The 71,843-nt window shown below is 33.5% G+C and overlaps 1 protein-coding gene and 1 long non-coding RNA gene across 2 annotated transcripts; both read right to left on the reverse strand.

The window, feature by feature from the left end:
- Positions 1-5,474: 5,474 nt before the first annotated feature.
- Positions 5,475-7,462, reverse strand: LOC145335444 (uncharacterized). Its single transcript, XR_013885224.1, has 4 exons — positions 7,403-7,462; positions 7,085-7,126; positions 6,071-6,211; positions 5,475-5,649 (listed from the first exon to the last, which is right to left on the reverse strand). It is a non-coding gene; the product is annotated as an uncharacterized LOC145335444 (long non-coding RNA).
- A 19,325-nt stretch (positions 7,463-26,787) lies between these two features.
- On the reverse strand, positions 26,788-37,297 carry LOC145304105 (neo-calmodulin-like). Its single transcript, XM_080145867.1, has 9 exons — positions 37,215-37,297; positions 36,815-36,935; positions 36,256-36,293; positions 35,529-35,609; positions 34,102-34,162; positions 32,439-32,490; positions 31,750-31,816; positions 27,925-27,954; positions 26,788-27,043 (listed from the first exon to the last, which is right to left on the reverse strand). The coding sequence occupies exons 1-9, from the start codon at positions 37,245-37,247 to the stop codon at positions 26,963-26,965; spliced, it is 564 nt and encodes a 187-aa protein (XP_080001993.1). The 5' UTR covers positions 37,248-37,297; the 3' UTR covers positions 26,788-26,962.
- Positions 37,298-71,843: the final 34,546 nt, after the last annotated feature.

Genomic DNA, 71,843 nt, shown 5'->3' on the forward strand with positions numbered 1-71,843 from the left:
CTTCAATCAGTGGAGTCTTACAGTTGACCAGTTTCGAATTTACAAGGCTACAGTTTAAAGTGCTATAAAGCTACACCAAGCTTAAGAAAACCAGCAGGCTTCCTATGAGATGAGAAAAGGAAGGCTGATATAAACCTACTTTTGCTGATAATTTCATTTTTTTATTGTGTTAGAGTATTTTTTAGTTAAGTCAAGTTTTTTTTGATGTAGGTCTATATTTTTGCATATTTTTTACTTTAAAAGTGTATTATTTTATAGTGTATTTTTAAAGTGTAATTTTTTTTGTAAAGTATTTTTTTTTAGTGTTTATTTTTATGTTTGTCATTTTTTGTAGTTTAGGTATTTGTTTAGTTTTTTTTTTTTTTAGTGTATTTTAGTAATTTTAGTATTTTTAGTAATTTGTCTTTTAAAGTAATTTATTTTATGATAACAAGTCTTTTTTCCTGAAATAAATGAGAGGATTTTAAAAAATTTAAAATGTTAAACTTTTTATTTATGAATGTTATATTTGATATGCTTATTAAGCAGATTCTTGTTGCGTAAGAAAGAAATAAGTTGTTATTTCATTTAAAATGAATTATTATATATGAAAATAAAGAAATATTTAACATTTTAATTAAGGAATGTACTTTACATAAATATCTTTATTTTCTGTGTGTATCCATTTCTCTTTCGATGTTTAAGTTAGGATTACTTACTTCTGGAGCTTCTAATCAAGGCTTGTCCTGCAGACAAATAATGTGCATCCCTAACAATTTTAACATTCTTTTTTGGGATTGTTCTAGTTTTAAAAAGTTTGATTTTGTAAGAGTAAGAGTAGATTAGCAGCGGATTGGGCATATTGTGTTTATATGTTTAGATTTACTATTTCAGTTTGTATATCATAATATTTTTGTTTTATGTTTATTTTACTAATTTTACCTTTTGTGTTTGTGAGTTGATCTGAGTACTTTTGAAAAAAAACTTGCCACAATTGTTTCATTTTAAAATATGTTTAATTTAGTCATGCACTAGTATCACATTTTTAATTATTTTAATGTTTGCACAGAGAGACATGTTCTCTCTATGACTGCCTTTCCTCAACTGACTGCCTTTCCTCAGCACCAATAAAGCACAAGATCTCAAAAACAGCATTTGGGGGAAATACTGGTGAACAAAAATAATATTGGTGCTGATTAATAAAAAAATAACAGTTGAATTTTGTAACCAAAGGAGGCATCTACATTTCATATTTATTGTAAAATCATCCTAAATGAATAATAAAGCTGTTATTTTGAAAATTCATATTTGCATATTATCAGTCATATGTGAAGTTTCAAATATTATTTTGACTCTGTAAATGTTCAAGTTAGGGCAATAAACGGCTAATTTTCGTTTTATTTGGGGTCCGTGGGAAAAAGTCTGATAATATCGGGTGTAAGGGGTTTATTATTATATTTCCATATACGAGTATATACTGACCCTTGTCCGAGAGGTGTGAAATAGTCCAAAATATAGGGGATATAAAATATTAAAATTCTGTAATATCTCACTACCCTTCTGGACAGAATATAAAATATTTTTTAGCTAAATATCATGTGATTTGCATGATTAGGAATCACGGAACCTTGGCATATTTTCTAGAACTTTCTTGGCTTTTTTTGTAGCTTAACGTTAATTAAAAAATACCGAAATTATAAGAAGCAAAAAGCGGTGCATATTTTCTAACCCTGTCGGTTAATCATTAAAATTTACTTTACCTAACCTAACCTAATCTTCATAAGCTACTGTGAACGTACGATGAAGCCCGCAACTTCGTTTTTCTTTCCATGATCCTAATTTTCTACTAATACTCCATTTGCAAAATATGCGAATTTCCCAAAACTGCTTCTGATAAAAATTGTTTTAATACTTCTTTTTTATATAAAATAAATATGATTGATATTATTTTGTTTTATTATCTTGATTAATAGCTTTACTAGGGTGATAACAGATATAGTTCAAGGAGCTAAAGGTATAAGACAATGAGCGATAAATTGATGTCTATCCCCAATGATGATACACAAAATTACCCCTTCTGTAGATTAGATTTAGCGGTTGAAACGTTTGGACACTCAATTTAATGAAACAACTAATCAAAATTCAATAAAACTCTAAAGTTGTTAAGCCAACGAATAAGAAAACGCTATTATAAAACTTTGGGAACTTGTGTTATTTTTTTGCTAAAATTATTAATCTTCCTTAATAACTATAACTTTCTATTATCACCTTCCGGCTTGTTATTTGGGATGTGTGGAGTGGAAAATTTTTAACAAGGATGACAATATCCATTAATGCAAAACATTAACATAAACGTATAAGTATATTTAGTATAATCAAAATTATAAGTAAGTATTCTGTCCGTCTGTAAAACACGGGCCAAAAGCCTTCATAGCCGACGCCAACATATATCTTTTATTTTAATTAATCCATTTACGGTTTACCCTTTTATACAAATTATAGAAAAGCTTCGCTTAGTTAGAAGGGGAACTTTTATCTATTACCATATGTTTTTGTTATTTCTTGGGGGGGGGGGGGGGGAGGGGGAGAGGTCAAAACTCAAAATCATATATATCAATCGTCATATAGGGGATTTATTTTTTTTTTTTGGGGGGGGGTTAACTTATAAAGCCTAGGTGTCATGTTATCTTCCCCTTCCCCCACCCTCATTTTGGTCAACCCTTCTTAAATAGGGAAGGGGGGGGGATGGGTCAAAACTCAAAATCATATATATCAATCGTCATATAGGGGATTTTATTTTTTTTTGGGGGGGGGGGTTAACTTATAAAGCCTAGGTGTCATGTTATCTTCCCCTTCCCCGATTATAGAGATGCTGCGCTTTCCTAAGTCGTACCTAATTGTTATAGGAATCCATAAGTAGCGTATACATTTGTCAGAAAGTAAATAATATATTGCAAAAAACTAAAAAATTTTACGGCAAAGCGGTTTTAAAAATATACGTTATACAATTCTAACATGCTTAAATTAATGAAAAAAGCTATCCGTCTGTGAAGGACATACGGACGGACCTTTTAATAACACTTACATCTTTTGAAGCATGTACTAAAAAAACAATGTATAGATTTCATGCGAAAATGCTTTAGAAATCTTCACTAAAAAAATCACCTTGCAATCTTAAATAGCAGCAGAGAAAATTACATTTCTCCAATAGCGTTACAGACTGACAAAGTGAATTATTGAGTAGCTACATACTAAAAAGTATTAATTACGTATTATTCACGGGTTTTAAAGAAAATATTCAAAAGTGCAATAATTATTGCAACAAAAAAGTATCATTATAAACAAGGATGACAATATCCATAAAAGCGAAGCTCTAAAACGGTACAACAGAAGAACATTACTCTTGTTGAGTGTCAAAACGGAATATACAAAATATAAATACACAAGTTTTGACAAAATAATAATTAAATGTTATGCAAAACTTCTTAAATACAGAATACTGTTTACGGACATACTGACATTTTTAGGACTTGATTATAGAGATTGCTTTGCTTAAAATACTGTACCTTATTGTAATAGGAATCAGTACTCCAATTTTGTGTATCATCATTGGGGATGTACATCAATTTATAGGTCATTGTCTTATCCCTTTAGGTCCCTGGTAAGTATATTTATTTTAAAAAAAGTTAAAAAGTATAAAGTTATATATAATAATAATACTATATTTTACTTTTCATGGCTTGGAATTTATGGATGTAGTCATCCTTGTTTTTGCGTGTTTAACCCGTTAATTTTTACGGCAAAGCGTTTTTAAAAATCCTTATATACTAAAGTAACAGGATGTGTGTTTGTTAATGGTTAAGGAACTGATGTTCCTCGGCTACAATAACCTTATTCCCAAATCAAACGTCAAAGATTTTTTGTAAGCTGCTAAGCCATGAGCCGTTTGCTTTGAGATCAATCATTCTTCTTGTACATATTTTATTTTTAATACATCTATATTGTTTAACTTTAATAATATTATCAATAAATTATGAAGAAATAAAATTGAAAATAAACGTATAATTAAAGAATCATAATGGCAATGCATTTCTATTTTCAATTGTGTATGAATATTATGAAATAAACTTATTTAGTACAGCTAATTTCTTATTTATTTATCCATAATAAAAATTCTTTCTTATAACATTGACGTCACAAGAAAAGAAAAGTAGGATGTCTTTATTCATTTATATTACTAAAGAAAGAGTAAAGACTCCCTTGTGTGCGTGCAAGTATTTAAATATAATATGATTTATTGTTATTTGATCTTTGGGTCAGCCACGGTGTTCGTACAAAAATGTTTAAATAAAAAGAAACATATTGAATAGCAATGTTTAAATATAACAAAAAACACAATGATTTACTTTTATTTATGTAGAAAAATAAGACAAAATTTTAAAAACTTGAGTATTTGGTATATTATATAAAGAGCTAATTTTCATTATTGGTGCATCATTGTAAACCCTCCCCCCCCCCCCAAGCCGCGGGAATTCATTAAGAATAGATAGAATAGGAGGAGAATTATGAATATATATAATATTAAATAAATTTCCTATTTTAATTTTGATAAGACAATGGCTGATAAATTGGTGTAGGCATTTAGGATATTTTCAATTCTAATCAAATAATAATAAGAAAGAATTTTAATGTCTGTGGAAAGCTGTTTATGATAATGAATAGTTATATTATTATATTTAGAGATGAGAGGGGAATTAAATTTATCCTCAAATGTCCTATCCTCCTATCCTATCCCAACGCAACGCCAACCCCTTTCCCTCTATGGTAAAGCGAAATATGATACGGATAAATACTACCCCCCCCCCCCCCCCTACTTTCTTTCATGTGTGTTTACTGTTTTACATTAAAATTAACAGGATGTCTGTTTGTCCGTAGTTGTACTTAAAATATATTAAATGTATAATTAATAGATAAATAGCTAATTTTCATCATTTATGCATCATTGTAAAACAACCCCCCCCCCCTCGCCGGAATTCATTAAGAATATGATATCCTGGACCGGCTTTGTAAAGTCACAGGACACGTATGATATCTATGTTTATAGCCCCCCCCCCCCCCCCCCCAAGGAGTGGAATAAATAAAGTATAGCCGTTTCCTAGTTTAATTTTGATAAGACAATGGCTGATAAATTGGTGTATTAAAGGATGCAAACTTTTTTATTTTAATATCCGTGGAAAATTATGGAAAATGCAGCGGATATTAATTGGTTTCAAAGCCATACTAGAAAAGCTTTTCTTTCATTCAGGGTTCGGCAGCCATAGTCTCTGTGGCTTTTCATATTGAAAAAAAGGCAAACAACAAGTCAAGTCATGACTAACTTTTAAAATCATTGGAAGAAACATTCAAAAAAAATACACTTAATTAAAGAAAAAAGTTACACTTTGCTACATAGCTACGTATGGATATTAGATTCTCCACCAGTAATTAACAATGAATTAAAAACGACAATTTATTTATAATAGCACATAATTATATAGGTAACATATAGATTAGACATGTAGATAAAATGGTGGTTAAAATTATAGGTATTAATTGTTTGTAGGACTCTGGTTATGAATTAATTTACATGTAAGCAGTGTCTCTCTACGGTTGCATCAACTGTGTTGAATACTGAAACAATAAACTATTATAAGTCAGAGAAACCAATAGCCGGACAAATCTGGAAGGCTTATTGGTACAATTAAATAAGCTGGTTTGATCCTTTAAATACCTTTCATTGGCTTGACCCTTTAGGGTAAGGTTTACTCTTTCAAATGATTACTCTAATGTAACATAAGCTGTAGTTGTTATCAACGAATTATAGAGTTTAATGTATAGGTAAGTTAGGACGGTTTTTTTAACACAAACCCATCTAGGAACCTCTTATTTAGGTTAGGGTTATCTATTCATTACATCCCTGTAGGGGTAATTAGGTACTGGCTGTCTTAGGTATAGGTACAGCTTCGGGTTTATTTAGATTACTAAACTGATGAAACCCTATTCATGGAAGCTCCCCTTTACTCTATCAGTATCTATAGCTACCTTTTCTTACCTAAGAATAAGTAGAGTAAAACAGTGCACACTGCAGGGACAGCTCTGTTGGGGTGGACCAATATGAGGCTTCTTGTCTTGTCCCAGAAGTCTGATGAACAGGTCCGCCTAAGCCATACAACAGTGCATCATCAACGAATTTCTAGATAATAAAAAAACTATTAATTTCATTAGATACTTTTCTTTATATGCCTGTATTTGAGAGCGCAGCTACTCAACAGATATTTAGATATTTAGTCCGCCTCTCATATAGATATATCTTAATAAAAAAAAGATTAATGCTTGGCCTCTTAAGTCTTTCCTTAGGGCGCAGCTACTCAGTAAAACAAGGTCCGGCTCTCTACAGACAATTCTAGATTTTAAAAAATAATATAGTTATTTTAAGTCTTCTTTGGGGGCGCAGCCACTCTATAAATAGTTTAAATGATGCCCGGCCTTCTACAAAGAAATCTAGATTAGAATAGATTAATATACAGTTATTTTAAGTCTTCTTTGGGGGCGCAGCCACTCTATAAATAGTTTAAATGATGCCCGGCCTTCTACAAAGAAATCTAGATTAGAATAGATTAATATACAGTTATTTTAGGCCTTCTCTGGGGGCGCAGCCACTCTATAAATAGTTTAAATAAGGAACGGCCTTCTACAAATAAATCTAGATTAGAATAGATTAATATTCAGTTATTTTAGGCCTTCTTTGGGGGCGCAGCCACTCTATAAATAGTTTAAATAAGGAACGGCCTTCTACAAACAAATCTAGATTAGAAAAACATTAATATATGGTTATTTCAAGGCTTCCTTAGGGGCGCAGCCTATTGTTATACGTTTAAGGAGCGTAGTAACTCTATAAGGGGTTTATAGCACAGCTACTCTACAGCTTGTTTAATACCGTAGCTACTCTATAAGTGAATTAAGAACGTAGGTACTGTATTAGTGAATTAAGGGGTAGCTACTCTATGAGTGAATTAAGGAGCGCAGCTACTTTATAAGTGTAAATAGATATAAATAAGATTTTTACCTCTTGTTTCAATATTCTTAGGTCTCTTACAGCGAGTCCAAACTAAATTAAATTCACTAATTAGACAGAATTGTCAATAAATCACAATACATGGATTTTTAAGCATACTGCACTTAATTTCAATGGTCCTGTTTCTTTATATTAACGGCTGGGAGAAAAAAATCTGTAGATTTGTGCCTAATTTAATCAAGCTTGACTTTAGAGAAAAAATGATTTAATTTAGAGTTTTACAACAAATTCTCTAAAAACATATATGTAATTTGCCAAAATTCATGCATATAGTAATATTTAAACTGATTATAAAAATCACTATCTCACCTTCACTCGATCGTGGTTGGTTTAAGACTGGCAAAAATTTCTCTTGTTTGGATCCTTTTCTGGTGATTAGCTTGATAATTTGATTTTTAAACTGTTCATTAAAGCTTGTAATTCTTCGTTATTTTTTAAATTTCAGTATTTTTTTTATTTGTTTGTTATTATAAATATTATTTCTTAAGGTTAATTTTTGGGATGCTGACAACTCTTGATGGGTCTTTTCACACACTTACATGACAACATACAATGGCCGATAAATGATGAGACACAGTCTTGCCCCATCTGTAGATAAAATTAGAGGTTGAAAAGTTTAGACACTGAACTAAATGAACAAACCAATCAAAATTCAATAAAAGTCCCTAAGATCTAAAGCCAACGAAAACATAATTAACAAGGATGACAACATCCATAAAAGCACTGAAACGGTAGGACAAAAAGACATTAACACTTGTATAGTGTCAGAACTGAATAATCAGAATATAAATGTATAAGAGTCGAAGCAAAATTGAACGGAATAAGGAAAAATAGATTATATTTATTTCAGTACTTACGAGATTTAGTGAATATACATCAAAAATATATTCACCAAACCTTATTCTAATTTAGCGGGTTTTGAAATATTAAAACATATTTTTTAATATTTGTTGACCAGCTGAGAAGGTAACAAGATATTACCCTCTGTTAATATATATTAGTATATTCAGATTTTCAATTTAAATATTCCCCTTCTATGTGTTAGGAAATATACAGAAAGGTGTGAAGTTTGGACTTCCGGGGTACATGGGATATTAAGAAATTTTAATATATTTACGGGAAAATAATATTTACAAAATATTGATAAACAGTAATATTTCACTACGAAATCACCCTAGTTTTGATTTATTTAATATTTTTCAAGAAATATTCAAACTTCAAATATGATTGCATATTATGTTTGTTCAGGGTTTAAATGAAAACCTGAGAAAAAAGCTGAGGAAAATTATACCAACAGTCTAGCAACATGTACAGCAAGCGACAGCTGTACCATAATTCCTGAGTTAAAGCAATAGATATAGTAGATCTAGATGGCCAAACTGGGCCAATATTCTGTCAAATTTAATGTTTTGCTTCTAAGATTTTTTTTTTATCATTTATCAAATTGTTTTCTTGGGGGGGGGGGGGGGGGAGGGGGGAGCTAATTCTTCCAATGGATATTTTTTGTGAAGTTGGTGGTACCCTCCTCAAAAATAAATATAAACTTTCCCAGGAATTATATAACGCTACATTGTAAAGGAGAACCATATCGGTTCAGCTTTTATAACAATCCTTTGCTACAGACAGCAAACACATATCCTGTTACTTTTATACATTATGTAAGTTAGTTTTACCCTTATTTCTATTTTAAAATTAACCCACCTTTGCTAAAAAGTATCCTATAAGAATTATTTGACCGTACTTTACGGCAAATTCTCTATCAGCGTAAAATTTCACAGTTAAACCTTCCAAAATATACCTTAAAAATACACATTTTGTAATAAACTTTAATCCACTAGCTTTGCTTCTAGCCTTAAAGACAGACAGACAAATATACAGACATACAGATAGATAGACAGACAGATAGATAAACAGATAGACAGACAAATAGACAGACATATCAACACACAGATAGACAGACAGACAGAGAGACAGACAGAAAGACAGACAGATAGACAGACAGATAGACAGACAGATAGACAGACAGATAGACAGACAGATAGACAGACAGATAGACAGACAGATAGACAGACAGATAGACAGACAGATAGACAGACAGATAGACAGACAGATAGACAGACAGATAGACAGACAGATAGACAGACAGATAGACAGACAGATAGACAGACAGATAGACAGACAGATAGACAGACAGATAGACAGACAGATAGACAGACAGATAGACAGACAGATAGACAGAAAGATAAATAGATAGTTATACAGACATACAGACAGATAGACGGACAGAAAAAAAGATAGATAGACAGATAGACAGACAGATAGACAGACAGATAGACAGACAGTTAGACAGACAGATAGACAGAAAGATAGATAGATAGTTATACAGACAGATAGACAGACAGAAAAATAGATAGATAGACAGACAGACAGAAATTTGTATGGCTTCGAAACTGATTAATATCCACTCGATTGAAACTGGTTCTAAGCCAAACTGAAAATCTAATATAATATTGTATTAATGACAATATTCAATGATGAAAATCATAAAATTTATCTCTTTTTTGTTGACAAGAGCCTTTTGGCCCTAGGGTCAACAAAACTGGAAAGTTAACTATAACACTTTGTGATAAATAACTATTAAAACTACCTCCAAAGTATCATTTCAAAAACAATAATAATTTTTTCTTTCTTTTTTGATATTTAGAAAAAAAATTACCTTATTGTAAGAATATTTTTTCTTTGTTTAGTAACATATTTTCCCAAACTACTTAACTTTAAGATCCTGAATTAAATTCTAATTGATTATGAAGACAATCGATGTAGAATGTATATGGATATTGTGACAAGGAAAAAAATTTCTTCAATTTAGCTTGCTTATATGGAACTCGCTCATTGGTCAGTTCGATCATTCAGTAGCTATGGGAGGGTATGGAGACAATCGTTATTTGAGCCTGCTAAAAGTTTCACTTTATTAAAGAAAATTTAAATCTGTTGTAAGATCCAAGATATAATATATCCGTTATGAAGACATACATATTTTTAAGAATTGTATTTTTTCAATATTTTATTTTTGCGCAATAAAATAGGAATTATATTTCTACACTGTAAAAAGTTTACCAAAAAATCAAAACTAATGTGGACAAAAATTAGGTTCATAAAAATAAAACATGTAGCTATTTAATTATAACTCCTAAAATTAATATTTAATGAAAAATTATTGAAGTTTATGTTAAACTAATTAATCAGCTATTACCTTTCTTGCTTGATAATGTTTTTAAGAAGTATTAAAGCAATTGTTAAAATTATTGTAATATTTGCAGTATGTATTAATCTAGTCTGAAATATAATAATGCGATTAGGTAATCCAATAAGCCCCATTCAACATGTTGTGGATAGTCAGGGAGGTGACACTGCGTCATAACTAAAGACGTTAAAAATGGTTACTATGTCAGGTGCCCGACATTAATAGTTAGAGTAGGAGGAATGCATTGGCACAAAACAGGTGCAACTCACCTTACCTTGCAAAATTTGGACTTCTTAGACAAAGGTTGTTCAAAGAGTTGGTTTATGATAGGTGTTACTTAACCTAACACCCAAGGTGTTTGGACAGAAAAGGAGACATTTGGCTCCCCTTAGTTATCTAGGGATATTAGACCTTTCGTGTGAGTGTCATGGAAAGAAACTGTATAAAGTAATTGATTAGGTAGGTAATCTAATCTTTAATCATGAGATGTATCAGTACAATACTGATGATATTTGATGATGACCTCTTGGAGGCTAGGTGATGCATCAAGTACATTTTCTCTCCTTGCCAACTTAATCATACTTTGCTTGTGAATTCCAGTGTAACACCCTTGATAGCACAGAATATTAAGTAAGAGATTACCCAGGGGACAAATTGATTGAATTGCCTTTGTCTGGCAGTCTTTATGGTGCATGGTATTAATTTAGGCCTGTTTTAGGCCAAGTCATTACCACTACTCTAATTATTAATGTTGCACTCCTGACATTTTAAATATTTTTAACGTTTTTAGTTTTAACACAGTTTTTAAAATATTCAGTTTAAGCTGAACTAGATTTGATGATATACATAGAATTCTTATTTTAAACATGTGGCATCTATTCCAAATTTAGAAGTGTGCCTTTTAATTTTTTTTCCCATTAATAAGAAAAAATTGATTTTGCCTCAAATATTCTCTTTAAAGTTGTTGTTAACTTGTATTTCTGAATATTAGCTTTAAATTCCTTGAAAAAAATTACCTTTTGAAAAAGTTCAGTTGTATATTCTGTAACAAACTTGCTATTTCTAGACAGAACAATACACATGGTATGATAAATTATAAAGATATTAGTAGACATGCCCTAGGGGTACTTAAGTTGTGTAAGGGAGGCAGGGGGAGGGGAGGGGAGTGAACCCCCACCCAAATAAAAAGAAAAAGTTGAAGGATCATTATTTTTTCTTGGTGTAATTTCTTTTGGGAAGGTGGTTGTATTCTTATATTATATACTAGCGGCTGCGCCCCTAGCATCTAGGGGCTCTATATTCGAAGGGATAAATAAGCGCATAAAAATAGCTTAAAATCATACCCAGACTTATTTATAAAAATAGAATAGCCTAAAACCATCTTAGGGCATATACGAGGCTTCGCCCTAAAGGAGAACCATATCGGTTCAGTGGTTAGCGAGATCCTTCGCTACAAACAAAAAAGCTTATTACTTTATATTCTAGGATATATTAATAAACCTTCCAGTCTAAGATCTGTAAAAAGCTACACTGTATGGGAAAACCATATTGGTTCAGCGGTTAGTGAGATCTGTTGGTACAGATAGACAAACATAATATTATTTTTATATAAAACATTCTTTCAAGAAAGTGTGAACAAATTGTTTGGGTTAGGACCATGAATAAGGATAGCATTCTGAACTTACCCTTCATAAAGGATTGGTAAAAAGTAAATCCTAGGCAAAGTAAAAACATAGGTTTTATCAGATATGAACCAATTGACATAGGCATTGGTGACCATGAGAACACAAAAAACGATGTACAGGGTTTGTAGAATTTTTTCACCTAAATAAAAATAAATTTTTCTTTAATTTGAATATTTAGGGGAGCCATTTATTCTAGGATGATTTATAGTTATAAATCTTACATAGGATCTATGAGAAGCTACATTGTAGAGGAGAACTATAATTGTTCAGTGGTACAAATTTACAGACAAAGATCCTGTTACTTTTGAAGGTAGTTGAAAGATAAAAAAACACAATTATTTACCTTCTTGTATCAAATGCTTTGGATAGTGAACAATAAAAAATCTAACTGACACTTGGAGATGAATAATCCAAAACATTTGGTTCATTAATAGATAGTCTAAACTAAACACAAATAATAGCATTATTTTTTTAAAATTCTATTTTTTAATCAAGTGTTTCGTTAAATGATAAGTGTACTTACGTGAAGTATTTTAAACTGAGAAAGTAGTCAGGTTTTTGCAACATTATTCCAAAAGCAATCAGACTTAGTGGCTAAAAGGAATGATAACTTACTATATTAGTTTAGTACCAAGTAACTATCCTAACCTGACATAATGTAAAAAAACAAAGGAATAATCAACCCCCTCCCACCCTCTTATTTTCATTTTTTCAAAATAGGATGGGGGCCTGCAAAACTAATTAGATTGAGGGAAATATCATATTATACATGATTATTAATAAACATATAATTATACTTATACTTATACGTAAAGTTGCACCTTACATTTAAAATAAAATTGATGGTAAGGTTTGCTACAAGTCCCTTGTTTGGTAATGTCCACAGACTAAACACAAAATAAAAGTCTATTTTAAATAAAATCTATGTTTTTTATATAGATTTTTTACAACCAATAAAATATAATATATATATTTTAAGATATTAAATAGTTAAATTTGGGCACCCTTATCTCAGCTTTTCATAAGCAAAAGAGCAAGAAATTGGTTTGGGGTTCACAATTGTTATGTTCATATTTATACTTTGCTATTTCAATAAAGTCCATAAGTAAAAGAGGGTGTGAGCTTTAGAGAGGTGTTATTTAGAATTTTAGAGGAAATGTTAATTTATTGTAAGGGGGGCAGATACACCCTCTTAGACGTACACATCCCCAATTTTTAACAAATCAACAGTCAAAAAAAGCCTTTCTTCATTAGTTAATTGATGTGCTAAGCACACAAAACTTTCCTAAATTTAAAGGATTTGTTTTTAGTTTTTTAGCTTGGCACCCAGATTGACTATTTTAGAAACTGTATCTGAGGGCTGTAGAGTGTAGACCCTTATCAAGAAGGTTTCAGGTGGGTGGATACCTTGGGGCGTGTATCCTCCCCCTACTGTATGCCTCCAAATAAAACCTATAAGGAAATCCAACACCTGCTCAATGACACTCTATTCAACTTTAAAATATAAAAGTTACATATAGGGAATATAAGGTTTTACAGTGTAGTTACCTGTCTCTTATATAGAAGTTGTAGATTAGAGTTGCAGTTACTGTTGTATTAAACAATATCAGCAAAGGAACTAAAATAATCTATAATTTGATTTCCAGAATATCCATAAAATTGATTAATATCCGCTGGATTAGAACCTGTTCTGACCCATACTAAAAAAAACTATGTATTGTATTAGAATATAGACAATTTTCCTCTAAAATTTAAATAAAATCCTATAACTAATATCACTTTTGAAAGCCCGGGTCTTTGGCCCTTTATCTTATAATTTTAAATTTTGCTTTTCGCGGAAAGCTGTCTATAGTACAATGTGATAAAAAAAAACTCTCACCAACTAGGTAGGGTATTATAATTTGTTGCAGGCATTGCAAGTAAACATCGACTTTACTGTCCATCATCCTTATTATATTCTATTAATTTATTTGTTACCAGCAGTTACTCCCCTACATCCCTCTAGGGGCACTTGAGGTAGGGGGGGGGGGGGGTAGAGGGGAGGGAAGGGAAGTCTGTTCCGCCCTCTTTCAATTTAGTTTAGAAAAAAAAATGAAATAAAAAATTTAATAATAATCTGCAGGGGGTGTGGGGGTAAAATTTGTCTTGGGAGGGTGGAGTATTTCTATTTATAGGCATTCTATTCTATTAATTTATACATTACTAGCGGTTACGCCCCTAGATCCCTCTAGGGACACTTGAGGTAGGGTGGTGGTGAGGGTGGAAGGAAGTCGGTCCCGCCCTCTTTAAATTTTAGTTTAGAAAATCAAAAAGCTACACTATAAAGGAAAACCATATCGATTTAGCAGTTAGCAAGATCCTTAGGTACAGACAGACAGACAGACACAGATCTTGTTACTTTTATAAAGTATATATTGCTATATGCGAAGGAATTCTCTATAATTCTTCAAAATTTCCACCTTTAGTTAGAAAAAAATGACTCGAAGAAAAAAAAAGACTTTGAAATGTGTTGTGTTCCAAGGTTCTCAAGATAATGCGTCTTTTAAAGGTGACATTGTGGTATGCGGCAACTCTGGACTATGCAGAAACCAAGACATTATAGTGATGCTACGCACCCAGCTAAATCCTGTTATTCTACAATTGTAAAGCCACCTGAAAATATGTCAGATAACGGTATTGATTTCATCTCTCAGTTGTCCTGCAAATGGAGGGAGGGGTGTTACCCCTCCCTCTCCCATCTTAAGCACCGGAACCTTCCCCTTCAACCACCAAGTTATCAGCACCACCTCAACCCTGAGGATAAAGGATCTAAACCTTCCCTCACCTGATAGAATCACCCCCACACAGACTGTTGTTGTCACAGTAACCATCAAACCCTCTTTAGTACCCAGACCTACCACTCAACCCCTCTATGCTTATCTACCTATTGTGCTGTTCCATGGGCTATCCTGCCTGCCCCAGACAGGGATAGCCATCTACCTAACCATTGCAATTATCTATGTTTTACTTGTATGATTTATCTTTAACTATCTTTATTCCTAATCCATATGTATTTATATTATGTTGTACAACTTTAGTTATCCTTAGACCTGCAATAAAGAAACAACTGAATAGACTATGTTTATTATTTAGTGATTGCTAGAGAAGCGTAGCTTCTCTATAGTATAGGTGTCCACGTCTGTTCACACTGCCGTAGTCTTTATTCGAACTCTGGTGTCTGCCATTTACCCTAGGCGGATACCACAACTTTTGGTGTCAGCTGTGAGATTACGGCGAACCACAAGTGTAGAGCAGACGCGCAGCTGAGGCTAAGGTACTCCCAGCAGTGAAACTGGCAAAACTGACACAAGCAACCTGAATTACCCACCCTGGATAGCAAGGTCTAACTCTGTATCCGGCAGTTGTGGAAGCGAAACTGGCAAAACTGACACAAGCAACCTGAATTACCCACCCTGGATAGCAAGGTCTAACTCTGCATCCGGCAGTTGTGGAAGTGAAACAGCGAAACTTGACGGAGAACCGCGAGAAGCGCCGACATCTAATGGAGAATTGAGCGCTCAAAGGGCTGAAACAGGCCTGCGGACTGGCTGAAACAGGCCAAATAAGTGCAAACGGCTGAAACTAGGCCAACATTTACTGCAAGAGATAGCAGGATCCGAACCAGCGGCGCTAGCAGGACGGGACATTCCCTGCCGCCATCAGCCGGATTTGGATAAGCGGCGCTAGCAGGACGGGACATTCCCTGCCGCCGATAGGCTGAAACACGCCACATAGCTGCAAGCGGCGCTAGCAGGACGGGACATTCCCTGCCGCCGATAGGCTGAAACACGCCACATAGCTGCAAGCTGCGAGCCAACATACGAGTGTAGTGCACCAAAGCAGAGAAAACTACGTCCACTCCAAGTATCCTGAGAGGCTACGGCGCAGCCACCCATCTAGAAAAGCAGATATTATATCACATTGTAGGGATTACCACCCTAGTGTGATGGTTAAACAATAGATTTATGAGCAAGGATTGGCAAACAATCTGTTGTGTATTGTGATAAAACTAAAAATAGAACAGGCTTGAATTTGTTGTGTATTGTGCTAACAACTAAAAATAGAACAGGCTTGGTAAACAAATCTGTTATGGATTGTGATAAGGCCAAAAATAGAATCTAGGTGTAATATGACAATGCCTTGATAAACAATCTAACCACCCAAAGCCTCCTACACAACAAATACACCCTTTATTCCAGAGGAAAGGGAGGGGCCCACTCTCCATTGAAGAGAATACAATCAAGGTGATATAACAATAAACCTAGGATTAAGGAGAGAGGGCAACATTACCTCATTACACAGTTACCTCAAACCCACAGCATTCCCCCCTTCCCCACAGGGGGACCGGACGGCTTTACCCCATCCCCACACGCGCTTCCCCCCTCCGTCCCCACACTTGACTAAGTCCGCCCATGGTGTGGAGCTAGCGATCGGGAGGACAGAGCGCCATTTACGGGTCGCGCAACCGAGTGCGGGACATATCAGAAAAAAATTCAACGGACAAAGCGGACCAATGAGAGGGCGAGTTGAGGGATAAGTGCGCGTTTTACCTGTGTGCGCGGATTTGACGGTGCGAAGCGCGCTGCAAGGAAAGGAGATTTCAAGCACACACGCACACACACACACAGGAGAGGGGCCACTCTATATATACAACAGAGATATTTTTTTTAGAAGAAAAAACTTGCAAGCTCCTCCCTCCCTATCTACAGTGTGATAAGGAAAACTAAATCAGTTCCTCAGACCAGCTCAGACCCTCAACATCTTTCTAGCCCTGCCAACCCTACTTCAAAGCTGAGTGGTTAGTGAAACAAATATATGTATATATAAATACCCAAGTGATAAATAGTGTTGTTTTTTTGTATCATGGGTGCAAGTAAGTGAATACTAACCTCACCATACGACACTGGAAACTGATATGGTAACTGAACGAAAGTACGCCCACCCTGTGGACATAGCCTGACTTGATGCCCCACACTGGGCAGTGGTGGTGTGTACCTGGACCATCGACCCTCCTAGTTGTGAACTATATACAGAGGAAGCGTGATTTTTTGGAGCAAGGAGGAAAGCTAGCTAGCTCTGGGGATATTCCTATACACGTATATATATATATGGGAGTGTAGCCATATATATATAGATAGCCTACCTATCCATATATCTACTAGCGGATACGCTCCTAGAGACATCTATGGATACCTAACATATTCCCTTTTATCTTTAAGCTAAGATTCGCTAGTTATCACAGAAATCAAGAGCTATACTGGAAAGGAGAACAACTCAGGCTCAACAGTTAAACAAGACGCTGGCACCAACAGACCAACCCCCTGCTACTTATCATGGGGACGCGCCAGCCACAGAAACTCTTGAGCCAGGAGGACCGAGCCTACGGCTACGTGGACTACCACCCTAATTACACAGCTATAGTATTTATACTAGGGGTGAGCCGGCTCGAACCTCCTTGCGGCGCGGCTACTCTACTCTGCTCCTATATCTACAAGATAAGAACTTGTCAGCCCCTAGCCCGACGTGCGGCAATAGAAGACATTCCTGATTGGGCATTAACTGTGTGCCTAGGCCTACTGCTGGCACTGTGGTGGACAGAAGTCTTCATTTGGACCAGAACCACCAACATCTGTACCCCACCACTCTCTGCTTCTTCATACAAGATACTGCTTCTGTTATTACTTTGGCCTACTGTGTTGAGTACAGTGAACATCAAACACATGCCAGGTCACAGACCCCTGGTCCCTGAGATGCCCTTGCCTGGAAGGGTGACTGAATGTCCGCTGCACAGCTCCTGTTCAGTTGGTGTTCAACGCACGAGAAATAGCGATACTGGACTGGGGACTGCTGAACCTGTAGGTGTCCTCCTGGGGGTGTTGAACGATGCAACTGAGCCTAATGAGAAGGTGACAAGCTTCAGAGACTTAGTGGCCAGCCCCAAGATGGACACTACCACCAGAACTGAGACTCCAAAGAGGCCCAGCCCTAGGGCCAGTACCACCTGTTTCTGGGGTGGCAAGGCTCTCCCTGGCGCTGGCCTCACCAAGCTGGAGGATGGGGAGCTGTCCCAGGGGAATAGGCTCTTCACCCAGATGCCCGACGCGTACCTGGGGGTGGGGGAGCCGCCACCCAAGCCTCCCTGGGAGCCCCCAGGCATGGAACGACTGGGGACCGGCCTAAGGATGGGGACTGGTGACCTGCTGCAGTGGAAGGCTTTACCCAGCACGGAGGGAGCAGGGTTGACCAGCAGCAGTGAGGCTGTTCCCCCACACTCCAAGACCAGATGCCTCTACTCTGTTGAACCACTGCACATGTCCCAGCCAAGTCCCCCCATGCTGCTGAAGATGGAGGCCCACCAGGATGCAGAGCTCCAACTGGGGAAGTCAATAAGAAGGCCACCCCCTGCCAAAACCAGAACCACCGCAGGGGCTCCCCACCAGCAGCTGACGGAGCCTGGCAGTGACGCAATACCAGCTGGCAACTCTGGCCCAACTCAGGTGGCTACCAACAGCCTGCTGGCAGTCCAGAATACAGTTCAGGCTACCATCAGTATGGCATCTTCTGGGCCTTGCTGGTTCAACTGTGGGTACCTGTCCACACACTGGCCACAGGTACCCCCCAGAGATCATAGCCCCCTTTCCGACTGGCACCATCAACGGCCTTTGCTACCAACTACCTGGCGTACCCAGAGGCAGGATCCCTCATGTGGAGAAGCACCTGCAGAAGCTAAGGCCGAGGCTGGCCTCGCCACCCAGGAGAGGAGAGCCGCTGTTGGATGGAAGGGACCTGTGTGTATGGGGAGGAGGCTGAATGTAACCAAGGAGCCACCACAAGCAGCCCAGCACCGCCTGACCCCTAGTAGGGGAGACCCTGTTTGTCAGCTGGTGCCCCAACTGGAGGAGGAGAGACCTGGCAGGTTGATACACCCTGGGGAAGCCGGCCTGATGGGACCCAGCTGGACGAAGGGGCGCTGCCGCTTCAACGGCCACACAGCCGCCAAGTGTAGAACCGGTTGGGACCAGGCAATGAAGAAACACCAGGCCGCCCAACAACCTGCATGCAACCAGTCTGACACCCAGGTCCACCTGGAAGGAGATGCCCAGCCGTCACCCCAACCAGCTGCCGCCGCTGGGGCCGCGGCTACCCAGGAGTCTGTGTCTCAGATTGGGACCATAGTGGCCAGGATCAACGTGCTGGGAGGAGCGGCTGAACCCAACCGGGTTGGCCTGGACCTCAGCCTCAACCACAAGGGACCGGTGTCCGTAACCCCTGTCACCCCCAGCAAGAGCCGAGGGGCGCTACCCAGCGCCACCGGGACGGTGTACGGGGAGGTCCTGGCGGCCGCCGAGTGGGAGAGGCAAGAGGCGCTAGCCAGCGAGTCTGAGTCGATGTATGGGACGCCAACCGGCGTCGCCACCTGGAAGGAACGAGAGGTGCTTCCCTGCACCACCAAGCTGATGTCTGGGGCGACAACCGTCGCCGCCACCTGTGAAGACTGGGGGGTGCTATCCAGCGCCCCACGCTGGTGCCTGGGGCGACAACCGTCGCCGCCACCGAGAGACCTGGACCCCTGTGAAGACTGGGGGGTGCTATCCAGTGCCCCCACGCTGGTGCCTGGGGCGACAACCGTCGCCGCCACCGAGATACCTGGACCCCGGAATGAGCCCGCAGCCCCAGAGGAAGGGGTGACACCCGTCACCCCCAGCCAGCCAGAGCCCCCAGCCAGCAGGGAGAGTCCAGCTGTCCCTCACCCTCAACTGCATCCAGCTGTCTACCTCCCTCAACCAAGCCAGGGTAATTGTATTGCACTGGTGTACCAGGAAGTTTGGGCTGGGTCAAACTTGCCTGCGCCCCCTGCATCTGCCCCAGGAACCAGGATATCAGCCATTACCAGCCAAACTGAAGAAGCTTTGACCGCTGCCTGGGGAGTAACTCCACTAGATGCGCCAAGTGCCGAGCCTAACCATAGAAGTAGAGGACCCCCAACAATCATGTCTACCCAAGATGGAGACGATGTGCCTGGACCCCTTCAGGCTAGGGGAGGAAATCCGGAGCCTTGTGCCTCCAGTCCACCAGCAGCAGTGGCCGTGGATGGGCCTGTCTCCCAGCCAACTAGAGCGGAGCCACCCTTGCAGATCCAAGACAGCCTCCGGCATAAGGGATGGACGGTTACCTTCCCCTACCCCGCAGGTCTGACTGCCATGCACCACCCTGCCAATGTCCAGGATGAGCCTGAGGGAGGCAACGCTCCTACAGTATGGCAACCACCACCTGCCCGCGTTGACAGAGACCCTGGAAGCCGAATGAAACTGACCAGCCCCGAGGGCGAAGAAACTGCGCCTGCATCTAGTAGCCAGCCTGCCAGCAGCAAGGTGACCAACACGATGGAGACCACCAGCCCAGTAGAGAAACCTGAAGAGGTGTATATCAGGCGGCTGTTGGTCCAAGCCCCCTCATGTGCTGTGCCACCCCTGGAGGTTGCCAGGGTGGCCTCAGAGGTACACATCCAACAGGACCAGCTACTCCAGCAGATATAGCAGATTCCGCTCGACCTGGGGAGGGCTGGAGTCCGCCACCGTTCAGCAGCTGGTATCCTGGCGGACCCATTCCACAAGGACAACAAACTGAAGGCCGCAACCACTGTCGGAAGTCTGGCGGTGCAGACAACCCCTCCCAGCCTTCCGAGGGGAGAGTTGTGGTATGCGGCAACTCTGGACTATGCAGAAACCAAGACATTATAGTGATGCTACGCACCCAGCTAAATCCTGTTATTCTACAATTGTAAAGCCACCTGAAAATATGTCAGATAACGGTATTGATTTCATCTCTCAGTTGTCCTGCAAATGGAGGGAGGGGTGTTACCCCTCCCTCTCCCATCTTAAGCACTGGAACCTTCCCCTTCAACCACCAAGTTATCAGCACCACCTCAACCCTGAGGATAAAGGATCTAAACCTTCCCTCACCTGATAGAATCACCCCCACACAGACTGTTGTTGTCACAGTAACCATCAAACCTTCCCTCTTTAGTACCCAGACCTACCACTCAACCCCTCTATGCTTATCTACCTATTGTGCTGTTCCATGGGCTATCCTGCCTGCCCCAGACAGGGATAGCCATCTACCTAACCATTGCAATTATCTATGTTTTACTTGTATGATTTATCTTTAACTATCTTTATTCCTAATCCATATGTATTTATATTATGTTGTACAACTTTAGTTATCCTTAGACCTGCAATAAAGAAACAACTGAATAGACTATGTTTATTATTTAGTGATTGCTAGAGAAGCGTAGCTTCTCTATAGTATAGGTGTCCACGTCTGTTCACACTGCCGTAGTCTTTATTCGAACTCTGGTGTCTGCCATTTACCCTAGGCGGATACCACAACATGATTACTTTTTATTTAGGATTATAACCTAAATTTTTAAATATGATTTTCCTTTTAAAAAGGCCTGCATGTGGTATATTTTTCTTACATAAAAGTTACAGGATGTTCGTCTGTTGCTTTGGAAATTATGTATTATAAAAAAAAACAAAAGAGGGTTGATCAAACTAATTTTCGTATTTTAGAGTTAAAAGAAAAATAGTTATAAACCTTCCCGGGACCTATGAGAAGCTACCCTGTAAAGGAGAGCCCAATCGGTTCAGCGGTTAGCGAGATCCTTCGCTACAAACAAACAGACAGACAAAAAAACATCGTTCTACTTTGTATTATAGATATTTGATAATTTTATTGATACTAGCGGCTTCGCCCCTAGCCTCTAGGGGCTTTGCCCCAAGAGGTTTTAACAAACAAACAGACAGACAGACATCGTTCTACTTTGTATTATAGATATGCAACAGCTTGCTTAGCTACATTCAATAAGTAATGAACTAAATAGGTCGTTTATTTAAGGTAAACTTCACTTTGATCCTGTGATAGTTTTAGGCTATTTTATTTTAGATTTATACTCCTTCACAATGCACCAATATGCTAGAGGCAAAACAGTCGGGCAAATAAGAGCTTTTCATTTATTTTTTCTTAAGAACTCTCTTTTGTAGTGTTGTGTTTTTTTTAGAAAATTTAAAGCCAGTTTTAGACTATTTACTAAATAAAAGTCTGAATTTTTATAAAATACAGTCTTTTTTTGTACATTCTTGAAATGTACCCTTAGCTTTACAATGTCAATTATCTTATTACTTTTAAAACCTTATAGATCCTCTTATGTGATAATTTGATTTTAATCTTTTAATAATTATCATAATTAAAATTATGGAATTAAATAATTAATTAGACATTTTGGTTAACTAGGTTTTGTGTATTATTTTCTCGATTTTCCTTTTCAGATAGCGGCCTAGATAGTGATACACTAGTGACTAAAGTTTTAAAATAATGCTTCCTTATTCGTTGGCTTAATAACTTTGGGGACTTTATTGAACTTAAGTTAAATGTCCAAACATTTCAACCAATAATTGTAATATAAATGTACATAAGGGGTAATTGTGTATCATAATTATGGATGTGCATCAATTTATTGGCCATTGTCTTTTCTCTTTAGATCCCTGATTCTAATTTAATAGTGCTGCTTAATAAAAATCATACAAAAGAGATAAAAATATTTCTTTAAAAGTCGTCTTCCAAAAATCACCATTTGATATCTTTTATTAGTTAGTTTTTAAAGCGAAGATTTTTAAAATTAGGGTCGGTCCGTCCGTCCGTACGTCCGTCACAGAGAGTTAGCTCTTTTCGTTAATTTAAACAGGTTAGAATTGTCCTATCGATTCCAAACTTTGCATAATGATTCCTATAGTAGTTAGGTATAATTAAGAAAGCGTCGCAACTCTATAAACAATACCAGAATGTCCGTACGTCCATTTTAAACATGTCGATTTTAAACTTTTTTGACAACAAATTTTTGTATGTTAAAATTATCCGATTCTTCTGATTTTTTGAAAACTGATTCCTATTACAACAAGGTACAATGTTATAAGCGAAGCATCTCTATAAACAAGTCCCAAAAATGTAAGTATGTCCTTAAACAGTATCATCTATTTATGCAGTTTTGCAACAAATTTTCTTAAAATATTGTTTGTACTGATGCATTAATATTCTGCTAATTCAGTTTTGACAATCAACAAGTGTTAATGTTCGTTTGTCCTTCCATTTCAGAGCTTCGCTTTTATGGATGTTGTCATCCTTGTTATATAAAGTCTTAATCGGTTCAGGAAGGGAGGAGACATTGGACTGTAAATTAAACTGGTACCAAAATTTTTCAACTACGTTGCTTTATTTGTTTGCACGAAAAAATTTAGTACTTTTAATGAATTTTGATTGGTTGATTCCAAACTTGTCTCCAAACTTTTCACCAATAATTTAGATCTACAGAAGGGGTAATATTATAAGCAGTGTTTCGGAGCCAGAGCCGGGAGCCGTGGAGCCGCCATATTTTGCTAGAGCCGGAGCAGTAATTTTCGTTAAAAAACGGCTCCGGACTAGATAAATAAAGATATTTTTTTATAAATTATAATTTGGTAACTCTGATTTGTCATGTGCAAATGCCCTTTTTAAGTTTTTCAAGTCCATTTTTATCAAAAATTGAACTTTTAAAACCTTCAAAAGTCAAAAATAAAAAATATTTTTTTTAATGGGGAAAAAAATATGAGTTTTTCTTGATTTTAGGTCGGAGCCGGAGCCGCACCAAAATCAAACGGCTCCGATACATTGATTATAAGGGATAAAAGGATGTTAACCCTCCCATTCCAAACAAATTTAGGTGTGCTATAGGCACCCCCCAAATTTTTAAAATTCATTACATTATACCCCTCAAATTTTTTAAAACACTTATTTCAATCCTTCCACTAAATATAAAAAATAATAAAAAGTGCCTCTGCTTATAGAGAGAAAGAGAGAAAGAGAGAAAGAGAGAGAGAGAGAGAGAGAGAGAGAGAGAGAGAGAGAGAGAGAGAGAGAGAGAGAGAGAGAGAGAGAGAGAGAGAGAGAGAAGAACGAGAGAGAGAGAGAGAGAGAGAGGAGAGAGAGAGAGAGAGAGAGAGAGAGAGAGAGAGAGAGAGAGAGAGAGGCTGTTTATTACGCTAGTCCCCAAAATTTTACAATAGCGTTTTCTTATTTGTTGGAAAACAACTTACGGAACATTTAATAGATTTTGATTATTTGGTTTATAACTTTGAGTGTCCAACCACTAATTGAAATCTATAGAAGGGGTAAATTTGTGTATTAACATTGGGGATGCACATGATTTTATCCCTCATTGTCTTTTCCCTTTAGAATCCTGCTTTGTCCCAAATGTTTAATAACTTCCCAAAAAGTATCAGAAAAATCTAAACACTAAATAAATTTCATAGGAAGATTTTTAAGGAATTATAATCATTGTTTGTTTTGTTCAGTAAAATAAAAGAATTTTTTTTGTAAGAAAAAAATATGTTTAGAATTAGAAAGAAAATTAATTTATTTTTTAATTAAACTAAAGAAGATAAAAATTTCTAGGGATATATGGATGGAGCAATGAACGATAAATTAATCTCTTCCAAAAATATGTGTATATGAAATTATGATAGTGGAAGCTGGTAAACATTAGATGAAGCAGTTTATAGTTCTAATAAGAAATGACGTCATTCAATACAACTGACCAATACATTCTATTGTCCAATGAATAATCGCCTATCATTAGTCATTTGTGCTGTATGACGTCATTTTTATTAAACACTATAAGCTGCTTCACAATGGATCTTTAAGAGATTGTCCCGTTCCTCCTTGAAGATTTTTAGAGTTGAATGAAATATTAATCGACTTTCATCATAATATTTTATCTTATTGAACAGCGCTTACTCTCAACCGCCTTAATGGCACAGTCATAAACCTCAGCCGCAGCTATATTACAGCCCATTGTCCCCTCTCTCTCAATTTAGAATCAAACATAAATCGTTTATTAGCTAGTTATATTAAATGTTTTGGTGTAGTCTAAAAGACTTAAATTTAAGTAAATAAGTAAAACATTTTCAATATATTATATTTACTACGCATATATTTATAATTATATTCTTATGAATCACATTTAATTTACAAAATAATGGCACAATTTATTTTTCCAGGGGTGGTAAAGGTTAGGGCATCTGAAGATTTTATAAGGAAAAAAAAAATAATAGTGGTAAGTTTTGGAGATAAAAATACCATAAAATACCAAAATATTACAAATTCTAAGAATGCTCTAAATTGACAAAAAGTTACATATCTGCAATATATCTTTTGATATGGTAAAATTAATATTTTGTTATATAATATTTATCCCTGAAATACAGGTTTTTATGAGTGATGGTTATGTTTGGTTTAATTGGGTTGAGATTTTCAGTTTGTGTCTTTTATTCATAGTTTGGACTAATATCTAATTCTTGTTTTATTTTTGGGGTAAGATATTGTATAACATGTGTTATTTAGACTTGAATAATTAACTTTGCTTTGTGAATGTATGTGTTTTAATATCTTCAGATACCATATATCCTTTTTGTCCCTGTTTTTTGTATTTATTATTTACTTTTTAGAGAATGCTAAACCAAAACAATACAAATAGAAAACATTATAAATTTAAAAGTTACACATTTCACTTCATAAGGATTAAACATTAAATATCTAGGATACTATTTATTTAAACAATATTACAATTATACTATTCAAAAAAGAAAAGATTATAATTCTAAAGTATAAAATGGGAGAAAAATTAAGCTTTTTTAGAAAGAGTTGGTTTGGCAGCCTAACTGAAGCAGCTTTCTTTTCAAAAGTTTTTAAAAACGAAGTTTTTCTACAATTAGAACCGGTCCGTACGTGTCTGTTCAAACGTAACCAATAACTATTTTCGTTAATTTAAGCATGTTAGAATTGTTCTAGCAATTTTGAACTTTGCTTAATGATTTCTATAACAATTAGGTACGATATAAAAATCATATTAACGTTCACAAAAAACTGTACATCCATTTTTTTAAAACTTTTTTTGTATGGTTTAATTATGACACTCAGTTTAACTGTTTGTCTAACCTACCCTCTAAATCAAGAGCTTCACTTTTATGGATGTTGTCATTCTTGTTTTTTTTACAATAATTAATTATGTTGTAACAATTTACACTTCTAAATTATTTGCTTTACACACTTTTATAACATTGAAACATTTCTAACTAGCGACTACGCCAATAGAGGGCTCTGGAGGCATTTGAGGTAAATAAAATTTAGTTTAACAAATTTTGTAGAAAGGGATATTTTTTCTATGGGAGTTGCGGTAATATCATCCTCCAAAATAGCTAGAAACTTTCCCAGGACATACGAGAAGTTACACCATAAAAGAGAATCATATCGGTTCAGCGGCTAGCTTGATCCTTTAATATCCCGTTACTGTTAAGGATTAAAAATAATAAATTCAACAAAGCCTACCTAAATCGTAAAGAGACCTAAATTACTATTCATTCCTTCAATTCGACGAATTATTATATTTTATCTACTCAAGTTTTTAAAGTTTTAGTCATTTCTCTAATTTAACAAATGTTTAATATAACATAATACTATAATCATAACTAGCGGCTACGCCCCTAGAGGCCTCTAGGAGCACTTGAGGAGGGGAAAGTCGAATTTGATAACTTAATTATTATTTTAGATTTTAAAAGAAAAAGTAAAAAAAATTTGTTTTCTAGGGGCGATTTCTCTTAGGAGGGTGGTGGTACCCTCCCCCAAAATTGTTATAAACCTTCGGGACCTATGAGAAGCTACTCTGTTAAGGAGAACCCGATGGGCTCAGCGGTTAGCGAGATCCTTCGGTACAAACACACAGACACACAAACACCAAGACAAACAGACATCCTGTTACTTTATTATAAGGATAAGAAAACAGTTCAAATAAACAAAAAAAAGAAGTAACATTTAAGCATTAAGTCTAAACTCTCTGGATTTTTGTGACATCAATGAAGAGAATTCCTCAAGTCCCACTAAACCATCTCCATCCTAAAAAAACATTAACAAGGATGACAACATCCATAAAAGCGAAGCACTGAAACGGTAGGACAAACGGACATTAACACTTGTATAGTGTCAGAGCTGAATAATCAGAATATAAATGTATAAGAGTCGAAGTAAAATTGTAAGTAAAACTATTGAAAAAATGCTCGATACAGAATAATGTTTATGGACATACTTACATTTTTAGGACTTGATTATAGAGTTGCTTCGCGTATAATGTTGTACTTTGTTGTCCCAGGAATCAGTATACCAAAAATCAGATCAATCGGATTATTAGATTACATAAAAATTTGTTGTTAAAAAAGTAAAACAATCAACATGTTTCAAATGGACGTACGGTCATTCTGGTAATGATTGTAGAGTTGCTACGCTTTCTAAATCGTACCTAACTACTACAGGAGTCACCATGTAAATTTTGAAATCAATAGGAAAATTCTAACATGCCTAAATTAACGAAAAAAGCTATCCGTTACGGACGTACGGACGGACCGACCCTAATTATAGAAAAGCTTCGCTTTTAAGAATATTCAAAAAGTCCCGTAGGGTTAAAAACAGATTTAGAGCTCCCCGCATAAGATAATGTCTACAGGACGGGATACATCATTAGGTCTTATTAGTGTGAACCCAATCTTGCTAATTTTGTACATTTTAACGCAGCAAAACGATCAAAAAATCTTTAATTGCACGACCCTGATCTGAAAGTCCTGTCTGTGCATGGTAATGAGTTGGTCCCTATTTTGGGCCATGGAATTCACCAATTTTTTAACTATAAATGTCGCGCATATGATAAAGCAGCAATAGGAACCACTTTTTACATTTGTATTTTATTACCTTTCCTAACTGGAGTAGTAATGAAAAAAGTTTACCTTATCTGCCCATCGCATCATTTCATCGATCTAAAATAAAAGAATGAATTTTAGTTTAAAATAATTATCAAATTAAACCCTAAACAAGTAGATTGTGATCAAACAAGCAGTACAAATATGGGTGTGTTGTTTTGGATTTTTCCACTCAGCCCCCCCCCCCCCCAATCTCAAAAAAGTTTATTGGGGAGGTTTTTTTTCTACCCTTCATATAGACTAAAACCATTTCAAACTTGAAAGATTGTAGATGAGCCGTTAAAGAGATCTTAGCGGTCATGAATAAAGACAGATAGATATCCTATCTGTTTCATATTTTATTATATAAAAATTAGTAAGGTATTTTTGTCTGACGCCATAAGATTTCAATAACTACTGTATTGACGGTTGAATGGTTTAGACTATCTTATTTCTAGATTATAATTTGGGGATGCTTTTATACCATGTTTCTACCCAATTCTTATCATACAAAGTCCATAAATGTTAAGGGCGAAGTCGCTAGTGTAGGATAAATAGTAATCAAAGACTTTATCTTTTTTCTGTATTAAAAGATTACTGTTCTTTACTACCACTGTCATTTATATCTTATTTTTGAAATAAATTGGAAATATGGAGGAGGTGATTTTGTTTCTTTATTTCTTTAAGTCAGGTAAGGTTAGGTTATATAGGGTATTGGGTAGCCTCGCATGGTTTAGGCACTGTAGGTAAAGGCCCCGCAGAGGTTAGTCATAAGAAAATAATTCCCCCCCCCCCTCTTTTCTATATAAGAGAGGGTGGGTATTAAAGCTCAACCGACGATTTGTGTGACTTTTAGTGAAAGACTATTCTTGATAAAAGTCATCACATTTTATCCTGAAGTCTTATCTAGATTAAATGGGTATTGTTTTTTTTAGCGAAGCTGATATGTAATTCACTTTTTTGTTCGTTCGTCAGTCATTCCATGAAACAGTCTGGGGGAAATGTGATTTTTCAGCTGCTAATCAAGATATACGGCTAAATTTTTGAGTGAAGATTCCCTTTACCAATAAGCATTCAGTTATATAATTTGTCCTTCGGTCTGTCACTTAGACTGCAAAATTTAAGAAATTAAAAAATATGTTAGAAATATTTTATGATTTTTTCTTCAATAAATCTATTCTTGCTTTTAACAAATGCTGATTTCCTTATTTTTATCCATGATTTTTAGTGCTTCGCTACTTATGGATGTTGTTATCCTTGTTTTCCAAACTATCATTAAATGCTCATTTTCCATTAGATACTATACTCCATGGATAAAGACATTGCATATGAAAAAAACCTTTATTTCCATTATTAAGATAAGAGATTGTTTTGAAATATTTATTATTTTCATTGTTGACAACAATTACAACATTGATTATATCATTTCTTTTAGCATCATATCCGTATCCCATAATATAAAGTAGTAATGTTTTTTTTTGTCTGAAGCTTATGATCTCGGATATAGATGGTTCTAATTGGTTATACTTGGATTACAAATATCTCGAAGTGGTTTTAAGTAATATTCTAGGTCTCCTCATAGAGGTCAGAGGCTATAAGCAAATTTTTTTCTGTTAAAGTAATCGTATAACATTCTTTAGACTACCCCCTTCTTAATTTTAAGAAGCCCCTAGGTGTCTCTTGGGGCGAAGCCGCTGGTACTGTAAATAAAAATAAATTTAGTACTAATTATGAAAATAATTGTTTTTTTTCTCATTATGGAAGGGGGGGGAGGAAGAGTTTTTTTCCAACTCGCTATTTCGCTATTTCAAAATAGATATAAACCCTCCAAGAACCTATGAGAAGCTACATTGTTAAGGAGAACCATATCGATCCAGTGGTTAGCAAGTTCTTTTGGTACAGAAACAGACAGACAGACACAGATCCTGTTACTTTTATATAAGGATGACGATGTGGACTTGAAAATTAAAGTTAATTTAATTTTTTTTCAGGGAACCCTATCTCTTTCGTTGGAAAGTGTAAATGGGAAAATGAATTTAGTTTACAGCCCCAGTGGGGTTTAACCTTACTTACACATTTTAACTTTAATTTTTGGAGAGTAAATACTTTATACCTTACTGAAAGTAAATGTCCTGAAACTATTTTGTCCAAGAGGCTATTTAGTCCCAAAAGGCTATTTTGTCCAAGAGGCTATTTAGTCCTACAGGCTATTTAGTCATATAGGCTATTTTGTCCGAGGCTATTTTGTCCAAGAGGCCATTTAGTCCTACAAGCTATTTTGTTTAAGGCTATTTAGTCCAAGAGGGTATTTTATCCTAGGGGATATTTTGTCCTAGGCTATTTTGTCCAAGAGGATATTTTGTCCAAGTGGCTATTTTGTCCGAGGCTATTTTGTCCAATATCCTTACTATTACCTACGTACATATATTTTTTTTTCTTTGGGGGGGGGGGGGGGGGGGGCGGATATTTTTCATGGAGGGTGAAGGTAGCCTCCTTTAAAATGGTTATAAACCGTCTCTGGATCTTTAAAGAGCTTCACTCACTGTAAAGGAGAACCAAATCGGTAATATAGTTAGTGAGATCCTTTGTCATGCAAAGATAGAGAGACATCCTGTTACTTTAATAGAAGAATTATGTTATCTATATTGGTAATGAAGTAAGTTTTTTTTATGTTTGTAGCTAAATATCTGGCCTGCATAAGTTATATTTTTCAGGAAAGCCTTATGCATATCTTTAGGTAGTTTTATGCTATCTACCCCCCATATTTTAGACCCTCTAGATGTTAGAAAAAAGTATTGCTTTTTTTACTACATCAGGGAGGGATGGTACATTGGGCTGTAAATTACACTGGTACCCAAACAATTATCTATAATACAAAGTAGCTTGATGTCTGTCCGTCCGTCCGTCTGTCGGTCCGTCTGAAGTTTAAGATCTCGGTAACCACTGAACTGATCGGATTCTACTCTTCAGGGAATATACCTACTGGTCCTGTGGTGGTTTTATGCTATTTTCTTGGGGGGTGGGACACCCCCAACCCCCCCAAAAAAACAAAAAATCCCCCCCCCCATTTTTTTTTGTAGGAGATATCCTTATTTTAGATATTCTTATTTTTTTTTTATGAATTTCACCTTAAGTTTTTTTATCATCTCTTGGGGCAAAGCCCCTAAGGCTAGGGGCGAAGCCGCTAGTTATATTATAAACAAGGTTTCTTATTCATTGCAGAATCAAAAAAATTAGGTGTATTTTTATTGAATTGTAATTTGTTACTTTCAAACTAATAGTGTCCAAACCTGATATAAATTTATCCTCCATTGTCTTATCCCTTAAGATCCCTGAGTTAAACAATATTCTTGTGTGTATGGGAGTTGTAATTTATCTTTTCTTACAAACATTTTTATCTATTTTCACCGTTGTAACTTATCACTTCTCTTACTGTTACTGTAAAGCTTTTTCATTTAGATTAGGTAGAAAAGGTTTATATAACTGCAGAAAAACTTCCTAAACTGCGGCAGATTAAAATACATCTACATGTACAGTAGAAAATTGTGTTCAATGTTTGCAGGATACATGAAAACTTGCTTGGATATCAGAGAGAGAGAGGGGATTAATAATGGGCAGTTTATTAGACAAGTACCCGAAGTATTATAATAACGTTTGCTCATTAGTTGGCCTTACAATTTTTGGGAACTTTTACTGAATTTTTCTTGGTTGGTTTATTAAGTTGAGTGTTCAAACGTTTCAACAACTAATTTAAATCTGCGAAACAGGTAATATTGTGTATTATAATTAGGGATGTACATTAATTTATCGGCCATTGTCTAACCCCTTTAAATCTCTGCAATGGGGTGCAGCTGTTAGTATAATAAAATTTACCTCGTCCTGAGTCAGCTGTTCCCCAAGATCCGTCATGACTGTAGCAAGCTCCTCAGAACATATGAACCTAATACCAAAACACAAGAAGGTTTACATGAGGAGATACGGAATGTTCAGGTGTGACGTCATAGAAATAATTCTAAAAAAGGAGGGGTGAAAGGAGAAGTGGGAATTAAAGGAAACCCATTCAATGTAATGAGAAGGAATGGCTAGATGGTAATTTTCTCAAAGTTCCTAGCGAGCACATGAAACCTTACTCCTCTTATGTTTGAAATTAATTGAAATTTAGGGTTTTCGGTATGATTTTTTCTTGCCTGTAGATTCAGTGCCCTAACCATTCGGGGATACCAAGTACCTAACTTAGCCTAAATTATTTTGACCTAACCTTCCAACTTTTTCAAATATCGTCACGCATCTGACAAACAACCAATTATCATCTAAGACTTATGTAGCTTGCAGGTGTGTTTAGTGCCCCAAGAAAATGGGGATAGATGTCTTAGCTTTTGGCCTACCTATTCAATTAACGTCATAGTAAAGGGAAAGAGAAAGTAAAGGGGGAAAGAAACCCCCTAGAAAAGCGATTGGATATAGGGTATTTCCTTATGTCAAAAGAATATGTAGGCCAAAAGCAGTGAAATTGATCCCCATTTTCCTATGGCACTAGATATTTGCTGTTTTAGATATCTTACCCGTCATTGTTCTTGTCAAAATATTTGAAAACCTGATGAATTTTGTTTGTTTCTAGAACAGGATTAATAAGATATACACTAAGATATTATTTAAAAAGATATTTCATAAAAGTTAATGAATTTTCATTTATTATATATTAAAAACCTCTTAAAGATAAATATTTAAGTTAAAATCGAAAAGGCTGTCAACACCGCTCCTCTTTGAAACCTTGGATACTTGAATTGTGTTGTGTTAAACCTATATAAGTATTCATTTTTCCAAAGAAAGTTTATTAATAAATTTTTTTTATTTTTTTAATGCTATGTAAAATCATCTATAAATATTGATATCAAAAATATATGTTGTTTTGTTCAAATAAATATTTGAATTAAAAATAATTCGATGTAAAAATGTGGATTTTTGGGACATTTGGTCAGCAGGACGCTCCAGTTACCAGGTACTTCTTGAGCCTGGTATTGCAGTCAAAGGCCTTTTTTAGGTCAAAAAACCGGCTTTATTAAGCTTTTTATCAATATTACTTTGTGTTTGGAGCAAAAAAGGTGTAAAGAATGTATTTTTGGCACTTTTAAAAATATACCTGGCTTTTGGATGGCTCTTGTGGCCGCCTGGATTGATAGAACCAAAAAGTTCTACAAAAAGTTGCATATTTGTAACATTTCAAAAATCAAGAAATTTTGTAGTAGTGTTTTCACCATTTAAAAAGAGAGGGGTATACAACTTTAAAGGGGTTTGGGGGATTTATTGACCCCTTCCCCCCCAAAGGAATGATATTAAAGTATCACAATAAATGCAAAATAGTATAACTATATCATTCATGTAAAAAATGTATTGATGTGTAAAATCAATGAAATACTTTAGTGTATTACATTGATTCATTCATTTTAGCAGAGCAGCGGCGCTACAAATCTATGATTTTTAAAAACCAGCTATTTTTGTAGTGGACGACCAAGCTTATTTACGGTATGGAGAGGGTGAAATATCTGGAAAGGGGGGTAATTTTGTAAATTTGGGGTATTATATTTTGGAGGAAGCATCTTATAGTGCCTAATAAAAAATGACGTCATACAGTTAAAATGACCAATGATATTATACCATTGTTCCATTACAATGTAAAATGGCCTTGCATTGGTCAAGTGTATTCTATTACGTCATTTTTTATTAGTCACTATAAGCTTGGAGGTGTCAGGAACCCCCAAGTTTGGGATAAAATTTGGATGGAGAGGGCCGATAGGGAAGGGGGACTTCCCCCTCACCTTAAGTGCCCCTTAAGGCCTTTAGGGAAAAAGTTGCTAGTAAAATATAAAAACCTTTGCCATGATAATTATTTTCCTTGATAAAAGTGAATAAAATTATTCATCTTTCTAATTTTAGAATTATAAATTGTAAATTATGTTTTCAAAACTTTTTGTCAAAATAAATTTTGATTTTAGTTTAAACAAAAGATTGAAAAAACAAATAAATATAAATTTTTAAGTCAAATTTATAATTTTTTAATCCAAATTTATACTAGCAAGACAAAAATTTAGATCAAAAATTCTTCTAAATCAATCTATCTGTCTATCTATCTATCTAATTATCTTCATATTTATCTGTCTATCTATCTTTATATCTATCTATATAATTATTTTCATATTTATCTATCTATTTAGTGTATATCTTTTCCTGAAATTCTAATAGCCATCATGTGATAGAATTCTTCTAAATCAATCGCACCACTAGAATCCTAAAAAATATAAGTTTCTATATCAATAGACAATTAGTAAATTTAAAGAGATAAGACAATGGTAGATAAATTGAATTACATCCCCAATGATGTTACTCAAAATTACCCTTTGTGTAGCATAATATTATTGGTTAAAACGTTTGAGCACTCAACCTCATAAAACAACCAATCAAAATTCAAAGTCCCCAAAGTTGTTAAGCCAATGAATTAGAAATGTTATTATAAAACTTTGGGAACTAGTGTAATAAACAGCCCATTGTCCCCATTGTTCGAGGTAGTGATTATTTTGAGCTCCCCGGAATAGCGTTAATGAACATTAACATACTTGTTCCTTTGTTTTACTTTTGCTTTGTTGCATCAAAAATTACAATTCTGATCTTGTAATAACTTGCTAGGATTAATGGATCAGTAACAAAGGTAAAAGTTTTATAATCCTAAAAAGCCAAATAAATTATATGCCTTATGTTAAGCACACTGTTTAAATAATTTTCGTAACTATTAAACATAATCGTTAATGTTTGAAAATAGGTCCCTTCACCTATAAGCACTGGTTGCTAACAGAATTAAAATTACTAACTTTATAACCTCCTTACTCCCTCTATCTCTTTATCTCTTTCTTTCTCTATCTCTTTCTCTCTCTCTTTCTTTCTCTATCTCTTTCTCTCTCTCTATCTTTCTCTCTCTCTTTCTTTCTCTATCTCTTTCTCTCTTTCTCTCTAACTTATTCACTTCTCAAAATCACTGCATAATCTTCTTTTTTAATTATACCTTATCTATCTATCTATCTATCTATCTATCTATCTATCTATCTATCTATCTATCTATCTATCTATCTATCTATCTATCTATCTATCTATCTATCTATATATCTATCTATCTATCTATCTATCTATCTATCTATCTATCTATCTATCTATCTATCTATCTATCTATCTATCTATCTATCTATCTATCTATCTATCTATCTATCTATCTATCTATCTATCTATCTATCTATCTATCTATCTATCTATCTATCTATCTATCTATCTATCTATCTATCTATCTATCTATCTATCTATCTATCTATCTATCTATCTATCTATCTATCTATCTATCTATCTATCTATCTATCTATCTATCTATCTATCTATCTATCTATCTATCTATCTATCTATCTATCTATCTATCTATCTATCTATCTATCTATCTATCTATCTATCTATCTATCTATCTATCTATCTATCTATCTATCTATCTATCTATCTATCTATCTATCTATCTATCTATCTATCTATCTATCTATCTAACTATCTATCTATCTATCTATCTATCTATCTATCTATCTATCTATCTATCTATCTATCTATCTATCTATCTATTATACCTCATCTACTTCAGCTATCATATCACAAAGTTCCTTTTCTGTTGGTCTATGCCCCAACCTTCTCATAACTGTGCCTAGTTCCTAGAATAAAATAATGAAGTACTTCTCAAAGTCCTTATCGAGCATAGAACCCCCCTCTCCCCCCTTGAAATAAATTGACACCAAGAAGGGGGGGGGTATTTCTTATTCTGCCTAACATTGAACCCAATATAAATTAATCCCCCCCCCTCCCTAATTTTGAGTTTATTCAAAACAAGTGGGGATTTTTCTGCTTGACTAGACAGTTTGAGTGAAATCGCCAATAAAACTTCACTGAAAAGCTAGTAGGCAAGGTAAAAATTGGTAGGTTAGCTAACTTATTGAAATGTGACACCTAGCTTGTTTAAAGAAAATAGTTTCGGGGCTTTTTACACAAAGTACCTTTTTGGTACTTATTTTTGGATAATTTGAAAATAATGGTATTTTTTGTGTTTCTTTATTTCTATAGCTCAGGCTAGTTTGGATTATATTGGATATTTGGAGGCCCCACAGTATTAGGTAAGTAGGCTATGCATAGAGATTTTTGATTTATTTTAAAAATATGGGGGTGGAATTATCAATGCTCAAACGGTATATTGTGAAAGCGCCCTATATTCTAACTGCAGTTTTAATAGATAACAATGGTAGGACGTTTTAGAGATCTTACTGGAAACACACAAAAGTAAATTCATAAAAAAGTGGTTCTTACCTCAGTTGTTATTGTCCCGTCTCCATCAATATCAAACTCTAAAAATATTTTTTTAAGTAAATAAATCTATAGTATAGATGTAAAACCAGACATCTACCTGGATGGACCTTTTTCGTCTGCTAGCAAATTCCTTTCTGATATTTTGTAGCAACTTGGCTGTTTTAATATTCCCGACGATATTGGTTGATTTCCATTTACCCAATTAAAAGCCACCTCTATTGTTTTACTTTAATTAAATATTTACTGTAAGAGTCCCCTATGGGCACTTGAGGTCAGGAAAGTCGGTCTCCTCCCCCCCCAATTTTCAATTGTTTTTTGGGAGGAGTCTTTTTGTCCAGGAAGAATGGAGGTACCCTTTCAAAAAATAGTTTCTACAAAGGAGAACCATATTGGTTCATCAAAAAAGTACAAACTCATCAATTAATTTTTGCTTTAATCTATGTGTCCATCAATTAATCAATCTATATATTCATCTATAAATCCATCCATCTATCAAACCATCTATTTATCTATCCATCTATCTATCCATCAATCCATCTATCTATTCATCTATCCTGACCTGAGAAAGCCTCTTTGAATTCCTCCATTTGAAGATCTGTGAACTCGACTCCACAATACACATTTTTCTTTTTAGCTGGCTGTTGCTGTTGCTGTTTTCCATCCTTTATACTTTCAAGCTTCTACAATAAATGTATAAATTTTGATGTATAATCCAGACAACTAGCTGGTGGAGATCATTATCGTCTACTAGAAAATTTCTTCTGTGCTTTTGTAGGGACTCGGCTGTGTATATATTTTCGACGCAATTCAAAGACGAAATAAAAAAATCATGACTGGGTTGAAAATTGTTGCTCATACGATACAATAGATGATTTTTCCGTTTGGCTCAGAACCGGTTCTAATCCTGCGGATATGAATCGATTTTGAAGCCATACTGGCCATATCTATATTATTTATACCTTACTAAGCCCGTACTTTTTTGATTCCTCCATTAAACTTTTTCACAAATTGTTTGTATTTTCTATTGAATCATTTTTTTTCTGAAAATATAAAATATTTTATTTTAAATTTGAGCAAATAAACAAGGATGATTGCATGCATACCTTATGGGTTAGCAAAGCTTTTTTAAAATAGATTAACAAAATAGAGATAAATAGCATGCAGAGAGAGAGGGACAATGGGCTGTTTATTACACTAGTCTCCAAAGTTTTATTATGACGTTTTCCTAATCGTTAGCCCAAAAATTTTAGGGAATTTAATGAAATTTGATTGGTTGATTCAAACGTTTAAACCATTAAAATTAATCTACAAAAGGGGTGGTTTTGTGTATTATCACTGCAGATGTATATCAATTATCTGCCTTTGTCATATCCCTTTAGATCCTTGAATCTAACAATCATGTTTAGCTTTATTTATTTAATCTACGAGCTTGCAGAAGAGGGGTGGGTTACTGTCCACTCACCTGGCAAAATATTGCTGATAGTTACTGGTAGAAAAGGGGTAGGTAATGAACAAAAAGTGATCTAAAGAGGGTTTGACATGATTTTTAAATAAACAATGATTTTGGAATAAGGAGGGGGGTGGGGTTGAGGAAGTAAAAAAATAGACCACTTAACAAATTTTCTACTTTTATGATCTATTGATAAGGCCTCTCAAAAATAAAATTACAATAGGACTGCAGTGTGAGGGGGGGGGGGGGAGGAGGCTTGTAGCATTCTTTTATCCCATTTGAAAAAATCATTTGCATAGCTCATACATAGAATATCTTTGCTAAAATATTTTTAAAAAATATTTGATATAAAAATAGATTCTTTTTTTCTATATTTTGATTATTTTAAACCGTAAACAATGAAAATGCATTTTTTTCTGTTCATTATTTTTTAATTAATATTTAAATTTGAATTGGGTCTTTGTTAGGTAATGATTAATAAAGAATGCATTTTCCAGTATGGTTTCGAAACTGATTAATATCCGCTGGATTAGAACCGGTTCTCAGCCATATTGAAAAAGTCATGTATAGCATCGTATTATAGACTATTAAAAAAAAAATATTTATTATAAAACCAGTTTGTCATTTTGATATCCGAGGAAAGCTGACTATTCCAGTATTGCTTTGAACTAATTTATATCTTCTGGTTTTAGAAGTTCTCAGACATAATGAAAAATCATGTATAGCATCGTATTACAGACAATTTCCCACGAATATCAAGACAATTTCCCACAAATATCAAAATAATAATTATAAAATTAATACTAGATTTGTTAGCCTGGACATTCGGAGCTAACAAAACTGGTTTTAACTTACAATTTCTTTTATTTTAATATCTGCGAAAATCTGTCTATACTACGATGCCATAATAAGTATTTGTTTATTGTTAAGCTACTTATCAAACATAATTACTCTGGTTTTTCCTAAAATACCCAACATTAAGCATATTACAAGTACCTAAATAATTGCTTTTGTATAGTTTTGATAATATTTGTTCAATATCGTATTATCATGAAAATCATTTTTACCTAATGTAACAAATAATGTAATTCTAGTGGTTGCACCCCTAGCATCTAGACGTGAAAGAAAATAGCTTCAAACCATCCCAGGACCAATGTGAAGCTTTTCTAAAAAGGATAACTTAGTTCAGCCGTTATTAAAATCTTAAGATTAAGACAAAAAACATAATAGGATACGTTTATGTATATCTAAATTTATATTCAATAAATTGATAAACATCCAAATGATGATTGCCAAAATTAATCTTCTGTAGATTGAAACCAATTAAATAAAAGTGCCGCCCGCAGTTATAAAACTTTGGGTACCAGCGTAATTTACAATCCAAAGTCCCCTCCCTCTGTCCTTCCTCAATGTTTAGATTTGTTTTGTGCTTCGCTTCATATTGATGTTGTCATCCTTGTTCCTTTAATTCTAATTTTAAAATAAATATACAATAAGTTGTAAGAAAATTCAGAAAACTTATTAACTCGAGAATCTTATCTTATTCTCCGCAAATGTAACTACCTACAAATTCTTTTTCTTAAACGAAGTCTACACAATTGCTGTACTCCATATAATCAGAAGACTAGATGCTTTGCTACATAAGATGAGAAATCAAGGAATGTTTCATCATATAATATGCAAAAGTTTATATAAAATCTAAAAATAGGGGGGGGGGGGGGTAATTAGAGTAGTATAGCCAAATCGGATCAATGGTTTCCGAAAACTTATATAGCCACTAAACGGTTTCCAAAATATTACGCTTTAACCACACACAGACATGCGAGTAGACATCTTTCTACTTTGTATAATAGATATGTTTGTAAAATGTTTGATAATGTATTTATGATGTTTGTACAAGTAAGGTATTGATAAATGGCCCATGAATCACAGGGATCCAAAGGGATAAGACAATGGCAGATAAAATGTGTACATCCTCAATAATAATACACACAATAACCTCTATTGTAGATTACAATTAGTGGTTGAAACGACACTCAACTTAATGAACCAACCAATCAAATTCAATGAAGTCCTTAAAGTTGTCCAGCCAACGAATACGAAAACATTATAAAACATTGGGAACTAGACTAATAGACATCCCAATGTCCCCTCCCTCCCTGTCCATAAATCCATTATGTTTGGGATAAGATGGATAAATATCTGGGAGGGATGGGACATTCGACTGTAAATTATACTTTTACCAAAATTTCATAATCGCATTATTCTTTTTGTTGGACCTTAAATTTTGTGATTATTGATTGGTTTGTTTAGTACTTTCCATATTTGGTAGTTTTATATTTTAAATCAATTGATCAGCAGTTGCCTTATCCCTTTAAGTTGCCTGTAGGATTCTCTTCTTAGTAGTAAAAATAGATAAACAGACAGTTTTATAGAGTGGGTACCAATTAATTAAAATTACGTTTGATCAGATACTATTTTAATTACCTTAAATTTCAATGGACTAAATTTAGATTTCATGTGCAATTGCATTTTAATATTACTGACAAATCAGCAGGCATTATAAGTAGATTATTTTTAACATGGCGTCTATCATAAATAATAGCTGAGAAATTTAAGGGATCCTGATAACCACCTAACTGATATGGTTCTTCATTACAGTGTAATTTCGAATAGGCAATGGAAAGGTTTATGAATATTTTGGGAGAGGATATCATCACGGCCCCTAAAAAATGCCCCTTCCCCCTAAATTTTTAAAATATTTTCTTTTGTCTACTTCCCCCATTCCACCCTCCACTTCAAGTGCCTCTAGAGGCCTCTAGGGGAGCAGCCGTTAGTACTTTTCCAATGTTATCACAGTCATAAATATGTATGTATGTAAAAGAATGAGAAACCAATAGAAAACATCATTTTACAACAAAATAATTCTAGTCAGCAGTTTTACATTCAAAGAAATTCTTTAAAATATTAAGTTTTAACATTTTGATTTTGGTCTGAACCTTTAAAATTTTCTTTCCTTAAAAAGTCTTTCATTAAGGTGGTCTCTTATTAAAAAAAAATTAAGAAGTAAAAAAAAAACAATTTATAAAAAGAAATGTAAAACTCCATTGAAAACAATATGATATACTAGCGGCTGCGCAACTAGTATTTAGGTGCTATGTATTCAAAGGGTTAAGAAGAAGTCTACAACTATCTCGAGACCTATGTAAAGCTTCCCTAAAATGGAGAAATCAATCGGTTAAGAAGTCATCAAAATTTTAAGCAATATACATAAAACTCTTACTACTTTAAAAAATAAGATTAAACTGAGACATCACCGCTTTACATAAATACATAGTTACATAGAAATAAAATGAGGGAAACAAGATCATGTTTTAATAATTAACATGATTCTAAACAAGAATGACAACAACCATAAGTAGCGATGCTCTTAATTGTAAATAAAAACAGCAATGCAAACAGAAAGCAAAAGAAGCCTATATCTTAAAACTTAAAATCTTTTATAACAGTAAAAGTATTTTACTGGCTGACGGACCATGTAAATTGAAAACTGTGTACTCTTTGGTAAAGGGAATCTTTAATTAAATTCAGTGGTCTTTCTTAAATAGCATTCTGCTGATGGAAGCTAGTAAAAGTGGCTGACTCAGATTATGACGTCAAAAAAATTACAGTATATACTGGCCTCTCATTGGTTAATTTTTTTGACGTCATAATCTGAGTCAGCCACTTTTAATAGCTACTGCTGATGTCTGATGGACAGGCATACCGACGAACTGACAAACATATCAAATTGTAGAGTAGTTTCGCTACTAAAAATGTATAAAAAAGAAGAAAAAACTGCTCTGCCTTATTTCATGATAAGTTGGAATGTTTTTTAAATGTCACTGTAAATATCATTGGGACAAAACCAATACTTTTCTTTCCAGATTTTATATAGTAGCAATGGATATTGAATACGTGAATATTTGTGAGAGATTCTTGCATACCTTGATAAAATATTTCTCCCAGCTGGCTAATATAACGATACTCCCCACCCCCTAACCTGACCAATATATGAGGACTATAGTAGCAATCTAAATTAACGACAAAAATTCCCCTGTCACAATATCCACGTATTCTATATCCATTATATTGGCATCATGAAAGAGATGGTTCATCAAAAGAAAAACTATTTTGTTTTTATCCTTTCCACCTACTAAAATAAACGTTTCTTAACTTAAAAGTGTTTTTTTTTAAATCAAAGTTTTCTATAATTAGGGTCTGTACGATAATTTAGCATGTTAGAATTATACTATCCATTTCAAACTTTAAAAAGCGTAGCAACTCTATAACCGTTACCAGAAACTCTTTGCGTCTATTCAAAACATTAATTCAATGTTTGTCTTAAAATAGAACTCTTGTCTTAGCGAATGTAAAGTAATCACAAAGGTGCATCACAAAATTAAAAACTTAACTACTTAATAATAAATATTAAACTTGAATGAAACTGTATAACAAGTGTTATTTTTTTTGACAGTTAGTTTGATACAAAGTAAAGTTTACATGTTTAAGAGTATAGAAAATATTTTTTTTTCTTAACTAATTTTAACCATGATGGAATATTAAAATTTTAGCTGTGAAGCTATTCTATAATTCTGTTTTCAGTAACTCTATAAGGGAAATGTAATTTTTTCGTATGTAGTTTCTCTATTGCTTTGAGCATCTAGTTTATAATTTACTTGGTCAGTTGGTCTGATGGTTATGCCACTAAATACTAGTTCTTTCTTTTCCCCTTATAATCTTAAGACCACTGCACATATGATCCACATTTCATTTAATTGAGCTTTGCTACTTATGGATGTTGTCAACTTTGTTCTACATATAGCATTGTAAATAATAATTGAATAATTGATTAAAAATTATTTTATGAAAGGATTCTAACCAGGGATATAAAGGGATAAGACAAGAACTGATAATTGATGTACATACCCAATGATAATAAACAAAAATAACCCTTCTCTAGATTACGAAACGTTTGGAACCAACTATTCAAATTTCAATAAAAGTCACTCCAAGTTGTTAAGCCAACGAATAAGAAAAAGTTATCATAACACTTTGGGGACTAGTGTAATGAATTGCCTAATGCCCTCTCCCTCCCGTATAGCAATACAATACAGGAAATATAAATCATTTTATTGTAATACATTATTGTATTAGCAGGACTGAAGAGAAAAATAATGAAGTCTTAAAGTCAATTTTAACAATTACATAATCAATCTATGTAAAAGTAACTAATGTTAGTCTGTCTGTCTGTTTGTACCTAACAATCTCGCTAACCGCTGAACCAATATGGTTCTCCTATACAATGTAGCTTTACAAAGGTAATGAGAAGGTTTTAAACTATTTTGGGGAGGGAACAACCACCCTCCGTAGATAAATCGCCCATGGTAAAAAGATTCCTACCCCCCCCTCAAAAAAAATTACAAAAAGTCGACTTCACCCCCCCCCTTCTACCACCTTAAGTGCCAATAGTGGTCTTAGAATTTTTTTCAGTAGCAAAGCTTTTCTATATTTAGTAGGGTTGGGCCGGATATCCGGTGTGGCCGGATATCCGGCCGGATATCCGGCCATTTTCAATATCCGGCCGGATACCGGATATTGAAACTATCCGGCCGGATATCCGGCTCTGTAATTTTTTATACTTTACACCAAAAATCTCTGTTTTTTAAAATCTTAAATGGCTATAATTTTCTTATTATTGAAGCTAGAAGAACTTTTTTCTGAATAAGTTTAACTTTATGTAAATTTATATAAGATTTCTGAAAAAAAAAATATTTTACTACTTAAATATCTAGTAATTTGGCCGGTTATCCGGCCGGATATCCGGTAATTTGGCCGGATAACCGGATATTTACCGGATATCCGGCGTTGGCCGGATATCCGGCCGGTTACCGGATATCCGGCATTTTAAATCAGCCGGATATCCGGTATCCGGTATCCGGCCAAAAAAGTATCCGGCCCAACCCTAATATTTAGATCCATAAGTCCATTAAATCCATTACGGAAAGCTCTGATCGCCAATCTATAAATGCTTTTTCTTTTAACGCTTTGTAACACTTAGACTTTATCTTCTTTGTAATTAATTTACATATTTCCTTATTCCTTACCCCTTTAGTATAAAACATCAATCCATTAAATACAAAATGGCTTCACCATACAAAAAGAAATACTCAAAAGCAAACTAATATAAAATATTTGTGTATGCGTTTTATAGAGAAATTTAAACAATGTTAACCACGCCCCCCCCCCCCTCAAAAAAGTTTATGTTTAAAATCAAAACTGTTCTACTTATATCTTTGATTGTTAGTAAAGGCGTGTTAAATATAAGTAAAGATAAAAAAACAGTTTTATCATGCCAACATTTCATTTTTAAAAGTTAAGCAATTAAGTTCTTTAAAAGCAAATTTTTTGGCATTTATGATAGGTTCGTCCGTCCTTCATCCGTAACGGGTAGCTCATATAATTAATGTAGGCACATAATAGAACCCCTATCTTCTTTAAAATTGCAAGATGATTCCTGTACCAACAAGATACAATTTGTAAGTCCATTTTGTATAAAAAAGAGTTTTTTATATGAAGTCATTTTTTTCATTTTATTTCTTTTTGCAAATTCTGATTTAAAAACCAAATTCACAATTAATTTTAGAAATATACTAACTCCCATAAACAGATTTTGTGACAAAATCAGATGATATAAAAACTAATCAGTGTAAAAGGTATATGTATAATATTCCCAGTCAGGGAAGGACCAGGGGCTGTAAAGTATACTCGTCCCCAAAGTTTTATAAACTCGACCTATCATTAGTTGACTTAAAAACTTTTATAAATGTAAACTATCATTGTCTAAACTTTTCTACTAATATTCTTCATCTAAAGAAGAGGTATTTTTGTTTATCATAATTGGATTTGGAGAGTTCATTGATTTATTGTTTATTGTCTTATCCTTGAAGATCCCTGTATATTCCTGTCTGTTTTGTTTGCAAATACAAACAAATATATTTTTAAAACAGAATAATTTAATTTGGATATATCTTTTTATACCATGCATAGTTTGTTCTGTAAAGCATCATGTCCATCGAGTTCTCTCTCTGTAAACAAAATCAATATTGATTTAATTAGAATAACTTATTATTACAAATTTTGTTTCCTTATATTGAAGATTTGGAAGCAGCTTATAGGGCTAAATACAAATGACGTCATACAATACAAGCTAGTATACATTTTACAATTGGTCAATAACAATGTATACTGGCCTATCATTGGTTATTTGTATTGTATAACGCCACTCTTATTAGGCACTATAAGATGCTTCAAAGATTTGAATTCATAACCATGCATAATTATTTTTTCTATGCCTATGTTGAAATGCACATCTATCTATATTTTTTTCACATCATGATCTACGGCATAAATAAATTCTAAATCAAATAAAAAGTTTAGAAATAAATCTCCAATCCCTGTATGCCATGTACAAAGCCGCTTGTTTAGTATAAATTATCTTTTTTAATTTTTTTTTTGTATTTCTGTATAAAATAAATATTGTAAATATTCCATTTGTAAAAGATATTAGAGCTGTCTATTTTCTATGAATTTATATTACAAATTAATTTGGTATAGCGAACAGATCATTACACACAACTATTTTTTTGAGAAGCGTAGCTTTTCAATGATTAGGATATGTCTGTCTGTCCGTCTGTATCGGCTAGCTCTTATTGTTGATTTAGGGCTGTAAGAACTGTTCTATTGATTCTAAACTTCGCATTATGATACACTTAAGAAAGTGTCATGACTCTATAATCATTAGTCCTTCTATCTATTTTTGACCTTGTTAAAAAAATGTTTGATGGAAAACTGATTCCTAGGACCATTAGGCAAAATTGAAAGCATCTCTATAATCCAGGCTTAAAAAATGTAAGTAAGTGCCAAGGACGTTTAAGGGGAGGGGGTAAAGGGGTGATTACCCTTTAAAAAAAATTTTGCGCGCTTCGCGCATACATTTTCTACTGAATATTCAATAATATTTCATTATTAGGTAGGTACCTTTTTACATTATTAAATTAACCCCCCAAAAATTTTACCCCGGGGGTAAATTTGGGGAGGGGGGGGGGGGGTAAAAAAAATTACCCCTGCCAACATATTTCAAAGGGGGGTAATTACCCCCCCCCACCAAGCAAATTTTACCCCCGGGGTAAAAATTTTGTGGGGGGCTAAAAAAAATTTGTGGTGCGGTTCGAGCGCCATTTTACCCACCCCTAAAAAAATTTTACCCCCCCTAATAAAAAAGCTTGGACGCCCCTGGTAAGTGCATATTATGCATCTTGTAATTAAGTAATTTAGGGGTATTTTTTTACGGAATTTTTGTTAACACTTATAAATAATTTGCTACTCTGATATTTGTTAATCATCGTTTATTTGAGTTTTACTGCACATATAGACAGACTGACTGCCACTTTCTTATATAGAATAGCAATGTATAAAACTTTAGAAAATCAAAACATGGCAGTAAATAAACTGTAATTAAGAAACTGAGGTTGAGAGAGCTTCTAAAATTACAATGATGTACTTCAGGTATCTTAAGGGATAAGACAATGGGCGAAAAACTAATGTTCATCAATTAATATAATAGACAAAATTAACCCTTATACATATTAAAATGTTTGGTTGAACGTACCCAAAGTTCTTGAGCCAACGAATTAGATAACATGGTCAATAAACGTTGGGTACCAGTGTAATTTAAAGTCCTATGTTCCCTTCCTCCCTGGTGTACATAGAAGATCAAACAATGTTATTTACAACCACGAAAGCGAAGCAAAACAAATCAGATATACAAATATAAACAATTATATCTGGATGTTACGATTTGTATTATATGTGATATTAAGAGGAATGCCTTGTTCCAAAAACAGGCGCAGCTCGTTACTAGGCAAATTTGGGAATTACAGACAAAAATCTTGCAATCAAATGGTTGATTTTCTATTGCATGTTACTTAACATTATATCCTACATTGGGTGTTACACATTCTCATTACAAGCGAATGATGCTGTTAGGTTCCAGGGATCTAAAAGCATAAGCCAATGGCCGACTTATTGATGTACATCCCCAATGTTAAAATAACCCCTTCTGTAGATTAAATTGAAACGTATGGACACTAAATTTAATAAATCGACCAATCAAAACGAATAAGAAAACGTAATTATAAAAATATGGGAACTTGAGTAATAAACAGCCCATTGTCCCCTATCTCTCTCTGATTGGGTACTCTTGAAGGAGAAACCGGCACCAACAAAATTGATTGAGTAGGTTACTAGTCCATTACTTACGAACGTCCGTACGAACATATTCAGTTTAAATGTAGAAAAGGTTTTGCTTTAAATGTGAGAAGAGAAGATAATTTACTTTCCAGTATGGCTTTTAATCCGCTAAATATCCGCAGGATTAATACTGGTTATCAACTATACTGGCAAAACAGCTTTGTTAGCCCGGACCTTGGGCACCTACGTGAATTAACCTAATTTTTCATTCTATTATCCGCGGAAAGCTGTCTATGATACGTAAGGTTTAGTAACTATTATCTTACACCTGGTTTTTATAATGTACAATATTAAAGAAAAACGTTTTCATTTTAATGAAAAGAGAATGGTTGAGAAAACTAAATTTACCTACTTTATTATTTTACTTAAAAGCCCTTAAACACTATATATAAAACTAACAGCATGTCTGTCTGACTGTACTGAAGGATCTTGTTGTATGCTGAACTTATTTGGTTCTCCTTTACAATTAAGTTTTTATAGCTCCAAGGAGGGTTAATAACTATATTATCTCCATAAAGAAATCGCTTATTGAAAAAAATGCCCCCAGTGTAATTTAAAGTCCTATGTTCCCTTTCTCTCTAATGTATATAGTATATAAATTAAACAAGGGTATTCACATCCACGAAAGCGAAGCAATATAATTAGAGATGGATTCTTTTAAAAAATTTTGGTTGCTGCTCGCTGGTGAGGAAAAATTATTTTTGTAAAAAATCCTCCAAACTCGCATAAAAATCTACAAAAAATTAAATAAAACCATAAAAGGGTTAATATTATAAGATTTTGTTTAGTTTTGGTAGATTTTTATGTGATTTTTGAGGTTTTGCCAGTTTTGCCTCACTAGCGAGCAGCGATCCTATCTTTTTTAAGAACTACCTCAGATATACACCCCTGTCCTGGATAAAATGCTTATTTAAAAAAACATGCGCATTCAGTTTTTTTCATTTCCTGATTGATCTTTGTCCCCCAATTCCAAAAATATCTTTCCCGAAATCCTAGCTGTTCTATAAGATCACCAAAAATGCAAATTACTTTTGGCACTGATTTTTCAATATTTTTTCAATAAACTAATAAGAAATTTTGTTCAAAACATGTTTTAGTGAACAGTAAAAAGGGTTTATCACACCTTAGATTATACATTCCTTGAATGCAAACAAGAGTAAGACCTAACAGAATCAACAAGAAATACCTGCCATTTTGACCTATATTAACTGTTATACATAGCCATTTCTAATTTTAACCAGAAGACATTGAAAAAGCAGTTTCTGGGACTTGACTAAGAAAAACAAAGGTGTAGAAAACCCTTATATAAAATAGAGGTTTTAAGTCTATTTAGGGTTCCAGGTATGATCCTCCAGGTCTCCAGAAATCTTTAAAAGCCTCCTGTGACAGCATTTTTTGACTTAGAGACTTCAAATTTTAGAATTAAGCTTTTCTTACATGTCTAGATATCATATTAAGATCTGTTTTTCCGCTGCCTGCAGCGGCTGTCAGCTGCCAAATACAGCTGCGGCCGCCAAAACTTATGTTTTAAGATTTCTAATATAAAATTTACTCAACATTTGAAAAAATTATTGTTCTAGCTTCAAAAATAAGAAAATGACAGCCTTTTGAAATTTTTAAGTAATAAAGGACCTAAAAACAAAGGTTGTGAAATAGAAGGGTGAAGGAAATAAAAATTTACTTTTGACTTACTTATAGTCAGAAATTCATTATCAAACAGGGGACATGCACACAAAGTCCTCTAGCCCTAATAGGAGCTGAGAAAATAGGGAGAAGGGGGGAGGGGCGTTTTTTAGTCAAGTCTGAAAAACTGCTTCTTCAATATCTTTTCTGGTCAAAACCAGTAATGGCTATGTTTAACAGTAAAAATGACAGGTATTTTTTTTTTGATTCTGTTAGGACTTGTTGACATTCAATGAATGTATATTGTATAATTTCAGGTGTTACCCTTTTTTTACTTTTTTCACTAAAACGTGTTTTGACCAAAATTTCTTATTAAAAAATTAAAAAATATTGAAAAATCAGTCCCAAAAGTAATGTGCCCTATTTTCTCAGCTCCTATAACTTTGTGAGCATTTCCCCTGTTTGTTTTCAGGTACTTTTTTTACTTATTTTCTTATTTTTGAAGCTGGAAAAACAATTTTTCAGAAAATGTATGTTTTTAAGTAAATTTTTATTAGAAATCTTAAAACATATGTTTCAGTGGCCGCAGCTGCTGCAGGCAGTGGAAAAAAAGGTCTTAATACATTATGTAGACATGTAAGAAAAGCTTAAGTTTAAAATTTGAAATCTCTAAGTCAAAAATTGTGGTCACAGGAGGCTTTTAAAGATTTCTGGAGGATTATACCTGGAACCTTAAATTGACTTGAAACCTATATTTTATATAAGGGTTTACTACTACAGGAGTTCTACAACTTTGTTTTTCGTAGTCAATCCCAAAAACTGCTCCTTCAATGTCTTTTTGGTTAAAACCTGAAATAGCTATGTTTAACAGTTAATAAAGGTCAAAATGGCAGGTATTTCTTATTGATTCTGTTAGGTCTTGTTTGCATTCAAGGAATGTATAATCTAAGGTGTGATAAACCCTTTTAATGTTCACTAAAACATGTTTTGAACAAAATTTTTTATTAGTTTATTGAAAAAATATTGAAAAACCAGTGCCAAAAGTAATTTGCATTTTTGGAGATCTTATAGAACAGCTAGGATTTCGGGAAAGGTATTTTTGGAATTGGGGGACAAAAATCAATCAGTAAATGAAAAAAACTGAATGCGCATGTTTTTTTAAATAAACATTTTATCCAGGACAGGGGTGTATACTACTATAAACAATTATATTATGATGTTACGATTTGTATTATATGTGATATTAAGAGGAATGCCTTGTTCCAAAAACAGGCGCAGGTCGTTACTATGCACGTTTAGGACTTCCAGACAAAAATTTTGTAATAAAATGATTGATTTTCTACTGTATGTTACTTAACATTATATCCTACATTGGGTGTTTCACATTCTCATTACAAGCGAATGATGCTGTTAGGTTCCAGGGATCTAAAAGCATAAGCCAATGGCCGACTTATTGATGTGCATCCCCAATGTTAAAATAACCCCTTCTGTAGATTAAATTGAAACGTATGGACACTAAATTTAATAAATCAACCAATCAAAACGAATAAGAAAACATAATTATAAAAATATGGGAACTTGAGTAATAAACAGCCCATTGTCCCCTATCTCTCTCTTATTGGGTACTCTTGAAAGAGAAACCGGCACCAACAAAATTGATTGAGTAGGTTACTAGTCCATTACTTACGAACGTCCGTACGAACATATTCAGTTTAAATGTAGAAAAGGTTTTGCTTTGAACGTGCAAAGAAAAGATAATTTACTTTCCAGTATGGCTTTTAATCCGCTAAATATCCGCAGGATTAACCCATTAGTGCCGAGCGCCACTTTTATGGGCCGATCGAGCTGTAAGTTTCAGGGAAGCTTTATAATGGTCAAAACGGAATTCTTATTTTTTTGTTTTGCTCTAGTGGCGTGCACAGGAAAGTTGCAAAAAAACCCGGTTCGGCTTGGCCATAAATACCAACCAGGCATTAACACCCGTTTTTGGTGCTTTCCCCCAGTTTTAAAACCCGGTTGACCTGTATAAACCCGGTTATTTTGACCAAAAATCGAAAAATGTAATTTTTGAACGCCAAAAGTGAGATGAACACTTTTTAGAACTTTGATACGATCCGTAATTGAAAACTACACAACCTCATGTAATCTAAAGAGCTACAAGTATAATACGAAGCGATTTATTTCAAATTTAGTGTTTCGGCTATAGGTGCCGCCCTTTTCGGGTAAAAAAACCCGTTGCTCGAAGTTTTAAAAGACACACACTACAAAAAAGAACATATAAAATTTGGGTGTTACATATCAGAAAACGAGCATAAAACTATTGGGTGACACCTATAGAGATTACTAGGGTTATTAGGGTGGCTCAAACCCTTACTAATGACGTAAACTGTTATTTTTATTGGTTGAAAAGTTAAAACCAGGTAATAAAAACCGAAACCGAGCCGGGTTTTAAAATTTTCGGGTATTTATGGCCAAGCCGAACCGGGTCATAATAGGGCGTAAAAAAACGATAAAAAAATCATATAAAAAATTATAATTTGAATAAAACGAATTCACAAATAGATGTACTTGTCAATAAACATTAGATTTCACAAAAAAAATCAGCGACTTTACAATAAAAACAAAAAAGTTAGAAGGGGTATTTTGAATTTCATGATTTTCAAATTTTGTTGAGCTATACCAGCAAACGGAAGTAAGCTAAACTGCCTGCTCCAGGGGGAAATGAAAGTCAGGGTAGTAGAGGGGGGATTCATTCTGAGAATGATGCAATTATGAAGCCGGAAACCGGTTTTTTTTCCATTTTTCGGAACCGGGTTTTAATACCCGGTTCGGCACTAATGGGTTAATACTGGTTATCAACTATACTGGCAAAACAGCTTTGTTAGCCCGGACCTTGGGCACCTACGTGAATTAACCTAATTTTTCATTCTATTATCCGCGGAAAGCTGTCTATGATACGTAAGGTTTAGTAACTATTATCTTACACCTGGTTTTTTTAATGTACAATATTAAAGGAAAATGTTTTCATTTTAATGAAAAGAGAATGGTTGAGAAAACTAAATTTACCTACTTTATTATTTTACTTAAAAGCCCTTAAACACTATATATAAAACTAACAGCATGTCTGTCTGACTGTACTGAAGGATCTTGTTGTATGCTGAACTTATTTGGTTCTCCTTTACAATTAAGTTTTTATAGCTCCAAGGAGGGTTAATAACTATATTATCTCCATAAAGAAATCACTTATAGAAAAAAATGCCCCCAGTGTAATTTAAAGTCCTATGTTCCCTTTCTCTCTAATGTATATAGTATATAAATTAAACAAGGGTATTCACATCCACGAAAGCGAAGCAATATAATTAGAGATGGATTCTTTTAAAAAATTTTGGTTGCTGCTCGCTGGTGAGGAAAAATTATTTTTGTGAAAAATCCTCCAAACTCGCATAAAAATCTACAAAAAATTAAATAAAACCATAAAAGGGTTAATATTATAAGATTTTGTTTAGTTTTGGTAGATTTTTATGTGATTTTTGAGGTTTTGCCAGTTTTGCCTCATTAGCGAGCAGCGATCCTATCTTTTTTAAGAACTACCTCAGATATACTACTATAAACAATTATATTATGATGTTACGATTTGTATTATATGTGATATTAAGAGGAATGCCTTGTTCCAAAAACAGGCGCAGGTCGTTACTATGCACGTTTAGGACTTCCAGACAAAAATTTTGCAATAAAATGATTGATTTTCTACTGTATGTTACTTAACATTATATCCTACATTGGGTGTTTCACATTCTCATTACAAGCGAATGATGCTGTTAGGTTCCAGGGATCTAAAAGCATAAGCCAATGGCCGACTTATTGATGTGCATCCCCAATGTTAAAATAACCCCTTCGGTAGATTAAATTGAAACGTATGGACACTAAATTTAATAAATTGACCAATCAAAACGAATAAGAAAACGTTATTATAAAAATATGGGAACTTGAGTAATAAACAGCCCATTGTCCCCTCTCTCTCTCTGATTGGGTACTCTTGAAGGAGAAACCCGCACCAACAAAATTGATTAAGTAGGTTACTAGTCCATTACGGACAAACGTCCATGTGGACATATTCAGTTTAATTGTAGAAAAGGTTTTGCTTTGAACGTGCAAAGAAAAGATAATTTACTTTAAAGTATGGCTTTGAATCCGCTTAATATCTGCAGGATTAATACCGGTTCTCAACCATATTGAATAACCAGCTTTGTTAGCCGGACCTTTTGCCCCTACGTGAATTAACCTAATTTTTCATTTTAATATCCGCGGAAAGGTGTCTATGATACGTCGCGATAAGTAACTATTATCTTACACCTGGTTTGTATAATGTACAATATTAAAGAAAAACGTTTTCATTTTAATGAAAAGAGAATGGTTGAAAACTAAATTTACCTACTTTATTATTTTACTTAAAAGCCCATAAACCCTATATATAAAAATAACAGCATGTCTGTCTGACTGTACTGAAGGTTCTTGTTGTATGCTGAACTTATTTGTTTCTCCTTTATAATGACGTTTTTATAGCTCCAAGGGGGTTAATAACTATTATCTCCAAAGAGAAATCGCTTATAGAAAAAAATGCCCCCAATGTAATTTAAAGTCCTATGTTCCCTTCCTCTCTAATGTATATTGTAGATTAAACAAGGGTATTCACATCCACGAAAGCGAAGCAATATAAATTAGAGATGGATTCTTAAAAACAATTATGGTCGCTGTTCGCTGGTGAGGCAAAATTATTTTTGTCAAAAATCCTCCAAACTCGCATAAAAATCTACAAAAAAATAAATAAAATCATAAAAGGGTTAATATTATAAGGTTTTGTTTAGTTTTTGTAGAATTTTATGTGATTTTTTAGGGCCACTCCCTTCCCCCCCCCCCCCATAAAAAAATGTTTATTTCTTATTTTATAAAACAAACAAATATATTGAAATGTAGTTGACTAGTTTATTTAATAGGATATCTTGAAAGCAATTGTCTCTATTTCATACACCTTTTGTAAAACGTTTGATATATGTGGTATAATATTATACAAAATTAAACTATATGAAATAACTTTGTTTAAAATCTGCAGGGATCTCAAATAAATTACCCGTCTGTAGATTAAAATTATTGGTTGAAAAGTTAGAACAATGTTAGTTTGAAACCAACCAATCAAAATTAATTAAATTTACTAAGACAATGGACGATAAATTGTTGTTCATCCCCAATGATAATAAACAAAATTACTTCTTCTGTAGATTAAAACTAATGCTTAAAATGTTTTGACACTCAAGTCTTTAAACGAACAAATCAAAGTTCAACAAAAGTATCCAAAGTTTTTGGGTCAGCGAATAAGAATATTGATAATAAGACTTTGGGTACCAGTGTAATTTACAGTTTTATATTCCTTAAAGTTCCTTGTAGTGAAACCAGACCCTCAACTTTCGTTTTTAAAATTCATAAAAATAAGGAGGGAGGGAGGGGTTCTGTTAATTACACTGGCACCCAAAGCTTTACAAATAATTGAAACTTTGGGTACTTTTAATGATTTTTTTTGTCTAGTTCACAACTAATAGTATGAAAACGTTTCAACCAAACATATTAATCTACAGCAGGGTTAATCTTGTCTATCATCAATGGGGATGTATTGTATTTTTCGTCCATTGTCTTATCCCTTAAGATCCCGGGTGATACAGTTGTAGTTAATGGTTTGGAAACATTATTATGATCTCAGAAGTTTTACCTTATTTTACTTTTATTAAAGAATAGAAGAGGTAATTTAAACATTACACTTTTGTTAGTAGCATAGCTGCAATATAATTTGGGTATTCTGTCAGTTTGTCTGTCAACTAAACTGCGTTTATCAATTGAGAATCTTTGTTTAACACCTGAGAGAGAGGGGGGACAATGGGCTGTATAATACTCTAGTCCCCAAAGTTTTATAATAACGTGTTCTTATTCGTTGGCTTAACAAATTTAGTGTTAGGGAATTAAGTGAATTTAGTTGATTTATTAAGTTGGGTGTTCAAATGTTTTTATTACTAATTTCAATCTACAGAAGGGGTAATTTTGTATATCGTCATTGAGGATATACATCAATTTATCGGTCATTGTCTTATCCCTTCAGATCCCTGGTTTAAAACCATCTTTTTAAGAATCAAAAGCTACTCTATAATTCGAAATGTCTATCAAACCATCTATAAGAAACCATTTAGGGGAAACGTAAATTTCTCTGCTGCTGTTTAAGACAGACAGCTGAAGATTCTCTTTACCATTATGCTTAACTATTCTTCTTAACTTTTATATAAGAACTTCTTTAATTAAACATGTTGTCATCATCATGTATTCCCCTGTTTATTTAAATGTTTTGTCTTTTATATTTTATCTAGTACTAGTTGCTTTCTACCCAGCATTTAAGGATGGTCGAAGAAGGTCTGAAAATAGCTGAAATCCATCCCAAAACATTAATAAAGCGCTCCTTAAAAGTACACCAAATACGGACCACCGTTTTCTGAGATCTTTTGCGTCTGACATAAAACCTACTTTATATTATAGGATTTTTTTTTTGAATATATAATTAAGGCTCTAAATAAATAGGATAATTATAACGTTTGTAAATCAACTAAAAGAGAATCTTTAATCGTACTATATACAGCAAAAAAATCCCTTTTTTTCATGAATGAAAAGAAATCCTTTAGAAAATATTGAGAGAAAAGAAACTAATCTAATAGATAGATCATCTAATCAATGTATTCAAAGCCAAGGGAAGCAAAATAACAAGGATAACGACATCCATAAAAGTGAAGCTCTGAAACGATAGGACAAACGAACATTAACTTTTGAAGATTGGCAGAACTGAATAATCAAAATAAAAATGTATGTAAATTTGATGCAATACTTATTATATACAGGATACTGCTTAAGGACATACTTACATTCTTAGGACTTGATTATATAAGATGCTTCGCTAATAACATTGTACCTTGTGGTAATAGGAATCAGTACTCCGAAAAAGAGATGAATAGAATAAAAATAACATACAAAAATTTGTTGTCAAAAAAGTAAAATATCAGCATGTTTTCAATAAACATATAGACTTTCTGAAAATGGTCATAGAGTTGCTACGTTTCGGACGGACGGACCGACCCTAATTGTACAAAATCTTTGCTTATAAAAAAGAAAATATCTACTCTTTCACTCTAAAAGCTGTGCCTGTCTGTCAGTATGTTGATTTGTTAATGTAAATATTTAACAAACCTTGGGTTATATAAAAATTGAACAAGAAAAAACTGCTTAAAATGAAGTTTTCAAGCATGATTACAAATAAGTGTTAAATCAGTGAGGTGTTAAAATAACGGGTTGGGAGGTCGGTTGTATACTTATGTGTTTGTGGGATGGTTCCAACTGCTTTTTAAAAGCGAAGCTTTTCTATAATTAGGGTCGGTCCGTCCGTACGTCCGTACGTCCGTCCGTCCGTCCGTCCGTCCGTCCGTACGTCCGTACGTCCGTAACGGATAGCTTTTACCGTTAATTTAGGCATGTTAGAATTGTCCTATCGATTTCAAATTTTGCATGGTGATTCCTTTAGTAGTTAGGTACGATTTAGAAAGCGTAGCAACTCTATAATCATTACCAAAATGTCCGTACGTCCATTTTAAACATATTGATTTTTTTACTTTTTTAACAACAAATTTTTATGTGATCAAATCATCGGATTGATCTGATTTTTGGTATATTGATTCCTGGGACAACAAAGTATAATGTAATAAGCGAAGCAACTCTACAATCAAGCCCTATAAATGTAAGTATGTCCATAAAAATTATCCTGTATCAAGCAGTTTTACAACAAATTTACTTACAATTTTGCTTTGACTCTTATAAATTTATATTATGATAATTAAGTTCTAACACTATACAAGTGTTAATGTCCGTTTGTCCTCCCGTTTCAGTGCTTCGCTTTTATGGATGTTGTCATCCTTGTTTTGACATAAATTGTTGTAAGCTTTCCCACTTTTCTACATGAATATAAACTCAGGGAGGGGAGGGGGCATTGTGTTGATTATTACACTAGTCCCCAAAATTTGTGTTTTCTTATTTAACGACATTACAGCCACGGGGAATTTTATTGAATTTTGATTGGTTGGTTCATTAGGTTGAGTGAGTGTTAAAACGTTTCAACCAATAATTGCATTTTTGAATCATTATTGGAGAGGGACATTAATTTATCGGTCATTGTCTTATCCCTTTAGATCCCTGATATAAACTACATAACAAAAAGAAATGACTGAAAAGGCCACAATATAGAAATAGAATAATAGACTTTTGTATGACAAAAACATAGTTCCCAAATTTTAGAATCTATATTTGTAACTAGGACCTAACTTTTAATTGTAGCAAGGCTTGGTAATTTTGATGGATGGATCGATGGATAAATGGATAGATGGATGGATATATGGTTGGATAAATGTATGGATGGATGGATGGATCGAAGGATAAATGGATGTATGTATAGACTGATGAATTAATGGATGATTGGATGAATGGATGGATGAATGGAGAAACATTGCTATTAAAATCTAAAGTAAATTTAAATCAAATAGACTATTTTCAAACTAATTCTAGTCACTTTGAAGTGTGAAAGACAAACATATATAAATCTAATTAATGCTTAGATGTTCATTCAAATGGTAATATACTTTAAATTAGGGAATAGTAAGATGAAATGAGAAAATTTAAGAATGTAAATTTTTCCATAAAAACAAAGTACAGCATATTTTAAGGTTGTTTAAATTTTAAAATATAGTATTTAGACATAAACACCTAGTTTAGGGTCCGGCTGGATATGGGATGATATTAAAGTAGCAAAATAAAACAAGTTTCCTTCATTAAATGGTGTTTTATTATTAAACTTAAACTATTAAGTTGACCCTACTTCTCAGCAAAAAATCTAATGAACTACTACAACCATTTGACTTTCTTCTACTTTCATGGGTGGGTAAAAATCAAATGATTAGTACCAATGATTTAAGAAATAATGTTTGTGACTGTTTCTTAACAGGGATTTTTTTGTATAATATAAATATTATTTTGCCCTCTATCCATTCAGATAGTTGCATAACCTGGTATCCAGCGGAAAAATAAAAATGGACAACCCTAATCTAGTTCTCATACTGTATATGATTCAAAGAAGAATTTCGCTTAATGAAGTAAATATTTATTTTGACAAATCTAAAATAACAAATTAGTGATAGTACTTTATTTTTGAGTCATTTAAGTATACTAAATAGAAGGATTGACTAAATAAATGATACAATATTGAATTAAACTGTATCTGCACAGTTTTTTCCTATGCACACATAATATATCAAACTAACACACAAACAAACACACACACACATAATATTTGCCCACTTAATTTTTCACACATGCATCTAGTAGAAATACTCTATAATGTTTAGTTGAAACTAGGGATCTAAAGGGATAAGACAATGCCCGATAATTTGATGTACCATTGTGTACCCCCAATTTTGATGCACAAAATTACTAATTATGAAGATTACAATTAGTGGTTGAAATATTTGGACACTTAACTTAATGAACCCACCAATCAAAATTCAATCAAAGTTGTTGAGCCAGCAAATAAGAAAACGTTATAAAAAAACTTTGGGGACTAGTGTAATAATCAGCCCAACGTCCTCTTCCTCCCTGAGTTACTACACTCATTATGTCTAGAAATTTACTCATTCTATTTTTAAAGTAAAAAGCATTCATGATGTTTTTCTATTGTGGTTGAGAACATTGTAGAGCAATCAATCATTTACTTTTATTCACATAACATAGATAATGGGGAGTTTTATTAGTTTATTAGTTTAAAAATAAGTTTATTATTTAGCTTGATTTTTTAATATACAGGGATGACAAGATCTGTAAGAGGCTAAGCCTTGTTTACTATAAAAATCATTCATAAAATTTTTCTATTGTGGTTAAGAACACCATAGAGCAAACAATTATCACAGTTGTTATTGGTAGGATAGTTCAAACCTTTACTGAAATACATTATGTTATAGGAGCTGTTAATTTATGTAATATATTACAGTTGTTGTTCTTTTTCCTCTGAACTTTAAAGCTAAAACATCTACCAATAAATTAATCCTAGTTGACATTGTCTTTAGCTTCATCCTAATATATAAAGATGTAAGTTTTTTGTTTAAAGCTTAAGCTTTCAATAAGCTTCATATAGGTCCCAGGTGGGAGTTAGGCCATTTTATTTTTAAATTTACATTGATACCGGTATGATTTAATGTTACACTTCAAAGCCCAAAAAGACTAGAAGCGCTGCCACTAGTCCAATTATATAAAGTAAATTTTCTGAAACTTAAGATTCCAATAACTACTGTACAGATTATGTTTCCATGTTTTAGGTAAGCTTCAAATAGTTTTTTTTTTACAGATTTTGTGAATTTTTTTTAGATTAAGTATGGGAATGGATTAAAGCTATTTTCTAATCTTTTTCCGTCCTTTGGAAAAGCAAAGCCCCTAAATGCTAGGGGCACAGCCGCTAGTTATTTTATATTGTAGGGAAATATAAAATTGTGTGTAGCCACTTAGTTGGCACCTTTCCAATACCATCATGTGGATATCTATAATCATCAAAATTATTTATTTTGCCACTGGGATTCCTATTCCAATTCTAAATTTTTTTAAAATCAAGTTTCTAGGGGTAATCATCGTTTATCAACTCTTATTATAGTTAACTCTCCAATGAGAGTAATATACAAAAAATAAGATTACTTCCATTTTTGTTAGCCTTGAAGTAGAAAATTGTCAATGTGATATGATACATGATTTTTCATTATGCTTTAAATGTGGCTTAAATCCAGCCGATATTAATTTGTATTGAAGCTAAACTGAAAACAAATTTAGAGCAATTTTATTTCTACAAAAAGTTGACAATCATACATTATTTAAATTCATTCACTAAGGGATTACTGCTCTGGAATCAAAAGCTAAAATACTCTAAGGCAATTTATACCAACATAGAAATTAATTCGAAAAAAATACATAATTTTGTGGGGTAACTCATTGTAGAATTTATGACCTCTACATCTGCCTCCCAAACATTATTTAAGATTTATTTTGCTTGTTGGTTATACCTTATTCTCGGCTCTAAGGTGTTCATGAGAAAGAGAAAGAGATTGGGGGGAATAATATTCAATTTCAATATTTAAGAGCGTACCATTATCCAGCAATGCTTGCTCCAAGTTTGTATGGCACACAGGCCAACTTTAGCAAACAATATTGGATACACCATTATAGATTTTCTATTACTTTACATATATGCTTTTATGTCTCTTTTTAAAAGCAAAGCTTCTCTTTATGGGGTCAATTTTTTCATTGATTTATACATGTTAGGGATTTCAACCTTTGCATGATGATTCCTATAGTAGTTATTATAGGTACAATTTAGACAGCGTAGCAACTCTTTAATTGTTACCAGAGAGTCCATATGTCTGTAAATATTAAAAACTTTTTTGTATATTGAAATTATCTGATTTTTGGTTATACTAATTTTTAATATTAAGATATAATGTTATAAGCAAAGCATCTCTATAATCAAGTCCTGAAAATGTAAGCATATCCTTAAACAGTATCATGTATTTAAGCAATTTTGTTAAGTGTTAATGTTTGTTTGTCCTTCAATTTCAAAGCTTTGATTTTATGGATGTTGCCATCCTTGTTTTAAAAGCAAAGTATTTCAATAACTGATGATGCTTTTTCTTACTGAGAAATATTCCTTTTATGTTAATGTCTAAAATGACCAAGCTAATATTGCTTGATTCACTTCTACAAAAGACAAAATTAATTAAAAATGATTGTCAAAATCAAAATATATTTTCATGTCTTATATTAGTGTTTTATTTAAATAAAAAAAAAAAACATAATAACTTTAAACTAAACATGTTTAAGTGATATGTTCTGCACCTAATATATTCATACGTTTATATATATAACTTAAGATCTTCATTCACATGCAAATATAAAAGTGGTTACATTATAGATTCCATGGACAAGATAATGTTAGAATAAGATTTATAAGATGGAAGAACAATTTTTAAATGGTAATAAAAACAATTTCCTTACAAATAATACCCCAAGATGACATTAATTTAATTTCGTTTATACCTAGCAATTTCTACCAATTATCTTATTTTTTCTTTTTTATATCTTATTTTTATATTTATTTTTATGAATATAAAAGGCTTAAGTACAAGAAGATGTTAAAAAAAAACAATGTATATTTGAGCAATCAATGATTAGTTTTAAATGACTTAAATCAAAAGTAGACAGATTCAGGAAACCTATATCAACTGTTATGGAAGAGCTATGCTTCTGTAAGAACAACTAAATCTTTATAATAAAGTAACAGGAAATCTGTCTGCACCAAAGGATCTCACTAACTGCTGAACCGATCAGGTTCTCCTTTAAAGGGTAGTTTCTCATAGTTTATATTGTACTCTTTGACATTAAAACTAGGGTAGGGGGGGGGTGAGTCAAAATCATTTCACAACCACATAAATTGCCTCTAGAGGCGTAGCCGCTAGTGATAAATATTGGAGAATTTGAAATTAGAATATCACCACTAATGCATAGGGATAATGAATTGAATAAATTAGCTTAACTAGAATAAGCTATTTTTAAAATGAATATAATATACATTATTAACATAATTCATGAAAATGGTAGCAAAGCCAATGTTACTATAATAGGTAAAAATTATGACATTAAATACACATTATTAAAACAAATTAATAATATTACAACCCAATTTCCAATTTTTTTTATTTAGGAGTGTTATTTGTATGTTTGAATATGGAATCACTGTAAAAAATATATATATTCTTAAAAACTATAATCAAGTTTAATACTTAAAATAATACGTTTTGCTTACTTCAGTAACATTTATTTTGTCTTGTATGCTTGACTCAACGTATACCGTAATACTACCATTCTTTCTCTGTGCGTGGCCTATATAATATCCCCATTATTCTCACTGAATTTCCGGAGATTCGGAAGAGACTCACTCAACCACGCGGAGTTTCAGTGTTGCCACAATTACCTTATTTTGAGTTTTATTAAATATTGTGTATATTAGCATACTTTTTAAATTAGTAATATTGGATCAATTAAAAACAGTGTATAATGTAATCACAGATATTTCTACATTGAGCAAAGCAATAAAAATTTTTAAATGATATATGAGAGGAATGTTGCAAATTCTTCATTAATCTGAGAAAGGAAAGATACTGTAAAGTCTGTTGCTATAATACACTTTTTGTTTTACCAAATGTCATATTGGCATTTGGACTATTTCTGTATGTTAATGTTGTATTTATCTCATTCTTTTAAAATTTTTTGTCTGAATAATTATAATATAAAGATTGATTTCTTTGCAAATTGATTTAATTTGTTTGGTATCATACTTGAAAAGGGCATTTAACAATATAATTTTTAATATTTTGTAATTATTAAGCAAGCATTTTAAAACTTTTGCAGATTTTAGAAATGTTCTAAATAAAATTCTATAATGGTGTAGGAAAAACTCTGGCCCAAGTCCTATTAAGACTCTGGTAACCCTATGTTGATACGCGGCAATTTAAGAGAGGGAGGTGATTTCCTGCCATTCTGGTCCCATAAAGGCTAAGGGTATAAATTTATGTGGGAAATCAGCAAGAAATAATGGCTCCATATATCAAATGTGTGCAAAAATGTCTTATTTCCTTTCTTTTCATCTGACATTCTGTGATATTAAATCCATATAGCCTTAAGTAAAGTTAGAATATAGAAATATATGGAAAATAAATTGTCAATTTTTTTTCATGTTTTAAACATACCATAACAAATCATCCTTAGTATAAGCAGAATGTATAAATTTTGTGGGAATTTTTCACAATATCCAGGTATTTTGTATCCATTTGTATACCTTTTATGCAAAACTTAACTTTTTAAAAGCGAAGCTTTTCTATAATTAGGGTAGGTCCGTCCGTCCGTCCGTACGTCCGTCCGAGATAGATAGCTTTTATTCGTTAATTTAGGCAGGTTAGAATTGTCCTATCGATTTCAAATTTTGCATGCTGATTCCTGTAGTAGTTAGGTACGATTTAGAAAGCGTAGCAACTCTATAATCATTACCAGAATGTCCGTACGTTCATTTTAAACATGTTGATTTTTCTACTTTTTTAACAACAAATTTTTATGTGATCTAGTTATCCGTTTGATCTGATTTTTTGTATATTGATTCATGGGAAAACAAAGAACAATAGTATAAGCGAAGCAACTCTATAATCAAGTCCTAAAAATGTAAGTATGTCCAGAAACATTATCCCGTATAAAGCAGTTTTTGAACAAATTACTTACAATTTTGCTTCGACTGTTTCGATTCTTTTATATTCTGATTATTCAGTTCAGACACTATACAAGTGTTAATGTCCGTTTGTCCTACCGTTTCAGTGCTTCGCTTTTATGGATGTTGTCATCCTTGTTGAAATACATAATCTTAATGCAACCTATATATACAATCAGTGACTCATTCTGGGGAACCCCAACATATTGAGTAAATAAACAAGGCAAATATTACTAAAATATTTTTTTCTTTTCTTTCTAAACATCCTTATTTAATTTTTTTTTTAAGACAGACATCAAACTTAATTTCTAGGAAAGTTTAGGTGAAGATTTTCTAAGTCAATTAAGTTCTTATTATGCAATTTTGATAAACATACAGTCTTGCTTTTTATGTCAAGCTCCATCCTCATAATTTAAAATCTTGCACTAAATGAGAAGTTTTCAAGATATATAAAAGAGTAGCTACTCATTAAAACGCTTTAGCTTTAACATATTCGTTTGCTTGTCCATTGACAAAATCTTTTTAAAAGTTAATGCTGTTTGATTAAATTTATAAAAATAGTTTTAATTTTATTATAATGATGCATACACAGAGAAAAAGTTATCTTTGCATTATTTTCTAAATTCAGAGGCGTGCAGAGGGGGATTGTATAAACCCCCTTGACAAACTTAATGGGAGTATACCCAACCTTTTGATATAAGGGGGTTGGATACAGGTGTCCACCCATCTGACAAAGGTTTACAACCCCTCCCTCCCCCTAAAGTGTGTCTTATAAAAAGTCAAACCTTTTATATTCAAGGAGGGTATAAAATTAAATTTGCAGGATTCGCTGGTCAATTTACCCCCTGGTTAAACCCTGTGCATGCAACAGTTCTAAATTTAATAAAATCTTTCAAAACTTAAACTTTGACAACAAACTTTTCCTAATTTGAAAATCATGAAGCACAAAAAGTTGCATTTTTATTCATAAATCTAAAATGAATACAAAATTTTATCATTAGATTATGTAAAATGAAAACTTAGATTCAGTATCAATTCAGGGATATTAAGGGATAAGACAATTAACGACAAACTCATAAACATTCCCCACGATGAAATACAAAATTACCCTCTCTGAAGGTTAAAATCATTGGTTGAAATGTTTGGACACTACTAGTTTAGAACTAACCAGCGAAATTTAATAAAAATACCCAAAGTTTTGAGAAAACAAATAAGATAAAGTGGTTATAAAACTTTGGGTACTGGTATTAATCAGATTTCATCAAATACATCAAATGTTATCCTAAAGTCAAAGTGACTCTAATCCTGATTATCAAATTTCTGGAAATATTATATTGGTCCTGGGATGCTAATTTCAGCTGTACGTAAATCCACTATTTTTCGAGTTCGAACCTGAAATCATCATACAATACTAGAGACGTTGAAAACCATAATTGCTGCTATGTCAGGCGCGCAAAAACAGTTAAAAGGGTGATAGTCATTATAAATATTGTTAGGACTTCAAGACAATGGTTGTTTAATAAAATAGTTGGTTGTCTGAAGGTTTCTGCAAAGGGATTATTTTAAATTGGACGATACCCTATATTTCGTAGATGACTTAATAGATCCTTACATAAAAAGTAGAAGGATATCTCTAAGAATAATCTCTCTTACCGCCGTTCTTCTTTACTGTTTTGCTTCTTAGTTCCATGAAAGGTATAAGAGTTTACAATTCTCCCTTTCAAGATGATAGAGTCTTTAAGGGGCATAGCCGCTAGTAATAGATAATAATTCAAAAATAATACTAAATGTTACTTTTGGTTTAATACTCTTTTTTCATCCTAGAAAATACAGGTTAGATAAAAGTTTTGGATAAATAATAAATTTATAAGTATAGATATATAATTCAGACAACTTCCGGCCCCAAGTAAGTGGCAGAGACGCTTATTGTTAGGGAATCGGCTGTGTTTACATTTCCTACGGTTTTATCTGATTTCAAAGCCCCAATTACAAAATTGAGATAGGATCCCTTTCCTAAGGGGAAAGTTATATATATCTTATGCCCCCTCTATTCTTTTACTTTAAATAGATAACTTCTAGACAAAAGTGTAATAGATATATGGGAAAGAATATCTATTTACAGCATTGTATTATGGACATCTTTTCGCGGATAACACAATGGAAATTGTAAGATTAAAACCAGTTTTATTAGGCCCAATATCAATTTTGATATAGGTGGAAAATTTCTGTAATACTACGCAGTACATTATTTTACAGACTTGCTGAGAACGGGTTTTAATCCAACGGATATTAATCGGTTTCGAAGCCAAGCTTGAAGGAAAAGTTGTGTTTTTGTTTGGTAATACTTTGAGAGGTTTATGTTTTTCTTGTCTGTTATTCATGCTGATCACATTAGGGGGATTAGGTTGTCAAAAATAATCATACGTCCAATACATCTTCTCTATAATGTTTTTTTTTTATTACAAAATAGTAGCTACGCCCTAGCATTTAGGGGCTATGTACTCAAAGGGACAAAGAGGGGCTCATCTCCATCCCAAGTCTAAAATATAAAAATAAAATAGCCTAAAACCATCCTAGCTTACTCAAATTAGATAACCCGATTGGTTCAGTAGTTTTGAAGCTCACAAAAAAAAACTCACTACTTTATGTATGATAATTTTCATAAAAGCAAAACTCCAAAACCAGACGTTAGGACAAACGAACATTATCATTTGTAGAATGTCTAATAATTTATAATTTGAAATTATATACGTTATCAATTACTGTGGACTAAAAATTATATATTTCCTAAAACTTTTGCTAAAGTCACAAACGAGTATTATTAAAATAAATGCTTGGCATCTCTATTAATAAGAAAAGGTTACATTGGAAAGTCAAAGGCGTGAAGAAGGGGGGTGTAAACATAATTAAAGAAGTCAGAAACACCCCCTTTTACAAGGGTCTACACCCCCCTGATACAAACCCCTAAAACAGAATCCCCTTAAATTAAAAAATGTGACATTTTATAAATTAAGGAATCTTGTTTGACTTGATTATGTTGATTTGTTATGTAAGGGGACTCCATGGGTGTGTATCCCCCCTGACAAAAAAATAACATCACACAGTGTATTACACCCATGAAAACCCTGGGCACGCAACTGTAGAAAAGTCTGAATAGTTGATTGAGGCAGATGCCAATAATTTAGTCTAGTAACACAGGTTTTAAACAAATATTTTCATCTTCTTTTTATTTCTTTTAATCCTTGTGTATCAGCAACAGGATGTATATCAGTCCAGTGTGTACCAATTAAATCATGAAACCTATTCTCATAGGTCAAGAGAATTTTTATATCTATTTTAGAGATGGCACCACCACTGCCCTCTAAAGAGAAATCACCCCTAATAAAAATAAAGCTAAAATTGAAATTTTGACTACCCCCCCCCCCCCCAATTAAAGTGATCTTATAGGCATCTAGGGCGTAGCCTCTAGTGAAGGTGTAAACTAACAAAAGTACAAAGCTTGGTATAAAGAGTAAAAAAAGAAAAATTGATTAAATGTTAGTAAATTATTACAAAGATTTGAATGTGGTTACTCCACTACCCAACCTAAATTTTATTACTAGAATAAAAAAAATCATTGCAGGGGGGAGGAGTGTATAATATTTATAGTAACTTTATTGTAAGAGGGTTTTAATAATATAGGGTTAAAGTCCTGGGACAAACGCAGGAGTGACAAACGCCAGAATGTCCGCCTTAGAGGAAAGTCATTTCAAGAAAATATTTTACATTATTTGTTGTTGATGTTTGTGTTTAAAAAACCGACCAGGCTAGAGTGATGTCTAAGCAGAAACAGAAAGTCAAAACTTTTACTTTTGAAAACAATTTTATAAAACTAACGGTTGCGCCCCTAGCATCTAGCGGCGTTGTATTTTAAATGATAGAAAAAGACAGAAAAACATCCAAAGACTTAAACCTAAAAACAAAATAGCAAAAAAAAACGGAGAACTCATTAGTTATTGAAATCTTAAGCTATATACAAAAAAAACCTTATCTATAATACAAAGTAGAATGATGTCTGTCCGTCTGTCCGTCCCTCAAGATCTCGGTAACCACTGAACCAACCGGATTCTACTCTTCAGGAAATATACCTACTGGTCCTGTGGTGGTTTTAGGCTATTTTCTTCGGGGGTGGGACACCCCCAACCCCCCAAAAAATGAAAAAAATCCCCCCTTAATTTTTTTAAAATTATTTAAAATTTGTGGGGGCATCTCCAGAGGTAATTATTTTTTTTTCTTTAATTACCTCTTGGGGCAAAACCCCTAGAGGCTAGGGGCGAAGCCACTAGTTACTTTATATAATAGGATAAAACATGATCATTAATTAAATGAAAATTTAGTATGTATGTATTATGTTTGTTAAGTATATATATGAAATGGTCAATAAATCGCATTTTTTAAATTGTCCTAAATATTCCATTGACTGCACCCCTAGAGAAACCAAGAAGTTAATTTACCAAATACAACATTATGACCAATAAAAACCTTACCAGGTCATATTGGTCCACAGATTTGTGAAAACTCTCGAAGTACAGATATATATTAAGGTATTCTGCCTCTTAAATTGTTTGGTACTTTCTCTCAAAGTGCTATCAAGCACTAAGACTGCATCCTTATTTTAAGATGAATTGAAAATGGGAAGGGGAGTAGTTTATTTTTTCCTGTGTTTACTCCCTGCAGGGTGTCCTAATCCTAACCAAACCTGACCTAAAGTATCAGACAAATCAAAAACTAAAAAAGGGGGGAGGTGGAAATTCTCTCCTCGAGAACAATACAAGGAGCAAAATATTTATTCTTCATTCAAATGAGATTCTAATTTGTAGGTAGGGAGTGGACATTGGGCTGTTTATTTGCACTAGTCCCAAAACTTATAACGTGACCTTATTAGTAGGCTTAACTTTGAGGACTTTTGAATTTTGATTGGTTGTTTCACCAAGTCAAGGGTTAACCAGAAACTGTAAACTACAGAAGGTGTAATTTTGTCATCAATGGAGATGTACATAAGTTTATTTGCCATTGTCTTATCCCTGAATTTATCAACTTCATGTGTGCTTTAGACACCTAAACAGACAAAAGAAAAGTTTTTTCAAAGCCAAACTTTCAGGTCTTCATTTTAATCAAGGATACATTGATACATTTTTTTTTCTTTCACTTTCCTCAAAAAAGCTTACTGAACAATTTGTTGTCGTTTTTTTTGGGGGGGGGGGGTGGGAAGGCGGGTTGAGGTGAAATAAAGAGAGGGTTTTAATTTTATTGTCAGGGGTATGGATACGCCCCTTTAGGTATTCAACCCCTACTTACATAATCAACATAATTAAAGCCAAAAAGTATCCTTTTATTGGCAATTTATTTCACAACATCATTAAATTTATGGGGAGTGTGGCTTATTTAACTTGCCATCCCCCCTTTATGTAATATATAATTTAATATAAGGAATTTTGCGGAATTTGTGTGTGGTGTTCATTTAGAATCCAAGAAAAAGTTGACATTGGTTTTCATAATTAAGCTAGGGCAACTGTCAATTAGATTTTGTAGATTTTATGAAAAAACATTACAATCTTTTTAGAATTAAATTTTTTAGATTAGTCTAACTAATGCTAAATTAGCTATAATTTTGTAGAACTAATTTTTTTTTTGAAACAACACTAGATATCAGAAAGGGATGGGACATTGGGCTGTAAATTAAACTGATACCCAAAGTTTTATAACCAATTTATCTTATTCTTGTACTGAAAAACTATGGGTATTCTTAATGATTTTTTATTAGTTAGTTCAATAGTGTCCAAACGTTTCAACAAATAATTTAAATCTTCAAAAAGTTAATTGGGGATGTATAACAATTTAGCATCCAATGTCTTATCCTTTAAGATCCCTGGTATAAATGAAAAGTTTGTATGATATGAAGGGTTCTTATATGAAGAGAAAACTTTTACTCAATATGGAAAAACTTTTTGGTGTGCAAGGATTATTTTCAAAAGAAACCAAAAATAATTGGATAAACAATAGTGGTCGAAAAGTATAGGCATTACCAGTTTCAACTAACTAAACAAAGTACGATAAATGTACCCAAAGTTTTTAAGTCAATGAAGAAGCAGGTTCATAAAACTTTGGGTACCAGTAAAATTTACAGTACATTTTTACATTTCCTCCTCAGAAGATAGTTTAGTTTTTTTTTATTAGATTTAGTTATTTGATGACCTTTTTGTATAACTTCCTAAGTCTGCAACTGATTACATTTTGTTTTAATATAAATTATTAGGAAAAAATGACTGCACTTCAATTATGGATATTTCAATATAAATCAATTATAAACAAAGCTTTTTTATATCATATTTAAGTATAAATAGCTCAGAACCGGGTGTTTATCCAGCGACAATTATTCGGTTTTAAAACCATACTGGAATACACATTTTCAAATATTATTAAACATTCAACCAAATTAAAAAATTATCTTAGACATTTTTTGGTAATTTAATATGGAAAACAAATATTTTAATGTTAGCATCATATTTATGTTATTCTTTTACAGGAATAGAAATTGATATTTTTCTGTTGTCCGACTTTTTGATAAATAGGTTTAGTTTTGCCAAAATATTTCTACAATGGATGCAGAATATTTGTGGATATCATGATAGGAGATAAATTGTCGTCAAATTTGGTTACAGTTTTCCCTCACAATTATTGCACGGGCCGTTTATTTTAGGGGAGAGAGAAGGGGAGAAGTCTTCCCTCAATTCAAATTTAAATTTCAAAAGAAAAAGTAAAATGCATTTTTTTCTGGCGAGGTATTTTTCCAGATATTTTGGGAGTTTAGAGGCATCCATACCTATACCACCTCCCCTAGAGAAGCGTCACTGAAAAGGAGATTAGCAAGATCTTTAGCCACAGACAGAAAACATTCATTTATTAAAGAATAGAAATAATATAACCTTTGCTAAAATTTAAAAAATAAAATTCCAACAATAGACTGAATATCAGTTTTATATATAGACATGCTCTACAAAAATTTTAAAAGTGCTCTCAAAATCAGCAAGTTTTTAATGGACCAACAGACTTTCTAATTCAACGATTATAATGTTGCTACCCTTTCTAAATTGTACATAAATGTAACAAGAATCATCATGCAAAGTTTGATATCAATAGGATAATTTTAAATTTAATTTTAAATTTAACAAAAGCGCTAACCTTAATTATAGAAATCTTCAATTTTAACAACCTGAAATTTGCTAGAATGAACGGGTCTAATTCAGACATACAAACATACACATACATCTAAAAATAGATTTCTCTACTGATGCAATGGATATAATATTACTTGGATGCTGCACCAGATTAAGTAATAATTGCACCAGGCTAAAATAATGATTCCTCCTATCCAACCACTTTACCGAATCCAATTCTCTCCAAATGAATTAACGATTTGACCAATAAATGAGGTCCATATTAACAACCTAAATTGAGAACAAAATCTTCTTTCCCTGTCAATATATTCATGTATTCTTAATCCATTATACTGCTACTGGCATTTTCTTATTCCTCGAGAATTGAAAATAACTTTTTTTGCCTTTTCCTCCCCCCCCCCCTCCAATTTCTTGATTTGTTAGCTTAGCAAGTTACAATCAGGGTTGCCAGATTAAAAAGTTGATAATTAAGAATATCTCTTTATCGGATCGTGTTATAGACAGATTTCCGCGGATAATAAAATAAAAAAGTAAGATTAACTCCTGTATATTTGGTCATTATATCTTCAAAACGATGCAATACATGATTTTTCAGTACCGATTGAAACTAGTTCTAATCCAGTGGATATCAAACGATTTCAAAGCCATAGTGGAAAATATATTCTTACCCAAACAAAAAGTTGTTTACAAATTAAAACCAAAATTTCAACCAAACGTCGTTGCTTCTCACCTCCATTCAACCCTTCCAATTAAGATTTACCCCTATCCCAAGAAAGAAAAAGCTTGGACGTCTATGTCACAGGTAAATTCGTTTTGTTTTCGAGTTGTAAACCTCGATATTTGGAAGGAATGTTTGAGAAAGATTTGCTTGATAAGCAGTCCTTCCTTAATCATCATCATTTTAGTATTTTAGTACACAAGGATACCATCTCTTATATCAGGAATCTGAAGGGATAAGACAATGGCCGATGAATTAGTGTACGTCCCAAATTTCCTCTTCTGTAGATTGTAATTATTGGTTGAGAAGTTTGGACAATCAACTTAATGAATAAAACATTAAAAATTCACAAAAAGTTTTAAAAAGTCCCCAGGCCTAAGAAAACGTTATTATAAATAAAACTATGGGGACTAGTGTAATAACAGCCCATTGTTCCCACTCTCTCTGTCTATAAATATACCTTAAGCATAAAGCACAAAAAAATATATTGCAATACAAAGCATTTGTTTAAATCAAGAATAGATATATTGGAGAGGAAAAAAATCACAAAACCTCTCAACTCTAAACATGTTTTTAATTTTAATTGACAACCACCGAACAAAGTAAATTACATACTGGATGTCCATTGGTGTAGGGAGTCTTCCCCAAAAAACAGTTGTCTATCTTAAACAGCTAAGAAAATCACATTTCCCCTGTAGACTGACCAAAATGGACTGGCTAACTCACGACCAGACAAAGTGAATTACATAGTGATTTTGTTCTCCTTTATAAGGAAGCTTCTTAAGAGTCCCAAGATGGTTTTAGGCTATT

Source organism: Acartia tonsa, chromosome 13 (assembly GCF_053477335.1).
Source record: "Acartia tonsa isolate MP-2025a chromosome 13, ASM5347733v1, whole genome shotgun sequence".
Taxonomy (NCBI): Eukaryota; Metazoa; Arthropoda; class Copepoda; order Calanoida; family Acartiidae; genus Acartia; species Acartia tonsa.

Coding starts and splice junctions, on each gene's coding strand:
- LOC145304105 (XM_080145867.1), bottom strand. CDS start 37,247: ATGGAGGAATCAAAAAAGTACGGGCTTAGTAAG. Junction 27,955..31,749: donor AACAGCTGACTCAGGACGAG/GTAAATTTTATT, acceptor CTTTTATTTTAG/ATCGATGAAATGATGCGATG. Junction 27,044..27,924: donor TGATGCGATGGGCAGATAAG/GTAAACTTTTTT, acceptor ATGTTTTTTTAG/GATGGAGATGGTTTAGTGGG.